At 51.8% G+C, this 51,697-nt stretch overlaps 12 protein-coding genes across 13 annotated transcripts; 5 read left to right on the forward strand and 7 right to left on the reverse strand.

The window, feature by feature from the left end:
• Positions 1 to 2,904: 2,904 nt before the first annotated feature.
• Positions 2,905 to 15,617, forward strand: LOC128269781 (uncharacterized). The gene is made up of 21 exons (XM_053007184.1): positions 2,905 to 2,976; positions 3,132 to 3,153; positions 3,224 to 3,305; positions 3,384 to 4,817; positions 4,899 to 5,101; positions 5,194 to 5,575; positions 5,656 to 5,816; positions 5,891 to 6,093; positions 6,492 to 6,985; positions 7,047 to 7,297; positions 7,380 to 11,741; positions 11,812 to 11,977; positions 12,044 to 12,292; positions 12,360 to 13,418; positions 13,491 to 13,852; positions 13,925 to 14,388; positions 14,469 to 14,622; positions 14,692 to 14,890; positions 14,986 to 15,191; positions 15,258 to 15,386; positions 15,471 to 15,617. The coding sequence occupies exons 1-21, from the start codon at positions 2,905 to 2,907 to the stop codon at positions 15,500 to 15,502; spliced, it is 10,686 nt and encodes a 3,561-aa protein (XP_052863144.1). The 3' UTR covers positions 15,503 to 15,617.
• A 537-nt stretch (positions 15,618 to 16,154) lies between these two features.
• On the forward strand, positions 16,155 to 17,339 carry LOC128273086 (cleavage and polyadenylation specificity factor subunit 4). The gene is made up of 4 exons (XM_053011001.1): positions 16,155 to 16,277; positions 16,377 to 16,903; positions 16,982 to 17,142; positions 17,213 to 17,339. The coding sequence occupies exons 1-4, from the start codon at positions 16,175 to 16,177 to the stop codon at positions 17,301 to 17,303; spliced, it is 882 nt and encodes a 293-aa protein (XP_052866961.1). The 5' UTR covers positions 16,155 to 16,174; the 3' UTR covers positions 17,304 to 17,339.
• Positions 17,340 to 17,452: 113 nt separating this feature from the next.
• LOC128273158 (FAD synthase-like) lies at positions 17,453 to 18,411 on the reverse strand. The gene is made up of 4 exons (XM_053011082.1): positions 18,308 to 18,411; positions 17,895 to 18,233; positions 17,711 to 17,832; positions 17,453 to 17,634 (listed from the first exon to the last, which is right to left on the reverse strand). The coding sequence occupies exons 1-4, from the start codon at positions 18,332 to 18,334 to the stop codon at positions 17,496 to 17,498; spliced, it is 627 nt and encodes a 208-aa protein (XP_052867042.1). The 5' UTR covers positions 18,335 to 18,411; the 3' UTR covers positions 17,453 to 17,495.
• An 843-nt stretch (positions 18,412 to 19,254) lies between these two features.
• On the reverse strand, positions 19,255 to 22,510 carry LOC128272203 (uncharacterized). Its single transcript, XM_053009963.1, has 8 exons — positions 22,474 to 22,510; positions 22,250 to 22,382; positions 22,070 to 22,168; positions 21,770 to 22,006; positions 21,599 to 21,693; positions 19,951 to 21,529; positions 19,661 to 19,890; positions 19,255 to 19,597 (listed from the first exon to the last, which is right to left on the reverse strand). The coding sequence occupies exons 1-8, from the start codon at positions 22,479 to 22,481 to the stop codon at positions 19,429 to 19,431; spliced, it is 2,550 nt and encodes an 849-aa protein (XP_052865923.1). The 5' UTR covers positions 22,482 to 22,510; the 3' UTR covers positions 19,255 to 19,428.
• Positions 22,511 to 22,915: 405 nt separating this feature from the next.
• On the forward strand, positions 22,916 to 25,173 carry LOC128271772 (centromere/kinetochore protein zw10). The gene is made up of 3 exons (XM_053009407.1): positions 22,916 to 24,497; positions 24,568 to 24,833; positions 24,920 to 25,173. The coding sequence occupies exons 1-3, from the start codon at positions 22,916 to 22,918 to the stop codon at positions 25,133 to 25,135; spliced, it is 2,064 nt and encodes a 687-aa protein (XP_052865367.1). The 3' UTR covers positions 25,136 to 25,173.
• Positions 24,919 to 26,164, reverse strand: LOC128271773 (phosducin-like protein). Its single transcript, XM_053009408.1, has one exon. The coding sequence runs from the start codon at positions 26,150 to 26,152 to the stop codon at positions 25,280 to 25,282; it is 873 nt and encodes a 290-aa protein (XP_052865368.1). The 5' UTR covers positions 26,153 to 26,164; the 3' UTR covers positions 24,919 to 25,279.
• Positions 26,165 to 27,713: 1,549 nt separating this feature from the next.
• LOC128271961 (cytoplasmic phosphatidylinositol transfer protein 1) lies at positions 27,714 to 29,616 on the reverse strand. Its single transcript, XM_053009655.1, has 7 exons — positions 29,366 to 29,616; positions 29,144 to 29,292; positions 28,983 to 29,071; positions 28,895 to 28,902; positions 28,738 to 28,809; positions 28,415 to 28,669; positions 27,714 to 28,344 (listed from the first exon to the last, which is right to left on the reverse strand). Exons 1-7 carry the CDS (start codon positions 29,414 to 29,416, stop codon positions 28,183 to 28,185), a joined length of 786 nt encoding a protein of 261 aa, XP_052865615.1. The 5' UTR covers positions 29,417 to 29,616; the 3' UTR covers positions 27,714 to 28,182.
• A 345-nt stretch (positions 29,617 to 29,961) lies between these two features.
• LOC128271964 (CAAX prenyl protease 1 homolog) lies at positions 29,962 to 31,863 on the forward strand. Its single transcript, XM_053009660.1, has 3 exons — positions 29,962 to 30,024; positions 30,090 to 30,209; positions 30,288 to 31,863. The coding sequence occupies exons 2-3, from the start codon at positions 30,114 to 30,116 to the stop codon at positions 31,545 to 31,547; spliced, it is 1,356 nt and encodes a 451-aa protein (XP_052865620.1). The 5' UTR covers positions 29,962 to 30,024; positions 30,090 to 30,113; the 3' UTR covers positions 31,548 to 31,863.
• A 130-nt stretch (positions 31,864 to 31,993) lies between these two features.
• LOC128272983 (protein C1orf43 homolog) lies at positions 31,994 to 33,609 on the reverse strand. Of its 2 annotated transcripts, none has more exons than XM_053010885.1 (5): positions 33,307 to 33,609; positions 32,943 to 33,241; positions 32,788 to 32,874; positions 32,440 to 32,723; positions 31,994 to 32,103 (listed from the first exon to the last, which is right to left on the reverse strand). In XM_053010885.1, exons 1-5 carry the CDS (start codon positions 33,460 to 33,462, stop codon positions 32,078 to 32,080), a joined length of 852 nt encoding a protein of 283 aa, XP_052866845.1. In that variant the 5' UTR covers positions 33,463 to 33,609; the 3' UTR covers positions 31,994 to 32,077. The 2 variants fall into 2 exon arrangements, with proteins under 2 accessions (XP_052866845.1, XP_052866844.1); XM_053010884.1 differs by having other exon boundaries at positions 31,996 to 32,122.
• Positions 33,610 to 34,320: 711 nt separating this feature from the next.
• LOC128269782 (uncharacterized) lies at positions 34,321 to 40,067 on the forward strand. Its single transcript, XM_053007185.1, has 7 exons — positions 34,321 to 34,344; positions 34,409 to 35,099; positions 35,163 to 35,237; positions 35,317 to 35,384; positions 35,889 to 36,418; positions 37,642 to 38,366; positions 38,412 to 40,067. The coding sequence occupies exons 1-7, from the start codon at positions 34,321 to 34,323 to the stop codon at positions 39,965 to 39,967; spliced, it is 3,669 nt and encodes a 1,222-aa protein (XP_052863145.1). The 3' UTR covers positions 39,968 to 40,067.
• A 108-nt stretch (positions 40,068 to 40,175) lies between these two features.
• LOC128269783 (uncharacterized) lies at positions 40,176 to 41,141 on the reverse strand. Its single transcript, XM_053007186.1, has 3 exons — positions 40,743 to 41,141; positions 40,290 to 40,671; positions 40,176 to 40,222 (listed from the first exon to the last, which is right to left on the reverse strand). Exons 1-3 carry the CDS (start codon positions 41,139 to 41,141, stop codon positions 40,176 to 40,178), a joined length of 828 nt encoding a protein of 275 aa, XP_052863146.1.
• Positions 41,142 to 41,549: 408 nt separating this feature from the next.
• Positions 41,550 to 42,796, reverse strand: LOC128269784 (uncharacterized). The gene is made up of 2 exons (XM_053007188.1): positions 41,737 to 42,796; positions 41,550 to 41,662 (listed from the first exon to the last, which is right to left on the reverse strand). The coding sequence occupies exons 1-2, from the start codon at positions 42,794 to 42,796 to the stop codon at positions 41,550 to 41,552; spliced, it is 1,173 nt and encodes a 390-aa protein (XP_052863148.1).
• Positions 42,797 to 51,697: the final 8,901 nt, after the last annotated feature.

Genomic DNA, 51,697 nt, shown 5'->3' on the forward strand with positions numbered 1-51,697 from the left:
CCAGAGCTCCCCGGTTGCCAGCACGGGCGAATGGTAGCTCCGGACCGGTTTGCGGCATGCCACGACGGCACGCGGTGTCCACGTCCTCGGCTCTGCCACGGTGCTCTGTTGCTCAACCCGCTATCCGCTACACTAATTTGATGGTTAAACACCGCCCGGCCCGACCTGGCTCGACACGGTGGCAAGTGCGAAAAGTTTGCCCTGTCGCGATCGAACGGGCGTGTAGCGAACGAAAATTAGATCAAGCCAGCTAACGAGGCCCCAGCCTCAGCTCGGACTGCGTGAGCCGCGACCTCTGTTGGTTCGGAAGTCCGCCGTGATATGGGCTGGGCACCATTCCGGTCCCCGGCGGAAGGTTCTAGCTTCTAATGAGGGTGACTGTGTGAACTGATCGATCGTTCCACTTCCTCGTACGGCCCGGCCTATCAACCGTACATTCTTCCGTAATCACTTCTACTGCAACGGTCACCTGCCACGTCCTGGAGCAGGTTGTGGACGGCACACGACCACGATGGTCGGATGACGATGATGAGCAACAGATGACCCAGAATCCGATTTAAGATCATTACCATGCAGCGAGCGCCGGCCACTCATAGCGTGCGCCTGTGTGTGCGTGTGTCCATCTCGAGGGTGATCCTGCTCGAGGGTGGCGTTGTTGTGGACGGTAAAGCGATGATGCAGGGCTCTGGAGTGGGATCGGCTTTCTCTTATGAGCTCAGCGACGCCCTCGTTCGGTTCCCCCGATAGATCGATGGCCGGCTATTGAGACGCCTTTTGCATAGGACTTCAATAGGATCCAGTAAACGATTCCTTTTTGTGCCGCCACAATTCCGGATCGGTCGATCCGGAACAGCAGCTACTTTTAGTCGATCGGTTTAATGCGACCATTAGCTAAGGGCTACGAGCGAACTGAAACTTCGCACGAAAGTTCACAGTGCTGCATCGGGGCCTACCGAAACCTCGAAGGTGCCGCGCGAAGGTGAAGCCACACTCTAGGCCCGGGCACATGTAAACAAATAGATCCGCCGTGGCCTCGAAGACCAATCAGCCGGGCACACGGCTCTGGTCGGTTGGAAGGAAAAGTGTGCTTTCCGGCAGAGCGCGCCCCACAAGGCCACAATGAGATCAGCGGCACAGCCGGGCGCGCTTTGTACGAGTGCCGGAAATCGGCGGAACACCTCCGATTGGCAGGCCGAGTGAAAACCGGCAGCGAGCATTGGTCCATTATTTCCTCGCGCTGGCTACCGGACTGTGGTCCAATTTTGTTTACGATTACATCGAACCCCACCAGGAGATCCGTGCGTGTGTGTGTGTGTGAAGTGTGTTTCAGTGTCCGAATGTAGAGTGGAACACACGCGCTGGACAAGGCCAGCTAGCCAGCCAGCCAGTCCGCCGGAGGAAGTGATGCGAAAAGAAAGCCTCCCCACGCCGCAAGTCGAGAGATAAGCGCCAGGCCTGACACTGAATCGACGAGCGATGGTATCGTTCGGTGGCCTAACTGACCAACATAATCCGCCGACGCCGGCGAGCCCGTGGTCGGGGGATGATTCCAACATGGCGCTGCGCATGGTCGATGAGCCGCAATGAGGCTATTACGCGCTGGTCAGCCCGAAAAAAAACGAGGAGCGAATGAAATAAAACATAAAAAATTAACACTTGGCGAAATTGGCACACAAACCTGGCAACCGGCGCTGGGAAACTTATGGCACCACAGCCGCAGTGAGCAACGGTCGCGGGTTTATTGCAACAAAACGCTCTCATCGGGTCGCTCGATTTGATGTATGGCCTGTCTTATGGGCCCTATAATTTAGCCCAGTAGCACAGCAGCCTCGGCGTAACCTCCCAGAGGTAACCGTTTGTGCAACCTGCTGTCTGCCGCCTGCTCCAACAATCAACCCGGGCGAGGGCGATATTGGCCGCCGCCGCAAAGTCTGCAAATAATTAACCTACAAATTAGCACCCAATTGCTACCCACCAACAGTTGTCCGATTGTCCCCACAAATTGTGTCGCGGCCTAACTACGGTGCGGAATAAGATATTGTCACGATTTGGTCAACTCGAACGCGTAAAATCGGTGAAAGTTACCACCCGATTGTTGGTTGGGGGTTGGGCACCCACACACAGAGATCGTGGCCGCGGTTCTATTGCGGGGAACAGGAAATATTTGACCCAGAAAGCTGGTCCCGTTTAAGAATGCGCGCCAACGGCTTCTCATTAACAGTCGCATCTTCAATCGCTACGTCACTACCTACTCTGATCGCGAGTGATCGCGCTCTTTCTTTCTCTCGCTTTGACTGATTTTGACAGGCAAATGACAGTTTCGTAAAAGCGGCCCATTAGCGAACCAACTACCGTGCTGCTGTATTTACTAACTGTACTGCTGCGTCTTCGCGGAAACATATTTGGATGGTGGCGAACCGTACCGTGTGTTTTGCCCGGCACTGGGTCACTGACCGCAAACCGTGACACGGTTCGTGCGAATAAACGATCGCTGCGCGCTGCCCGTTAATTTGACTATCCCAATAATGCGCCCGCAAACTGTATTTACCGGCGGAGTTGGAAGACACATTAGTGACCCACACACTCACTGGCACTGGAAGTGGAGGTTTTTTTTGGACGGCTGCGTCGAGTACCCGGGTTGTTCGGTTCGATGGCCCCCCCCACCTTTGGGGCTCGTTTCGAGGAGGAACCATCTCGGAGCGTCGTACCTCTCGAACCCGTTAGCTCGCGTTCGCGACTCGCGTGGAATAAATTACACTGTCGCATGTGCCGGAAAGCTACGCCCGGCGGTTCGGCGGTTTCTTCCGTTCACCCGTGGCCCATGTTGAGAACTTGTAGAGTTATAACCACCCGCATGTCTTCTTGGTTATCGCCCCGTTCCAATAATAGTCGGAAGCTACAAACATGTACACGTTGCCTAAATGGTGGACCCTGCTGCTGCCGCTGATAGTCGCCGTAACGGGAACTTCCGCCGAGGTAAGGCGTCCGTGGTCCGTGATGGGCCCTACGCACACCGTTCTGCCGACGCTGGTGTTCTAATTTGCATTCCAATGTGTTCTTCTTTCCCAATACGCGACTCGTCACTTGCTCGGGGCTTTCTCCAACACCTCCATTTTTTTGGCAATCGACAGGATGTGCTGACATGTCCAAACGGTAAGTACGCCACGCCACTGCTGCGTGTGTCCCCGGCCACTAAACTCTCGATCCCCATATCCACACACAGGCTGGAAGCTTCGAGGGCTTAGCTGCTACAAGTACTTTAACGTAAAACACTCGTGGGAAAAGTCGGCCACACTATGCAAAAGGTAGGAACGCAAAAAAGGGGGGTTCGAGTACCTAAGAACTAGGACAACGGGTTAACATTCCCCGAAACTCCGTAACAGGTACGGTTCCGAGCTGGTGACGGTCGATTCGTACGACGAGAACAACGCCACGTACCAGATCGCGGCGAGCAGCGAGTACCGGTCGCGGAACAGCGTCAAGTACTGGCTCGGGTTCGCTTCGCTGGACGATCTGCGGACGAACACGCTCGAGTCGACGTCGGGCGACCTGTTCTCGCAGTACTCCGGCTTCTGGGCGATTAGTGAACCGAACCCGCAGGCCGGCGAGTGCGTCTCGGCGAACCTCGGCCCGACCGCCCAGAGCTGGGAGTTGCGCTCCTGCGAAACGCTGCTCCCGTTCATGTGCAAGGCGCGGGCCTGCCCGCAGAACTCGTTCCACTGCTCGAACGGTGCCTGCGTCAACCAGGCGTATCGGTGCGACGGAAATGATGACTGCGGCGACGGCAGCGATGAGCTGGACTGTAGCGGTAACTGTAACATCTACATGGCCTCGGGCGGTGACGTCATCGAGTCGCCCAACTTCCCGCAGAAGTACGCGTCGCTCCGATCGTGCAAGTGGACGCTCGAGGGCCCGCAGGGTAGCAACATCATCTTGCAGTTCCAGGAGTTCGACACGGAGAAGAACTTCGACACGGTCCAGATCCTGGTCGGGAGCCGCACGGAGGACAGTGCCGTCTCGCTGGCCACGCTGTCCGGCAAGGGGGACGTGCCGAACCGGACGTTCATTACGGCTTCCAACTTCATGATCATCAAGTTCACCTCGGACGGGAGCGTCGAGAAGAAGGGTTTCCGGGCGACGTGGAAGACGGAACCGCAGACGTGCGGCGGCATGCTGCAGGCCAGCAAGCAGGAGCAGTATCTGAAGAGCCCCGGCTTCCCGCAGGCGTACCCGGGCGGGATCGAATGTCTGTACGTGATCAACGCGCGCAAGGGCTACACCATTTCGCTCGACGTCCAGGAGCTGGACCTGAACGCGGACAGTGACTTTTTGCTGATCCGCGACGGGGATAGCGCGAACGATCAGCCGATCGCGAAGCTGACGGGAGCGATCGAGTCTCGACCGAACCGCGTCATCATCTCGACCGGCAACAAGCTCTACCTGTACTTCAGCACGTCGCTCGCCCAGCCGGCTCGGGGCTTCAGCCTACGCTACGTGGAGGGATGTACGGCCGTGATCAACGCGGCCAATGGGACCGTCACGTCACCCGCCTTCAACCTGGCGCCCTACCCGAACAACCAGGAGTGCTATTTTGTCATCCGGAATCCCTCCGGCAAGCCGCTGTCGATGCGGTTCGTTGACTTCGACGTGCACCGGTCGGACCTGGTGCAGGTATTTGACGGACCGTCCACGTCCGGCGTCCGGCTACACGCCGGCAACGGTTTCACGGACAGCAACGCCCCGAAGATCACGCTCACCGCGTCGTCCGGCAAGATGCTGCTCAAGTTTATCACCGACGCGCTGTACAATGGCAAAGGGTAAGTGTTCCGGCTCCGAAGTGTCATTGTTGCAGCCTAATACTAACCTAATTCCCCAATTCGACCGGTCGTTTCTATCAGATGGTCTGCTGAGTTCTCGGCCGACTGTCCCGAGCTGAAGCCCGGCATGGGCGCCATAGCCAGTAGCCGCGATACGGCGTTCGGAACGTTGATCAACTTCACCTGCCCAATCGGACAGGAGTTTGCCACCGGCAAGCACCGCCTCACGACCGTTTGCCAGAACGGGGGCAACTGGAGCATCAGCTACATTCCGGATTGTCAAGGTAAGTGTGGTGTGGTGCAGTGGGTTGTGCTTGGCTGCATCTCCTGGGACTTGGGACCCGTGATGATCCCCGTGATGTCGCTCTTTTCGCAGAGGTTTACTGTGGACCGGTGCCACAGATCGACAACGGGTTCTCGTTCAAGACGAGCAACGTGACGTACCGCGGAATCGCGACGTACCAGTGCTACGCCGGCTTTGCGTTCGGGTCGGGCCAGTCGACGGAAACGATCTCCTGCCTGGCGGACGGTACCTGGGAGCGACAGCCGGCCTGCATGGCCTCGCAGTGTCCGCCGCTGCCGGAAGTGTCGCACGCAAACGTGACCGTGCTGAATGGGGGTGGCCGAAGCTACGGTACCATCATCAACTACGAGTGCATCCCCGGCTACGTCCGGACCGGGCGACCCATTTTGATCTGCATGTCCAACGGCCAGTGGAGCAGCCCGGTGCCGAGCTGTTCGCGCAAACAGTGCTACAAGTAGGTCGCACCCATCCCGTTGCAGGTGCAACCGTGTGCTAACGCTTGTGTGGTGTACCATTTGTCCCCCGCTTCCCTAGGCTACCGGAAATCCAAAATGGCTACGTGGTGGACAAAACGCGCGAGTACTACTTCGGCGACGAGGCACGCGCCCAGTGCTACAAAGGCTACCGTCTGATTGGCTCCCATACTGTCAAGTGTAACGAACACCAAGACTTCTCTAATGTTCCGGTTTGTGAAGGTAGGTTGACCGAGGCCGTAACGGTCCGCAGCGGGGCGACGCTGAAGCTAATCGCTTTGCTTTCACCGCTACAGATATTGATGAATGTCAAACGTCACAGTGTGATGCGAGCTCGACCGAGTGTATGAATGCGGCCGGTTCGTTCCATTGCAAGTGTAAGGCCGGTTACACCTCGTCCATGGAATGCCGTCCGGTGGTCGATTTGGGACTCTCGAACGGTGGCATTTCCGACGACAGCATAACGGTGTCGTCGACCGCCAGTGGCTTCGAAAAAGGCGTAAGTACCCATTATTTGCGGTTTAACTTTCCCAGAACCTTACCGTTGGCCAGGTAGTGTGGGCCACAATGGGACGGGAACAGGTATTGTTAAGTATTATGGCTAATGCATCCGGTATATACCGGTTCCCGTGTTTATTGATTGACCCTCGAACCGTCGTCATTGACCGGATTGCCGTTTCTTCAGCCACCACTTTCGAGGTTGACTAGATGATGGGGTGCGCAGCGTTCGCAATGTCGCTTAGGTAGCGACTTCAGCGGTTGCTAGATGCTGCCATAAATTTAAGGCAATCCGCGAGAACTCCTTTCACTCCCACTGATTCCTATTCCGATTGGCGTGGGTACCAAAAGCAGAGTACGAAAGACGAAAAATGACCAATCTCTTCGCTCCGCTTGCAGATGATCCGCCTCAACTCTATCGGCTGGTGCGGTAATGGGAAGGAGCGCGCCTCGAACTGGGTGGTGATCGACATGAAGGCACCGACGGTGGTGCGTGGTTTTCGCACCATGTCCGTCCAGCGGATGGACGGATCGCTGGCGTTCACGTCCGCCATTCGGCTCGAGTACTCCGACAACATTACCGACGTGTTCAAGGACTACGCAAACCCGGACGGGACGGCGGTCGAGTTCCGCATACTGGAGCCGACGCTTTCGATCCTGAACCTGCCGGTGCCGATCGAAGCGCGGTACATCAAGTTTAAGATGCAGGACTTTGTTGTCGCACCGTGCATCAAGCTGGAGATTATGGGCTGCACCCGGCTCGACTGTTTGGACGTGAACGAGTGCACCAAGGACAACGGAGGATGCAACCAGAAGTGCGTGAACTCGCCCGGCTCGTACAAATGTGCCTGCAACTTTGGCTTCGAGCTGTTCCGTCAGAACGGAACCGAAGGGTAAGCTGGGCCCACCTTCCTATCGCGAACGCCATTTACCAAATCGTACCGATTCCCGCAGGTTCTTTATCGAGCGCCACGAAACGGGTGCGAAAGATGGCGACATCTATCAGCGCAATAAAACGTGCGTCCGCAAGATGTGTCCGTCGCTGTCGGATCCGGAAAACGGGAAGCTGTTGAGTAGCGCGATCCTCCATCATTTCGGCGACGTGGTACGCTTCCACTGCAACTTCGGCTACGTCCTGTCCGGCAGCTCTTCGCTATCCTGCATGTCCAACGGCAACTGGAACGCATCGATGCCCAAGTGTTTGAGTACGTGTCGCATGCCCTCAACGTCCCCAAGATCCCCTTGGCAATGAGTTCTCCTTTTCGTTCCGCTTCTTCCGCTCCGTAGGTGCCAAGTGTGTTTCGCTGCCGGACGACGAGAAGGAGGGTCTGTTTGTGACGCGCGGCGAACAGAGCGACATCCTGGTGCCGTTCAACGAGAACATCACGCTGGACTGTACGTCAGCGGGCAAGCACATCGGCCGGACGGCCATTTCGTCGTTCCGCCAGTGTGTGTTCGATCCGCAGCCCGGCTACCCGGACTACTGGCTGTCGGGGGTGCTGCCGACCTGCTCGCGATCCGACTGTGGCCTCCCGATGCCGACGGCCGGCGCCGAGTACGGGCAGTACGCGGACACGAAGTACAAGAGCTCGTTCTTCTTCGGTTGCCAGAACACGTTCAAGCTGGCGGGCCAGACCACGATGAACGACAACGTGGTGCGCTGCCAGGCGAACGGTGTCTGGGACTTTGGTGACCTCCGGTGCGAGGGTCCGGTTTGCGTCGACCCCGGCCGCCCGAACGATGGCTTCCAGGTGGCCAACAGCTACGAGCAGGGTTCGGAGGTGCTGTTCGGGTGCTCCCGGACCGGGTACATCCTGATCAATCCGCGACCGATCAGCTGCGTGAAGCAACCGGAGTGTAAGACGATCAAACCGATCGGCATTTCGTCCGGGATGATTCCGGACAGTGCGATCAACGCGACGTCGGAGCGGGCCAACTACGAGGCGAAGAACGTGCGGCTCAACTCGGTCACCGGGTGGTGCGGCAAGCAGGAAACGTTCACGTACGTCAGCGTGGACCTCGGCAAGGTACACCGCGTGAAGGCGCTCCTGGTGAAGGGCGTCGTCACCAACGACATCGTTGGCCGGCCGACGGAGATCCGGTTCTTCTACAAGCAGTCCGAGAAGGAGGACTACGTGGTGTACTTCCCGAACTTTAACCTAACCAAGCGTGACCCGGGCAACTACGGCGAGCTGGCCATGATCACGCTACCGAAGTACGTGCAGGCCCGCTTCGTGATCCTCGGGATCGTGAGCTACATGGACAACCCGTGCCTAAAGTTCGAGCTGATGGGCTGCGAGGAACCGGCGGCCGGAGAACCGCTGCTCGGCTACGACTACGGTTACTCGCCGTGCGTCGACAACGAGCCACCGATCTTCCAGAACTGCCCCCAGCAACCGATCCTGGTGCGCCGCGGCCCGAACGGTGAGGTGCTGCCGCTGAACTTTACCGAGCCGACCGCGCTGGACAACTCGGGCTCGATCGCCCGGTTGGAGGTGAAACCGCCGCACTTCAAGACGACCAGCTACGCGCTCGAGAACACGGTCGTGAAGTACATCGCGTACGATTACGACGGCAACGTGGCGATTTGCGAGATCAACGTGACGGTGCCGGACATTACGCCGCCGCTGCTCGACTGCCCGCAGAGCTTCGTGATCGAGCTGGGCGACAAGCAGGCGAACTACTACGTCAACTTTAACGACACGATCAAGCGCGTCAAGGCATCGGACGGGTCCGGGGACGTGCGGATCGAGTACGTGCCGGAGGCGGCCTCGATACCGCTTGGTGGCTTCCAGAACGTGACGGTCGTGGCGACGGATCGGTTCAACAACCGGGCCAGCTGTAACTTCCAGGTGTCGGTCCAACCGACCCAGTGCGTCGACTGGGACCTGCAGGCACCGGGCAACGGGGACATCAAGTGCGTGACGCAGGAGTCGGGCGGCGTCGAGTGTGAGGCCACCTGCAACCCGGGCTTCCGGTTCACGGACGCCGACAAGCGGAAGGTGTTTGCGTGCAAGAAGGGCCGCTTCTGGAAACCGTCCGCCGTCGTGCCGGACTGCGTGTCGGAGAACACGCAGCGGGCCGACTACCAGGTGGTGGCGACGACCACGTACCGTGCGAACGGCGTCGTCTCGGAGCCGTGTCTGCCGCAGTACCAGGAGCAGACGGCCAAGCACTTTGCCGCCCTGAGCGGCGTCCTGTCGCAGCGCTGCTCGGCCGTGTACGTCAACATGAACGTGACGATCCTGCGCTCGGTGCCGCGCCTGCTCGAGGAGAACGTCGTCCAGATGGACTTTATCCTGCTGATCGACCCGGCCGTCAAGCAGCCCCAGCTGTACGACCTGTGCGGTTCCACGCTGAACCTAATCTTCGACCTGAGCGTCCCATACGCCAGTGCCGCCATCGAGCCACTCTCGAACGTGAAGGCGATCGGTAGCGAGTGTCCCCCGTTGCGTGCCCTCAAGAGCGCCATTTCGCGCGGTTTCACTTGCGGCGTCGGCGAAGTGCTGAACATGGACACGAACGATGTGCCGCGCTGTCTGCACTGCCCGGCCGGAACGTACGCCGGAGAGCACCAGAAGGCGTGCTCGCCGTGTCCGAAGGGCTTCTACCAGCACCGGGAGCGGCAGGGCTCGTGTCTGAAGTGTCCGGTCGGAACGTACACGCGTGAGGACGGCTCGAAGGCGGTCCAGGCGTGCGTTCCGATCTGCGGCTACGGTACCTACTCACCGACCGGACTCGTCCCATGTCTGGAGTGCCCACGGAACTCGTTCTCGGCCACTCCTCCGCTCGGCGGATTCCGCGACTGTCAGGCGTGTCCGGCCAATACCTTCACGTACCAACCGGCGGCTCAGGCCGAGGGCGACTGTCGGCGCAAGTGCGCCGCCGGCACGTACTCGTCCACCGGTTTGGCCCCGTGTTCGCCCTGTCCGAAGAATTTCTACCAAACGGCAGAGGGCGCCACCACGTGCACCGAGTGCCCGTCGGGGCGGCGCACCGACACGAGCGGCTCACTGACGGCCGACGATTGCCGGCCGATCACGTGCAACGAGAACTCCTGCCAGCACGGTGGGCTTTGTGTTCCGCTTGGCCACGACATCCACTGCTTCTGCCCGGCCGGTTTCAGTGGCGCCCGGTGCGAGTCCGACATCGACGAGTGTGCGTCGCAACCGTGCTACAACGGTGGCACCTGTCGGGATCTGCCGCAGGGTTACGAGTGCCGATGTGCCCGTGGCTACTCCGGCATTAACTGTCAGGAGGCTGCGAGTGACTGCGAAGCGGATCCGTGCCCGGCGCGCGCCATGTGCAAGGACGAACCCGGGTTCGGTAACTTTACGTGCATGTGCCGCAGCGGATACACCGGCGACAACTGTGACGTCACGATCGATCCGTGCACCGCCGGCGACAACCCGTGCGGCAACGGGGCGACCTGCGTGGCGCTGCAGCAAGGCCGGTTCCGGTGCGAGTGCACCGCCGGCTGGGAGGGCCACCTGTGCACCGTCAACACGGACGATTGCGCCGAGAAGCCGTGTCTGCTGGGCGCCAACTGTACCGATCTGGTGGCCGACTTTAGCTGCGCCTGCCCGCACGGCTTCACCGGCAAGCGGTGTCAGGAGAAAGTCAACCTGTGTCTGGCCGAGCCGTGCAATCACGGGATGTGCGTGGACCGGTACTTCTACCACGAGTGCATCTGCGAGCCGGGCTGGGAGGGCCGGGCGTGTGACGCGAACGTGGACGAGTGTGCCAGCGGCCCTTGCGAGAACGGCGGAGCGTGTACGGATCTGACCAACGATTACTCGTGCGCGTGCAGCGACGGGTACACGGGCAAGAACTGTCAGCACCCGATCGATGACTGCGAGAGTGGTCCTTGCCACAACGGAGGCACCTGCGTGGACCGGCTGGATGGCGTCACGTGCCTGTGCCGGCCCGGCTTTGTCGGAGTGCAATGTGAGACGGATCGGAATGAGTGCCTGAGCGATCCGTGCAGTGCGATCGGAACGGAGAAGTGCCTCGATCGGGAGAACGCATTCGAGTGCTCTTGTCGGCAAGGCTTCGAGGGGCCGCTTTGTGAGCGAGACCGGGACGATTGCGAGTTCAGCCCATGCCAGAACGGCGGTAGCTGCGTCGATCGAGTCGGTGGGTTTGAGTGCGAGTGCCCGGCCGGTTGGACCGGCGAACGGTGTGACCGGCAGGTGACGGCGTGCGACGTCGAGCGGCCGTGCAAGAACGACGCCCAGTGCATTGACCTGTTCGAGGACTTCTTCTGCGTGTGCCCGAGCGGCACCGATGGCAAGCAGTGCGAGACGGCACCGGACCGGTGCATCGGCCACCCGTGCATGCACGAGGGCCAGTGCAAGGACTACGGGTCGGGGCTGAACTGTTCCTGCTCCGCGGACTTTGCCGGCGTCGGCTGTCAGTACGAGTTTGATGCGTGCGAGGCCGGTACCTGCCAGAATGGGGCCACGTGCGTGGACCGGGGCAGCGGCTATCAGTGCGTCTGCCCGCCCGGCTACACTGGCCGGAACTGCGAGACGGATCAGGTCGACTGCCGGGACAACTCGTGCCCGCCGGGCGCGGTTTGCGTGGACCTCACGAACGACTTCTACTGCCAGTGTCCGTTCAATCTGACCGGCGATGACTGCCGAAAGTGTAAGTTGCGCGCGCCGGAGTTTTTGTGGCTCCAAACTAACTGTAACCTCGCTATCCTCGCCCCCTTTAGCGGTTCAAATTGACTACGATCTGTACTTCAACGATCCGTACCACTCGTCCGCGTCGCAGGTGGTTCCGTTCTATACCGCCTCGCCCGACAGTCTGACGCTGGCGCTGTGGGTTCAGTTTGCCCAGAAGGACGACACCGGTATCTTCATCACCCTGTACTCGGCCAGGTACGTACTCGACCAGGAGTTTGTGGTCGTCCAGTGCTAATCTCACGCCGGGTTTCTCCCCTACAGCTCGCCGAACGTGATGAGCACGAGACGGCGCACGATGCTGCAGGCGCACTCGAGCGGTGTCCAGGTGTCGTTCTTCGAGGACCTGCCGGATGTGTTCCTGCCGTTCAAGGAGTACAGCACCATCAACGACGGCCAGTGGCACCACATCGCCGTGGTGTGGAGCGGCAAAACCGGCCAGCTGATGCTCATCACCGAAGGGTTCATCGCCAGCAAGGCCGAGTACGGTGTGGCCCGTGCGCTGCCCAAGTAGTAAGTCCAACGTGGCGGGGGGTCCAAAGGTGTGGCATGACCGCTAACGTGCTCCTTGCTCCCACAGCTGCTGGCCGGTGCTTGGTGCACCGCTGCTGGAGGGTGCCCGCAAGGAGAAGTACAGCGACCTCGGGTTCCAGGGCAAGCTGACCAAGGTGCAGATCTGGAGCCGCGCCCTGGACGTGACGAACGAGATCCAGAAGCAGGTGCGCGATTGCCGCAGTGAACCGGTGCTCTACAAGAACCTAATCCTGAACTGGGCCGGCTACGAGCAGACGCTGGGCGGTGTCCAGCGTTCCGTGCCGTCGACCTGCGGCCAGAAGAAGTGCAAACCGGGCTACGCCGGTCCGAACTGTCAGCAGCTGCAGGCGGATCGCGAACCACCGACGGTCGAGTTCTGCCCGTCGGACCTGTGGGTCGTGGCAAAGAACGGGTCGACGGTGGTAAACTGGGAGGAACCACGGTTCAACGACAATACGGGCATTTCGAAGATTGTCGAGCGGAACGGACACCGATCGGGAGAAACGCTGCTGTGGGGCATCTACGACGTCGTGTACCTGGCGTACGATGCGGCCGGCAACACGGCTTCCTGTGGCTTCCGGGTGACGATCGTGGCCGAGTTCTGTCCGGCGCTGGCCGACCCGCTCGGTGGTTCGCAGAGCTGCAAGGACTGGGGTGCCGGTGGTCAGTTCAAGGTGTGCGAAGTGTCCTGCAATCCGGGCATGAAGTTCTCGCAGGTGGTGCCCAAGTTCTACACGTGCGGCTCGGAGGGTTTCTGGCGGCCGACGGTGCAACCGACCGTGCCGCTAGTGTACCCGTCCTGCTCGCCAACCAAACCGGCCCAGCGCCTAATCCGCATCCAGATGCAGTTCCCCTCGGACGTGCTGTGCAACGAGGCGGGTCAGGGTGTGCTTCGGCAACGGATCAAGAACGCGATCAACGCGCTGAACCGCGACTGGAACCTGTGCTCGTACTCGATGGAAGGTTCGCGCGAATGCCGCAACGTTGAGATCGACGTGCGCTGTGATCGCAACCGTCATCCCAACAACATCGTCAAGCGGCAAACGGTTCTGCAGATCAATCCGGAGAGTGCGTACGCGATCAATGCCACCATTCCGATCAAGAGGTAACAGCCACACCCCTTGGGGCCCAGGGACATACCATTAACCATTCCGCTTTGTTTCCCCTTCGATTGCAGTGAAATCGTAAGCAACTCCAACGGCCAGCGACTGAACACGGTCAATCTGCTCGAGCGGCTCATCCTGGAGGAGAACCAGTTTGCCGTACAGGACATCCTGCCGAACACGTTCGGTGACGCGTCCTCGCTCAACCTCACCACCGAGTACGCCTGTCCGCAGGGTCAGGTGGTGGTCGAGCCCGACTGCGTCCCCTGTGCCGTGGGGACGTTCTTCAACGTGTCGAGCAAGACGTGCCTACCGTGCCCGGAAGGATCGTACCAGCCCGAGATTGGTCAGCTGCAGTGCAAGAGCTGCCCGAAGATTGCGGGCCGTCCGGGAGTGACCGCACTGGTGGGGGCCAGATCGGCCGTCGAATGCAAAGGTATACCGCGTCAGATCAGGGGGGCCTTAATCGTCCGGAAACTAACCTGTTTTCTGTGTCACATCCCCGCAGAACGATGCGCTGCCGGTAAGTATCTCGATTCGGTAACCGGGCTCTGTCAACCGTGCGGCTTCGGGTACTACCAGCCGAACGAGGGATCCTTCTCGTGTGAGATCTGCGGCCTCGGTCAGACGACGCGCACGGCGGAAGCGACGAGCAAGGGCGAGTGCCGTGATGAGTGCAACTCCGGCATGCAGCTCGGACTGGAGGGCAAGTGTGAACCGTGTCCGCGCGGAACGTACCGCAAGCAGGGTGTCCACCCTTCGTGCCTGTCCTGCCCGAATGGCCGTACCACCGCCAAGCTGGGGTCGTCCAACGTCGAAGAGTGTTCGCTGCCCATCTGCTCTCCCGGAACGTACCTCAACGGTACGCTGAACGTGTGTGTCGAGTGCCGCAAGGGTTTCTACCAGTCCGAGCACCAGCAAACGTCGTGCGTCCCCTGTCCACCCAATCACACCACCCGTAGTACCGCTGCGGTAAGTAATCGGGGGGGTCAAAAGGCGGGGTAGATGGTTCTGGTCTCTAATCTGATCGGACTCGTGCATTTGCATTACAGAACAACAAAAACGAATGCATTAACCCGTGCGAGGACGTGATGGATGGTTCGCCGCGTTGCGATCCGAACGCCTTCTGCATCCTGATACCGGAAACGTCCGACTTCAAGTGCGAATGCAAACCGGGCTTCAATGGCACCGGAATGGAATGCTCTGGTAGGCGATCACGCGGTTCTTCTGGGAGATTACCAAACACAGATGTTAACTAGTCCCGTTCTTCCTCAGACATGTGTAATGGATTCTGCGAAAACTCTGGCCACTGCGTGAAGGATGCCAAGGGGCTGCCGTCGTGCCGCTGCAAGGGATCGTTTACCGGCACCAAGTGCACGGAGCGGTCCGAGTTCGCCTACATCGCCGGAGGTGTGGCGGCTACCGTTATCTTCATCATACTGATCGTCCTGTTGATTTGGATGATTTGTGCAAGGTTCGTAGTAGGCTTGGCGCAATGGGTTCGGTTCGCCGCCATTTCGGTTGCACAAGTAATGCGAGCTACTTCTTTTCCTCCCCAATTCACTGCAGAGCCAACCGGAAGCGGGACCCGAAGAAGATCATTTCGCCTGCCGCCGACCAGACCGGTTCGCAGGTCAACTTCTACTACGGAGCCCACACGCCATATGCCGAAAGTATTGCTCCGTCGCACCACAGCACCTACGCGCACTACTACGACGACGAGGAGGACGGTTGGGAGATGCCCAACTTCTACAACGAAACCTATCTCAAAGATGGTAAGATTGGCCATTATTCTGTCCCAAACGCGCCCTCGCTAATCCGGTCCCCTGGTTCGTTCGCAGACCAATTCATCGGAGTGCAGGGTACCAATGGAAAGCTCAACTCGTTGGCCCGGTCCAACGCTTCGTTGTACGGGACGAAGGACGATCTGTACGATCGGCTAAAACGTCACGCTTATACCGGTAAAAAAGGTAAGAGCAGATCAACGGTGGCCGCCCCCAGCCCATTCGGCCATTGACGTTAATCCGCTTCATCTTCCCTTCTTTCCTCCGTAGACAAAAGCGACACCGACAGTGAGGAGCACTAGTGCATCGTTGTTAATTTAAGTCCTAGCTCATACGCAAATCCCTTCAAAATACTCTTGTAAAAAAATATTAAGTAGAACAAGGCAAACGAAAGCGCGAAGCACAAGCATGCGGGAAACAACCTTTTCATAAAATAAAATGTATGTTTTAAATTACGACTTTTAATATGAGTGTTGTGGACCTTTCTTTTCCCTCGAATCGATCAACGATCGGGCTGATGACTGAATACCTGTTTAAATAAAGAAAAGGATGCGAAAGCTTTACAATGTTCCAACAAAAGAAAGAAAATTGAATTCAAACGAACGTGGCGTTGCTTGATGGATATAACCTAGAAATCTAGATAAGCTTTCGTGAGATGCCATAATTATTGCATCGCGGTTTGCCGGCTCAACAAAGTTCCACACTGCAGTAACGAACCCACGGTTATAGACCCCATCAGTCAGCGTAAACAATACGGACCATCAAACGGTAAACACAAATTCTAGTGCTAGTCTCGCGGCAAGCAATTTTGTGTGTTTTATCGTTAACAGTAACCGATTGCCTACGTTGTGTGGTCTAAATTCGTAGTTTATACAGTTCTCCGAGGAGACGTTCCAGAATAGTGTTCCAGAACACGTCCAAATTGATAGCAGTGACATCCCGGTACCGGCTCTGCGGAGTACAAGTAGCCCACAATGGATACGCTCATAGCCAACGCTGATGCGTGGACATTTAAGATAGAAAAGGACATGAATGAACAGTTTGGAGCCCTTTCGCTTCCCTTTCCCGGCATGGACAGTATGTTCGGTAACCCTGTAGAGGGGATCCCTTTCCATCCGGATCCGATACGATGCCAGCAAATAACCACTTCATGATTCCACTTCCACTGTTCCACAGAATCCACCGCGGCCGTTTGTCTGTTCTTCAGCTCATCCGATGGAACCGAGTGCCAGAAGGGAAACTCGTGCCCTTTCCGGCACATTCGCGGCGACCGTACGATCGTGTGCAAACACTGGCTGCGGGGCCTCTGCAAGAAGGGTGACCAGTGCGAGTTCCTGCACGAGTACGATATGACCAAGATGCCCGAGTGTTACTTCTACTCGCGGTTCAACGCCTGCCACAACAAGGAGTGCCCTTTCCTGCACATCGATCCGGAGAGCAAAATCAAAGACTGCCCGTGGTACGATCGTGGGTTCTGCCGGCACGGTCCGAACTGTCGGCATCGGCACGTGCGGCGGGTGCTGTGCAATAACTATCTGGCCGGGTTCTGTCCCGATGGGCCCGAGTGTAAGTACATGCACCCACGGTTCGAGCTACCGCCACCGCCGGAAATCAAGGATCAAACCCCGAAGCGACCCACCACCTGCCACTACTGTGGTGAACTGGGTCACAAAGCATCCTACTGTCCAAAGATGCCGCTAGAGGTAAGAGAGCGGGTGGGAGTGGGGCGCAAAATGGGGGTGAACACTAAGGAGCATTGTTTCTCTGTTTTCGGTCAACAGCAACGCGAAGCTACGCAGCGGATGGAAGATGCCAAGTATCGAGCCCTGGGGTACTACAAACATCGGATTCATCAGGAACAGGCCCACAATGCTGGTGGCGGCGAGGAGGGTGGCAATTTCATGCCACAAAAGCCACCACCACGACCCATCGAAGAGATTACGTGAGTATTGACGCTAACCGTCCGTACTTATCGGGCGAAAGTGATCTAATTGCTACCTCTTTCGTGACAGATGTTTCAAGTGCGGCCTCAAGGGACATTATGCCAACAAGTGCACCAAGGGACATTTGGCGTTCCTCTCGAACAACGTCCAGCGGAAATAGTTTATCGAATCAATTTTGTTTAAGAATAAAAACGTGAGAAATAAATATATACAATAACATTACGCACCACTAACGCCCTAGAACTGTTTACGAAACTCCAAGTGGACTTGGTTTATTAATTCAATTAAAGTTCCCCTAGTCCACTCCCGGCAGTTCGGCGTCACAATTCGTACCTAGTTCCGTTGTGCAACGCTATAGACGACCAGCCCGTTCGTACTTATCCGCATCCTTTAAAGTGTACGCCGGGTGGTACGTTTCGTCTCCGCTGCTCGTTTCGATCTTCAGATGAGGATTCGGTATCGTGTTTGTTCTGTCACCGATCGACGTGTAGCTGAAACATGGTGTGCGTGGCAAACACGGACAAGTTAGAATGCATTTCGATCGATCATCTTTCCCGTTGGTGTTACCCTTGATCGTATAGAGAACAGTAGGGCACGTTGCGATCGCGAATGTAGCTCCAAATATCGTCACACGTCCATTCGAGCAGTGGATTGATGCGCATCAGCTTCGGCCAGCCTTCGTCGGTTTCCTGAAACAATGCATCCCTTGTATTACGCAACCGTGAAGCTACGACCGGCGACCGGTTGCTACCTTGAACGGTTCCAGCCGTTCACAGTACGGATCCGTTTTCCGTGAGCCCATGATGCAGGCTTTGATCTGGCGATCCTCCTGGCAGATGGCCTCAAGCGCCGTCTTTATGCCGCCAGTGACGGTCGCTATCGAGATGCCGTAGTGTTCCCTACAAACTTCCACAAACTCTTCGATCTCACTGAAAGGATTCAAGGGACGAACATAGATACATTTGATCCGTTTCGCTTCCTTTCGGTTCATATTGTGGATAATGTCTAATAGCACCGTACAGTCCTTGCCACCGTTGAACGATACGAACAGTTCGTCGGGCCTAAACATGGTCAGTGCCCGGTCGATTATCTGCACATAGCACAGGGAAAGAAAACAACCGTTACCGTTAAGCCGCTGGAAGGGCCAGTTGACCGTGTTCTTACCTCTAGCGTTGCTTCAAGCTTGTCCATGGTTAAACAAGCAATAAAATATATCGCGGCAATTCGAAGTGATGTCTATAACGACACCCGACGCGGCACCGTGTTTTTGGCTAGTGTTTGCAATCGTTGCAATCTCTCGGCGCTGTCAGAAGGGTTAGTCAAGGTGTCTTCATTTGCGGGTTCCGCTTTGAAGTGGCTCGAAAAGCGGCAATTTTAATGCATGTTACCCGCACTACTTAGGTTTGGGCTATAAGAATCGATTCTTTCATTTAATTAAAAATATGAATTTCTATAGAATAAAAATATTTGAAATTGAAAGAGTATAAGTTATAACATAGTTTAAAAAAAATATGGTTAACAAATACGGCCTAATCCGCAATCGATGCTTTCTTGCCATCTATTACGTCCCCCCTTTCTCTGTGGACAGTTTAAGAAGACTTGGTGGACTGGTTCGTCGCCCGTCATTCTCATGACTTGACCAGCCCACCGGAGCCTGGCGAGGCGTATACGCTGCACGACAGTGGCGTCGTCCTAAATTACAGTTCGCTGTTGTAGCAGCTACTTCTTTGTCCGTCCAAACACACACGGTGCTAAAAACCTATCTTGAGCATCTTCCTGTAAAGTATATGCCATCAGCACAGGCAGGCCAGAATCTGAGTGACTGAACTTGGAGTAGATCAGGGATTACCACTCCAGAGTCCCGGATGGCCTGCTCCTGTGCGATGCTGAAAAGGAGACAACCCAGGCCGTCCCCTTGGAGAAATCTTGGCATCTTTCATTGATAGCAGAGGACACTTATATTCTTCTGCTCATGTGCTCTATTTAAAAGCGACTGACAAATTTCGGATAAATTGAATGAAACCACCACCACCACCACCGAACTGCCTATTGCCAGAAACATATTTATTTCTGCTTCGCAAACGAGTAACACAGAAGAAATGGAACCCCACGGAGGTTGCGCCGTCTTTTGGGAATTCGGTGAGTAGTGGATACGGTGTTTACGGTTTAGACGATTATTAAAATTTGGCCCCGTACGGAGAAGAACGCGTAGTGTCGACAGGTGCTAAAGTAGTGGTATGTCTGCGGCGGTCTGTGTCGGGTTGCTGGCACGCTAATGTAAGTCTCTACAGCAGCAACGCAAAATGGTCCCGCTCGATGCGTCGTTTGGCACACAGCGGAACCGATCCCATCACGTCCTGCGGTGGCGGGGGTCCGCTCTGGGCGTTCGCCGTCTGGGTGTAAAAGAGTTCCCGCATTCCACACTGGTACCCGTACAGCACGGAGTCTTGCGATCTGTCAAGGGGAAGAAACGTTAATTGCCATGCCGCAAGTGCCATGTCAGGAGCTTCGCATTACTTCAGTGTAACTTCCGTCACCAGATTGCTTTTGCGGAAGTAGCTGTGTAGCGATTCCGTGGTTTGCAGCTCCAGCGTACTCCAGGGGCCACTCTTTTTCGCCACATCCCAGTCGGAATCGAGAGCGATCAAGCTGTAGCCCTCCGCCTTGTCGTACCCATCGACGTTAATGTTCATCGCCAGCTGAATGTCGTTCTCAATCCTGAGGAACTTCGAAACACACGACTCGAACTGAAACATTGGAACAAACATTGAAGCAGTGTGCGACTCCAACCGCGGTGGGCCACTTACCAGAGTTTGCACGAGGCGCTGATTTTTGCAGTTCTTTTCCTGCATGACTAGAACCAGCGTCATGTTCTGTTGCACGCACACGAACAGCTCCACCTTGACCAGTGCCTTTTCGTCATCGTCTCGGGGGCCGGCCGTCACTTGTGATATGTCTTGCGATTTCCGGCGCTGCGGAATGTACTCCTGGGGCGAAATGGCCATATTGTAGCTGCATCCCGGTGTCGTGTCCCAGCTCGATACGCCACTAGACTCGGGATCATTTGCGGCCAGCACGGTTAGCTTGTTCATGAGGGGCGTAAGTTCGAGTGTACTTTTGCGGCGGGTAAACAGTTCCTGCCCACTGCCGCTCCCGTTGGTAATGCGCTGCTGCGTGTGCGAATCATCGTTAAGGTTGAACGATTTGATCGGCAAACTGAGCGCTCGTCGATCCTTCGGAGTGGTTGCACGAAGCGGTGGGTTATCGGTCGGTTTCATCACGATGGGTTCATTCACAGGGGAGCCTTTCCTTGGCTCGGGCTCTGTCCCCTTGTCTTCCCTGTCCTTCGATGCTTGCTCCTCTTCCTGTTCGATCAACTCGGCCAGACGTTCGTTGCGAAGTCTTTCGAAATTTTGAAACAAACTAAAAGACATTGCTCGCTTCCGCTGATCCAAAATGGGATACAGCGGGTCGGCCACCGTTTGCATAGCGTTATAGTCTTTACTAATCAACTGCCGTAGCAGCCCTTTGTTGCGCTGCTTCCGTTCCTCCACATCGTCATTCTCGGACACAGTGCTCTCATCTTGTTCCTCCCCATCGTCACGCTCGTTCAAAGTGGCCAAAGACAGCGCGCGGATCTTGCGCGAAGTCAGCAGCGGGTTGCTGAAGGTGGCATACTTCAACGGTGCTCCGATGTTGGTTTTTTTGAAATATCTGCTCGCATTTTCACTTTCCTTCGGCTTTGCGCCATCGCCCGTGGCGGGCTCCTCCTCCAGTGCCGGTGGCTTGTCTTGAGTTACGCAAATCGACATCATGTTGCGGTTTGGCACGATCTTGTTCTCAGTCAGGGGCGTCGAGCATACGCTTGTTTTCCCGATAAAGTTCGGGAAGCTGTCGGATTCGTCAAAGTTGATCGAGTTCACTCCCGAATCGATGATGTCGCGCGAGGTTAGATTTTTAAACTTCAACGGCAGGAAGGTGGGCCGCGAAACGGTGAATGACTTCTTTGGCGTCGGCTCCGGCTGGCCCTCGGCGGGTACACACTCTTCCTCGGGAATGTGGGAAAATATTATCGACTTATCCGACTTCAAGCCACCCAGTGCGCCACCGAGATCCTTCGAGGGTATGATCTTTTTCTTGACGGCAAACGGTACCGGCCCGGTGCAGGGTGCGCCGATACCGGCGGAGTTGTTGAAATAAATCGGAATGTTTCTAGTAGCCTCCACGAGCTGCAAATAGTCGCGCTTGCTAATGTACGCACTGATGAGACTAACGCCGTTCGGCACGTGGAATGTTACGCTTATTGAATCGGCTATTTTAACACGATAGGGATCGGAGTAGACAAGTAGTTTCGTTAAATTGATCGGCAGCTGTGTTGCCAGTACTCTGCAATCATAAAAAAGGGGGCCATATCAATGGGTGCTCTCTGCCTGGGCTTCGCGCTCCACGACTCACTTGTTATGGTAAAATATTGAGCCCCCAAGAACTCCCTTGTTTTGTAGAAAACTCTGAAGAACTTGGTTCGACTCCAAATACACGTTGCTCGCACACTGTCCCCAGGGGGCGAAAAACATATTTCATTACGATTCATCATAAGCCAACAAGAGTACGGTTAGTTTTACTTACCTTTGGCAATCGGAGCGAGGGCATGTTTTGAAAAATGTTGCCATTGAACTGCAACAACGGCAGACATGACTCCATCACGCAGAACACCTTCTCATTGAAGCCATTCTTTTGCTCCTTTTCGGCAAACACGTTTGACAGCGTGTTAAAATTGCCGTGGAACAGTTCAATCAGGCTGGACAACAAGTTTGCTCGGTACTCTAGGATGGAGTTCGGGATGTTGCGGTCCGAACCGACGGCCTGAAAGTAGCAACGGGAGGAGTCAACGATCATTTCATGGAAGAGTAATCCTTCGACACGAACCAGCATGAACCGTCCGTGGGGCCGTAGAGCGAATTTGCCATTTTGCAGCGAAATGAAGCGCACATTCGATAGAGTTTCGCCCAAAAAATGAGTGGATCCCTGTTGTGGAGGTGAAAAGCAAGAAAAGCGTTACTCTATTGCTACGACGAACAGTGCCACAGTGGAAAACCAATACCGTACCATAAGCTGACCACAGAGAGACTTTTTCTGAAGTTCCGAAACCCACATCGGATGAAAGTAAATAATCGAACCCGTCGGATCATCGTTTTCCACCTTTTTTGTGAGGTCGTACACAAAGATAATCATCGTTTCCCTGCGGTTGGATGAACGACGAATTGAGTTGGTGTTTTTGGCTGGTGCTTCTTAAACGATTGTGGTGAGTTTGATTCGGTAATTATACTTACTTCGACATCGTGAACAATCTTTCCTATCGCACTTCATTTGCGACCGTTCAATGCAAAAAAATAACACACCCGACGAAACGACTGAAAAGTTGATTTGTTTTTTTCCTCACTGACTGTCAGGCCACAAGGTTGCTCGATGGAAGGTGTGAAGCCATTTCTCCGTTTTCTTCTCCAAGTTAACGTACAGTATTATAGTTCATTATCCGAGTTATTTTTCTACAATAATTTTACTTCCACCTTAAGACGACTGCAGTACTTAAGAAATTCAAAGGATGCCCGCTGTCTGCAATTAAAAGTTTGGGGTGCCCACCTTAGTACTGTAGCAACCTTATAGCGCCGGTTACTTTGAAGTTTGTTCGTTGTGGCCATCGTTGACAAGATTTACGTTGGAATCAAAATTTTGCTGTGCTGTGCCGAAGCGTCCTTTTCAACAAATCCCAAAATGGATCAAATCGCCCACAAACCGTTTGAAAATGTGTCCTTCAGCGTGCCCGAGGTGCTGTCGCGCATTCGCAAACACCAAGACGAAGTGCGCGACATTGTGAGCGCCCAGAACGCGGAATTCATGCCAAACGCCAACGACTACCGGATGCTGCTGGAGAGCGCCAAACTGCTGGAGGCGGATATCAAAGAGCTGGTCACAACGAGCAGCCAGCTGAGCGTCGAAAAGTCGAGCGCGGCCTGGAGCGATCTGTGCCAGTATCAGCGTGATCTGGAGGAAGGCGTCCGCGGGTACAAGATTGCCAAGAAGCTGCTCTCGATTCACGATCTGTTCGATGGGCTGAGTCTCACGGGGAATGCGTACGAAAAGCGTGCCCACATGCTGGGCAAGATCAAGACGCTGCTGGATGAGATCGAAGATCCGGTCCTGCCCGATCTGCACTGCTACCAGAACTTGATACTGCGGCACGAAATCGAGTACGCTACGCTCGTCGACGATCTGAACGGCAACTTTGACAGCCTGGTGACGATGCAGAAGCGCACCTTCCAGAACACCAAATCGGTAACGATCCGCATCTGCAAGGACGAGACCGAGCTGTATCAGGTGGTGGTGGCGCTGCTGAAAACGCAGCACAATTTTCGATCCGTGTGCCGGTTCCTGCTGGAGGAGGTTTTTGCGCCCGTCATCGTAAAACCCGTGTCGTTGATCTGTGACGAAAAGTCGGACGAACAGCACGTTCTGATCCAGCTGTCGTATCAGCTGGCGGTGGCGGAAGAGTTGCGTCCCGGCTACAAGACGGTGCTGTCGAATGTAACGCAAATTTTCTATAACCTCAGCAACATGAACATCGTAGTCTCGGACGACGAGTGCCTGTTCAAGGTGTTTGCCCGGCAAATGAAGAAGGAACTGTGCGACTTGCTGATCGATCAGTGCCTGGAACGGGACATACCGGGTACGATCGAGGGCATGAAAGAATCGCCGATGGTTCGTGATGTGTGCGAGTTTAATGAGTTTCTGAAAACGATCAACTTTACCGACGGACAAAACGACAACCGGCTGGACGAGTATGCTAGTTCGATCGAATCGATACACCACAAAAAGCTGTGCGAAAACGTGCTCGACTCGGCGGTGGAGATGATGAAGCGCGAGAGCCACGAAATGGTCGTCATTGAGGAGCACGAGTATCAATTCGCCGGCACGACCGATCACTTCTCGAGCTGCATGGTAACCCGGACGGTGGTGGATTTGAAAAAGTTCCTGGACAAGGTGCTCGCCGAGGCGGATGCGCAGGGCGAAACATCGGATCGGTTGATTCAAACTATCGCCACCATCCTCGAGCGGTACACGGTCGATTTGCCGATGGCGAACGAGAAATTGCTCTTCAAAATCCCACAACAGTCGGCTCTGTTCCGCAACGATTGCACCTATCTGAACTATTGGTTGCAGAAAAACGACAGCAAACTAAAGGAGCATTGCTCGTTCGCGAGCATTTCGGAGGCACTGGAAGCGTGTGGCGAGGACATCTTCCAGCATCAGCTCAACAACCAGCGCACACAAACCATGCAAGCTTTGAATGGATTTGGTAAGACCTTTGGTTGTTCCACCATCATGTTCATGGTCATGTTGTACATTCTGCACTTTTCTCCCGTTAGAACTGTCCAACAATCTGGTGGAACTAGAACCGGAACATCAGCGAGCCGTTCGGCAGTGTATCCGTCAGTTCGAGCTGCTGAAGAACGTGTGGCAAACGGTACTTCCCGATCCGGTGTACAAGCAGAGCATTTCCGGCCTGCTGGATCTGTTTCTCCGTGAGGTCATCAAAAGAATTCAGAACCTCGAAGACATAACTACCGCCATCGGCAACGGACTGGTGCTGCTCATTGACATTGTGAAGGAAACGTTACCGAAACTGTTCAAGGTACCTTTTCGGACCGCGAGAAGAGAGACCCGTGCGCGTTGAGGGAATCAGGTTTATTGCATCGATTTTATTTTTTGTTTCTTCAGGAAACCAGCGATGTGCATCAGTTGGTGAAGCAGTGGCCAAAATTGCTCCAGTTGCGACAAATTCTGTGCGGCTCGCTGGTAGAAATCACTGAACTGTGGGCCGAAGGAAAGGGCCCCCTGACCATGTGCTTCAGTGCCGAGGAAGTGAAGCATTTGATCCGTGCCTTATTCCAGAACACCAAACAACGGCAGGCATGCATTGCTTCTATCGTGTGAAAAACGTAGCTTGCGTATTATAACTTAATAATAAAGATGGTTGGAGATTGGATGGTGAGAAAACAAATACACAGACCCTTTGCCTTAACTTTGAATAAACATTCCGTGGTCAGTATTTAAGTAAAATGAGATCCTCCTCCGTCTTCACTGCTGCTCGACGATGGCCGGTTTGCACGACTTGTCGTTGATGATGCCGTTCTCGACGAGGAAGCTTTCGACGTCGCTGTAGTCGAACTCGTCGCTCAGATCGTCGACCAGCTTCACAAAATTTCCAATCATCTGGCCGTCCTTGTAGATGAGGAGTGCCGGCACACCGGAAGCCTTGAACAGGTTGCTCAAACCGGCATCGGTGCAGACAAACTTGCAAAACTTCACATTCCAATACTCCTTCGCAAGCTTCCGCAGAGCTTCGTTCATCTTCACGCACGGACCGTACTTTTCACGGTAGATGTGTACCACTACGGTCGTATTTTTGTTCTCCTTGTCCACGGCCTGCAGGAAATCGTCGCCCGTCTTCAAATCGATCAGCTCCCCGTACCGACCTTTCCGGTCCATCATGGCCAGCATCTCGGCCATACGCTTCCGCTGGTACTCTAGCAGAAAGTCCTCGTCCATCAGCTCACGGAACTCGGCGTCCAGCTCGCCCATCGCTTCCGCCTGCCGGTCCTCTTCCTTCGTGCGCGTCGTAATGCTGAGCTTCTTCAGCAGGCGCAACTTTTCTGCCGCATCCTGTTCGCGCCGTTCCGCCTCCAGCTGCTTAAACCGCTGCCAGTCCTGTATCACTCCCTTCGGTCCCGTATTGCCGGCCGTCCCGGTCCAGTGTGTTTGGTGTTGGACCGGCGGTTCGGCGGCGGGCTTGCTTTTGCTCACACGCAGCCCGGACGGTTTGGTCGGAGCCGATTTACCGGATCCGGACGCTTCGCTCGAATCGCACTCATCATCGCCTGCCTCGTCTTCGCTGCTGCTACAGTAGTTGTGTACCTTTTCTCCCAGCAACTTATCGTCCAGCGTCGCCATTGCGCCTCTTAGCCGTGTGAGAGTGGAACGCTGTTTTAAAGGAACGTCCGTTAAACCCAATTATTCGAGGCCAATTACCAATTAACGCGCGATCACCCGCGGGACGCGTCTTACTTGAAGGTTGAAATTGAGCAAACACTTGGCTAGCAGCGCACGAAAACACAGTGCCGTGGGTATGGTTTTAATCTCTAGCCAACCGCTACAAACGTAACTACTTAGAATACTGGAAGTTCTTGATTTTCATTCAGCTTTATCGCCAAAATGCATTGTGGACGATCAATTAACACACACGCAAACTTTGCACAACGGCGCGACCACTCAAGTCGCGGAGCAATTAAACAAACAAACAAGCAAAGCTTTCGGTTAAGGTTAATAAACACGCGGTGAGCAGCGTGTTCATGTTCGGTTCGTAGATTGAATATTTTAGCATGAGATATCAACAAGTTAAAAGGAATGCATGAAAAAAACCATTCTTGCATAAAGCCCGCAGCCCGTAATACGAAAGAAAATTGTCAAACAACGAAAAATGTACCAACATTCAAACGAGTTAAACCGATCCCATGAACTGGGAGGGTAATATTTGAGACAATTTTTTTGCACGGCATATACAATTTCAAACGACGATTGATTTGTCGGCAATACGAACAGTTACTATTGTTGATTTCCATCGTATTCAAAACTTAACCCCCAATCCACGAACGTAAACGAAAATGGACGCGAGCTTTTAAGTCGGAAGCTTAAGTCTGTCTGTTCTATATTTATAACCGAGGCCGAAAAACGTCGCAGTTGTTTTCATTTCTATCAGAAAGTGATGTAGCCAAGAATGTGAATAAAAAGTTTTACAACGTCTAGGAGTTGAACCATGGAGCAACGAATTCCAAGTATATCAACAAATACCACCATTCAAAGGGTAAGTTTTAGTTGTACACAAACAGCAGCAGAAGCAAAAAGATTATCGGTCTGATTGTGGTTTATTTGGTTTGTTTTCTCATTGCTTGCATAGTGAATCTTCTGGTGCTGCGAAGCCGATATGGATCCTAGCAACCCCTTGCTGATTCCGTTCAGAACCGGCGCACGGAACCGGTTTTGGAATGAACCGACCACACGAGCACAATGCTGAGGAAGCTAGCAAACATTAAAATTAGGTTTTAATGCTTGTATTCCAGGTGATTGTGGAATATTTCCTTATCTTGTCATAGACACATATCTTTTTCAATTTTACTAATGATTTTTTGAAACTAATTATAATCGTACATGGGTGAGGTTCTGTGAAACGTCGCCGAAAATGGTGAACACAATATTTGAAGCAATCAAATTTTCCAAACAGTCATTATTTGTAAATCTTTTCTGTAACGATCCGTTACGAACGAAACCGCAGGAGTTGCAAAATCAGGTTGAGTTCCTTCGCTCCACCCACCCGTCCGGGTTACTGACGCTTGATTCTTCCCACGAGGACCAGATCGACACGAAGCTTACCTTTCCAGAGGTTGACTGCAAGAGTCCAGAACAGGTACGGGCAGCGAAACGCAACGGAGAACGTCACAGTCAGGCCATATTCCTACGATTTGCCTTTTTTATTGTTTTAGATGATGATTGACGAATCGCAGTCCGTGTTTAAAGTATTCGACTATTGAGAAACTTACTTTCTTGTTAGTGACCGTTCATGTCTAGTGCTTAAACAAAGGTGTTGGCAATAAAAACTAGTGTAGCTATTCGAGTGTTGACTTAGTTTGTCCTTTTTCTAATCCCTATCTCTAGTTTGAGAATCTACATTAGGAAACGATTCCCGGCACCAGTCTGTGCCGTCGCCAGTTGGTCTGTTATCGCATGAACGAATTTTAAGTACAATTCATCGATAAGCCAAACTGCAGTGTATGATATGACATCAAAAACACTAAATGGGTGTTCTCTGACGTGCCAAGCATTCCCTTTTTTTGTACGACACCCGACACGTCAGCTACTAGAACCGGGCCTGTTCTAGACTACGATACCTTTGCACAACATCATCTGGGCGCCTTGAACGGCTCTTATCAGTTTTCTGTCGGTGGCGGCAATGTTTGGCGCAGCTTATCGTTGGCCTCCATCTGTTTATCTTTTTCGTACATTCGTACATCGTCAATGTTCATGCCGTGCCATTCATCGATCCAAGCGAACGCCTGCCTGTGGCCAAGCAATAAAATGTCCCGGATGCACTAGAAAGTAGAGTAGAGAAGTGCTTAATGGTGTTTCGGGGTCCGATTCATCAACGATTGATAATGATACCTTTTGTATGAAGTCTTCCACTCTGGTCTGCAGTCCCCACACTTCGAACGAAGCCTCCACCACCTTGTAGGAACACATCATGGGACTGTCCGTTTCACGCCAACCTTCCACCAATGGACCGCGACTGGTCACTTTTGATTTGAAAAACTTTGGATCTTCCTCCCGTTTGTAATGTTTTTCGGGCGGCTCCTCAAACGCAATGTCCACCGAATCGACGATCCGGGTCGCAAGGGTTTCTTCCGGTAGATTCAGGCACTGTTGATTCGACAGAAAGTTAGAAAGCTATTTTGAAGGCATCGAACTTCTAATTTAATGTCCCGTACATTCTCCGACGTTCCAGCGTTATCTTCAAATCGTGTTAAGATTCGTATGTGTAGTTTAGGAATAAAGGAACACTGTCGTGAAGAGAGAAAGAAGGAGAGACAAAACAAACGCACGTTTTATGTTGGCCAACTTCACAGTTTCTTCCACATAACTCACCGTGTACTCTGTGCCAGGTTTTCAATAAGAGACAAAGAATTTATGGTTAAATTTGGCACTGCGAACGGGGCCGAAATATTGTTCTCACCTGTAACGGTGTAAGGATAGTAGTTCCAACCCTTTTCAATAATGTAGAACACCTTCGGGCAGATCGCCTGCAGCCAGTAAGGAAGCCGGCTAAAGAACGAAATGTGTGCCCAGTTTGTGTGAGTCACCCGTTCTAAAGACTGCACTAATTGCCATCAGTACCTTGATAAATGTATCCGCTTCTCGGTGTACTGTCCCTTGCCATGGTCCGGATCGTCGCATTCTTTGTTTTCGATCACCTCAACCCCTTCTCCGTCGTCGGATTGTTCGAGGCTGTGGCGTGCGATCATATAGAGCTGGCCTACTTTGTACTAAGTAATACGTAAAAAGGAAAAGTTGTCATTGCACGGGATGGTTCTAGAGTTCGTAAGAAATCATACTCACCTCCTCTACAGTCAGTGGCATGCATATTCGATACTCCTTGATTAGAACCATATTGATTTGTTGTGTTTGTTCGAGAATCGGTTACTTAATCGTACTTTAAAGCGAGTCGTTTTCACTGATTATTTATGTTATTTGTACTTGAGTTTCAGTCATCAGTGGGCTTTAAAACTTGCAACAGAAGTAACAAAGCGCAAGAAATGTTAGTGCAAAGCTAGCAGCACCACTAAGTAGAGCTATTAGCGCCACACACTGCCCAAATTCTACTGTCAGCACCGAAATGTTTTCGATCGATTTTGCCTGGGATTTATTCCCTTTCCCCCTTTTCCCTAGCCAAGGTTTGTATAGGTGCTGCAAAGAAAAACGGATAGCAGAAGCTTGCATTACTTTAATTATTTATAATGAACATTTTCTTCTGCTCTGAACTGTTATCTAAGTTTTATACAAGAACTGATACCGAACTGAGATATCAACATTATTTCATTCGAATAAAAAAGTTTGTTAGCAGTAGTTTTGGCAGCACGTCCCGCCGGGCAATGACGTTTACGCAATTTGACAGTCCAGCAAACAGGACTCATCTGCGAAAACTTAATTTGCCGGATTTGGTTACATTTGCCGCATTCGACGCTAGTCACACGTAATTCCAGTAATTGAAAGAAACCGTGCGTCGAGCATTATTTAAGGTGCACCATTCGTTAAGTAACAGTGTTTTCTCTTTATTTAACAGCAGTTTACAAAAACACCCTTCACCATGGGGGAACTACAGACGCACGAGCTGACGCTGTATTCCATTATCCTGTTTTTGCTGTTTGAATCACTGATTGAAATTTATCTAGTGCTACGACAGGTGACGCATAATGCTTTCTAGCAAATCATGCCGTGTGGCCGATGTTTAGCAATATTCCGTTGTTGTTCCATTCCCCAGCTGCGTGTGTATCGCGAAAGCAAAACCGTCCCAAAGGAGCTGCAGCACGTGATGGACGCGGAAACATTCGAAAAGTCCCGAGTGTACGGTTTGGATAAGGCAAATTATGGAATTTTCAAAACCATCGTCTGTGATGTGGTGATTGCCATGCTGGAACTTTACTTCGGGTTCATGGCAGCGGTGTGGCTCCGGGCGGCGCAAGTGGCAGGCCACGTCGGATTGGATCGGTCCAGCGAGATTCAGGTTGGATGCGTCTTCATTGTGATGCTTCAAGTGATCGGTGTGCTGAAGGAGATGCCCTTCCGGATTTATAGCACATTCGTGCTCGAGGAGCGCCATGGCTTCAACAAGCAAACGGCCGGGTTTTTCGTCAAAGATCAAATTAAGGCGTTTGTCGTTTCACAAGTGCTCACTGTGCCCATAGCCGCCGCTCTCATCTACATTGTGCAGATCGGCGGAGAGTACTTCTTCGTGTGGCTGTGGGCTTTCATCGGTTGCGTCTCGCTCGTGCTCATCACCATCTATCCGGTTTACATTGCCCCACTGTTCGATAAGTTCCGCCCGCTGGAGGATGGTGAACTGAAAACTGGTATCCACGAATTGGCCAGTAGTGTCAAGTTTCCGCTGGGTCAACTGTTCGTCGTGGAAGGATCAAAGCGTTCGGCTCACAGCAATGCTTATTTTACCGGTCTGTTCGGTGTAAAGCGCATCGTGCTGTTCGATACCCTGTTGCTTAACAAGGGCCTTCCGGCCGACGATGCTTCGTTGACGGAGAGCGATAAAAGCAAGGGCTGTAAAAACGAGGAGGTGCTTGCCGTCTTAGCTCACGAGCTTGGCCACTGGAAGTTGGGTCATGTTGCGAAAAACATAACCATCATGCAGGTGCAGTTGTTTTTGATCTTCCTAGTTTTCTCCCAGCTGTTCACTTACGCACCACTGTACGAAGCGATTGGCCTACCGGTGGGAGAGAAACCAATCCTGATCGGATTCATGGTAATCATGATGTACGTGCTGGCTCCATACAACACACTGATTTCGTTCGCCATGACCATCGTGTCCCGCCGGTTCGAATATCAGGCCGATGCATTCGCTCAGGAGCTAGGCTATTCGAAAGATTTGGGTCAAGCACTCATCAAGCTGCAGGTGGACAATCTTGGGTTTCCGATCTACGACTGGATGTACTCCGCATGGAATCATTCCCATCCGACGTTGTTGCAGCGACTCGATCGATTGCAAACCGACGGCAAGAAGAAACGCTAAAGTAATTCAGCACGAAGGGCGGTACATTACCAATTCCTGTGCATCGCAAAGCCCGGAGCTGGCACAAAACATACTTTTCGGTTAATCCATCAGTGTTGCAGAAACCAAAGTGAGAGTGTATACGTACAAAACACTTGACCAAACACTCCTACAATAGCGCAAACATAAGATCGACCATCAATTGTTTGGAATGTTTTTGCCTATTTATCTTGCACTAGATAGGACTGCTACATACCATACTGACCTGACAAGGCTCGATCGTGCAGTCCTGCGAAACGACTGCTCTCATTTTACTACAAAAATGCAAATAAATATCACTTTCGTAATCTGCTTTCGCAGTACTTAGAATCACAATTCTCGATTGGTTTTCTTGATTGCCGCATCATTAGACGAAAGAAATCAAACTGTTTGGTGATCTTAAGTATTAATCGTATTGTATATATTTCTCCTGTGATTCGCACTATTCGTTCATCGTTCGGAGTACCACGACGTTTATGTTACGCTTCGATGATTGTAGAGAGCGTGTCGATTTAAACCATTTCAATTTTTGAAAGACCTGCGTATGGTAAAGGTTTCTTTAGAAGCAAAGACCAGTGTGGTTTGTGCAAAATCAAACGCGTGAAAGAAGATAGTATGCAGTACCGCCAAAGGGAGAAGAAGAAAAGCAGAAAGTTAGAGATAAGTGTATTTATAGTGATAGTAGAGCGATAGTTAGCGGAAGATAAACAAGAGTTCGCACAGTGCGTAATGCGCCCAACTAATACTTCAAACACAGGAAAAGCAATCATTTAGAGACACTAAGGCAGGAAAAGAAACTTTTGAATGATGCTCAATACGAAGATAATCAACATAACAAACAAGTTTAACGCGTTTGAGTAGCAGCAGTTCTAACCTGTCTCTCCGTGGTACTGAGAGATGCTGAGTATTTCGTTTTCCTCCAGTTCAGGTGGTTGAAATTGCTGCTGCTGTTGTTGCTGCTGTAATTGCACGGCCAGCGACAAATTCATGCGAGTGTTGCCCGTCATATTGTCCGTACCATCGCTAGCGGTAAGCCCCACTGGTGGGGGCCGCAGTCTGGACGGGTCAAGTAGTGATTGCATTTTGGACTGCTTTTTCACCGGAGTACGATTGGGAGACGATTTGCGACTGCTTGTGTAAGATTTTAGCACCTTTGCCCTGAAGAGACAGTAACATGATGAAATTGCCGCACACACTCGATTGTGCAGCTGCCTTCACTTACGCTTCGCTTAACTTTTTCAGCAACCGGCGATAGGCCTGGTACTCTTCCTCACCAAACTCGTTCGGATCGTGTCGTGCATGTTCATACCTGGTTCGAATAACAGTCTACGTTAGAAAATCCATAAAAAAAACCCGCCGCTACTTAGATGACCGTACATATCACAGAATTGATGTACTAGTCTTTGGCCAGGACCATTCAAAGGTGCCGCCAAGGTCGTGAGCAGAAAGGCTCTCAAGCTGTCCCTCGGATGTCTGCTGGAGCCGTCCTGTTTCGCCACTTCACGTTCGAGCTCCTTCACATCATCGACCGCCTTCATTCGCCAGTAGTATGGTGGAAGATTGGAATCTGGCTGAAGGATGTACTTTTCGTCATCCTTGTCGTTCCAGATCAGCTTTGGTTCGTAGTAAATTTTCTGAATAGAGTCAAGCCTTCGCTCTATTTCTTTCTTTATCGACTGCAATGGAAGATCTATGTACTCTAAAGCCACGGAAAAGCGATTCCCACGGGTCGCTCCTGTACCTTCTTTGCGTCATGGCCAACAGACACATGTGGTCCCCGGCGTTGCCTGAGCGTAAACCGAACTATTTGCCGTTTCGCAAAAATGAAACACATTGTGACACCCAAAACGCCTCCACCTATAATCAACACTATCATTACGCCCGACAGCTCCTCCATGTTAGTATGTTTTTATACGACACGAGAGTAAACTAAAATAATTGCTTAGCTTAGACTGTTATGTATTTCACAGTTTCACCAATGGTTTTATCTTGAATCAAGAAAAATCGATGGGTTTTGGCGCACCCAAACAAAGTACATTTTGCTATTCCTGGCCTCTGAAAACTAGCACAAAAATCAATAACCATCTCCAGATGACAGCTTCAGATGTAAACAACGACCAAGTTGTGCTATAAACTTTATAGCAGCTCAAACTGCTAACATTTTGTTTGAAGGCGGCGCTCGAAAATAGCATTTTATTCCGAGCAGCAGCTGTCACGAGAAAGTAAACAACATCAGTTTACAAAACATATTGCTCGAAGAGTGGTCGTACGTAATTTTGTCTACAGATATGTTGTAGAAAGTGAGTTCGATAATGATTAAATGTCGGTAAGGGTACAAACAAAATGACACCAATCAAAACCCAGCGTCCTGTGACGAGAAATAGTGCAAAAAAGGACACCGCAAGTAATGGTGTAACGTCCGTTTCCGAAGCAAAAGCCGATAGTTCAACGGAGGAACTGGTCATTGATGTTAACACCAGCAATGATTCAACGGAACTAAATAACGCACAAGCAGGAACATCCAGTGACAGTATTTCAAAAGAATCTCCTTCTACAAAAAGGTCACCCGCGAAGCGTCCTATACGAAAACGGTAAAGATACATAGTAACCGAGGATTTCAAACTTTAAACCACATCCGTTTGGCGCTATTTGCAGTAGGCGAATATCACAGCCTTTTGATCAAGATGACCCAGGATTCACTCAAGCGTTTGAAGACTCCATTCGCAGTTCAGCGGCAAAAAACAATTTATCTCCGATGTGTGTTAAAAAGCTGCTCAAGGTACGGTACGCTAACCACCACCATGGTTCACTGATGCGAGGATATTGATTGACAACTTTTTTAGAAATTGGTGATGAACGACCATGTTTTTGCGATAGTAAGACTGAAGGAAGAAGAAGAGCAAAGCCGGGTGACCGCCACGGAGGGTCAGATAAACGATGATAAAACTGAAAGTGTTGAAACAGCGGACCACACGGAAAAGTCGGAGTGTGAGGACGACGACGACGACGAAGAAAAGGAACAGCTGCAACCAAAGCTAACGCGTCTCAAGGCAAGGCAACTAAATCGAAAGCTACTTCCAGTGGCGCCTCTGAATGCACCACCCCCCGATGTGGCCGCCCTGATTCGCGAAGATCTCAATTCGGACGACGACGACGATGAGTACAGACCGGGGGAAGACGATGTCGTATCGGACGATGATATCAACACAACCTTTTCGGACGCGGATTCACAACCACGCACTCCCGCTACGGTAGTCGCCGGAGCGGTCAACGATCCGGAAATGGAACAGCAGTGCACCATGGATGGGCCATTTAAGGTACCAAAGCCACGCGGCGACAGCCAGTCACAGTCGGAACAGGAACAGGAAAACATTGCCTTGCGTACACGCTCCAAGTTCTGTCTGACCACGACAGCGATTGAGACGTTGGAGTCCACGTTCATGCCACCGGATATAACGACCGACATGTACGACCATGGCTGTGATATGGACCAAGAGTGGAGAGTATTCTTGGAAGAATTTACCAAACCGTTACGTACGTGTCAAATAGTTCACAGTATCGAATGCTTTCTTAATGTATTACTTGTCTTTTGAGCAGCCAACGATTTAGAAGACGACGACGACAACGACAACGATCCGGAGTACGTGGCAGCTGAAAAAATACCTTGTAAGTGTTGGTTCACGTTTTTGTTATGGTTTATTTCCCGACGCAGTGATAATAAAGTGAAGCTTTTTCAATGGTTCGTTCACAGTGGATGCTGAAGAGATGCGTCAAGTAAAGGTCTCGAAAAAGGAACTAAACGAACTGGTGAACGAGTTGGTGCAAATGACTTCATTAGATGACGAATCGTTCTTAGATCTCGCTCTAAACGATACCATCAATGAATCGTTGATTTGTCCGCGAATAGATCGATCGGAACTATTGACTACACCGTTGCCGCCGTCGATACTAGAACAGGAACACACTTTGACACCTTTACCATCAACTCAAGATGGTCTTCTGTCAGCGCAGCCGCTGGTGTGTGCAGTTGAGCCGGAGCCCTTGAAGGACTGTAACAGCCCGGCAAGGGAGCAAAACATAACGATTTTTACCCCAATCATTGTATCGACCCCCAATGTGCCGACGACGTTCGCTGCATCTGTGTGCCAACAATCACAAAGCCACGAACAACCGTTGTGGTGCGGCGCAACAAACGTTCAAGAGTCGGAAAACGGAGCAGAGTTGAGCTCGGCTCCGATCGTCGTATTTAAAGACAAGTTTTTCCTCAAATATGTGGTCCCGCAAGAATCACTATTTGGATTCGATCCCGTCGCATGGAAACAGGTGGATTATGTTGATAACACCCATGAAAAGCGTTATTTTTTCCGGGAAAAACTTGTACCAGTTAGCATGAAGATCACCGAAGACCAGATAGGGTTAACGGACTTTCAGCTGCAGCTATTGCATCAGCAGCTTCGTATACACGTACAGCTAACGGCGACACACTTTCTACAAACCTATGGACACCCGCAAATGTGGAAGCTGGCCAACACCTTCAAAGGCATGCTGAATGAGCTGCAAGACATTGGGACACAGAAACCGAACATGATGCCTTGGAATCTCCCTATGGCTGTCGAGTGCTGCCAGAGCTGGGAAGATGAGCTGACGATCGACGATTCTAGCAACAAAGAATTAATCGAGTTCTGGCAAACCGAGATACGTAATCGTGATTTAAGCAAATCACCTGACTTCCATTGGCGGGTGATGGAAAAGATAGTGAACTGTAAAGCTTTCTTGTATTCGGCATATTTACCTTATAAACCGTTTCGTCCAGATTTAAAGCCGTTCAACTGTTTGACAAGAATGGAAGAATGGTGAGCCAGCTAGATGGTGGTGTAAAAAGGGGAATTAAGGGAAAATTAACTCCTGTTCTGTCTTCCACAGTTTACTGGCCTTCGGCTTAGAGCTTTTTACGGAATATGCCAAAGCAGAAGAAAAGGAATATGGAAAAAGAATTAGTTTTCAAACCATTTGCCACAGAGTGGCCACCAATATGTTTCCGGAGCACCGTCCTGTGAAAATGCATAAATTTGTTATGAAGAGGAAAATTGGCCCAGCAAACAGTCCGGTAACGGTAAGTCTATGTTTGGAGCGTACAGCCCTATTTATTCTCTTTAGCATTTCTTTTATCTTTGTTCATGTGTTTCTTCAACAGTTTTTCCATCGAAATGGTTATGCTCCTCCCTTCAAGCATGTGCTAGAAGTTTTCGATTTCGACAACATCATCCCCATTGCATCGTACCAAAAGGGACTCATCCATTACAACTGGGATCGCTATTTGCATTCGCCTGAAAGGGTAAGTGCTCCATCGTCCGAACATTATATAAACTCTGTTATTAGTTTTTTTTGTTTTCAATCTTAAAAGATCAAATTGGGCCATATTTATCTCTGTTATTAGTTTCACATGTTAAACGCAATGGGTCAGTAAACGGGTCGCTAATACTACATTGTGATTTATTTAAATACTTTGTTTTGTACTAATAGTTTTGTATTTAGAAATTTGCCATTTCTTGTGTTCAGGTAAATTTGGCTACAAAGTCTCCACTTATTTAACCTTAAATAATGCGGATTAAGCATCTAGTATGCTTTGTTCTTAGTTTTCGCAAAACTTTTCTATTCAGCGTACAGTTCAGTGTCACGGACTGTTAGCACCGTCCGATGGCTGGCATAAGTGTTCGAGGGGTGCCTTTGCAGTGTGAATTAAATTAATTTTACGCTACTTTGAAATACATTTCTAACATTAAACCGCTCCTGGTTCGTTAAGTTTTGCAAACCCCTTTTGTCTGCATTGCAACGCTCGAATCCGCAAAGCTTCGCCGGGTGGCTGCGTACCTTTTTGTGTTTTGTTTGCGTCGCGATCGAAGTTCGTAAACGTCACAACAAAACGGAAAATGGGCCGCAAAGAAAATATTTGGCTTCACTTTGTCGGGTGTTTGTAAAATGACACTGATTTTATTACGAAAAGTCTAAAATTGAACATATTCTCATCGTTTATTCGACAGGCAAGTAGACTGTTGCTCGCTAAACGGTTACGTAGGAAAAAGCCCAAAAGCGTTGCTCAACCAGCGCCCGCCAACCAGGTGCCAGTGAACAGCGAGCCTGCTGCGACTGATGTACAGTTTAAAATCAGTGTCCTTCTTCCGGGCGATGTGGCAACCGCGTTTAATGTCGACGAAGTGTCCTATACAATCCCGGTGATCGAAGAAAGTGCTGATAGTAGTGTTGTGTCGCCCGAGATTGTGCTGAATACTGGTATAGAGAATGTGATGCGTAATGAAGGAGCGACGGCGACGTTTTCCACCCAACCACCACCAGAACCGTGTGAGCCAACAAATTTCGCCTATTTAACTGAATACAACGAGACGGAGTGCAGTGATTACTCAGAGTTCATAAGCGACGTGCCGGTGGGTTCCTCAGACGAGAGTTTAGACACTGTGCTTACATCAACAACAATCCAGCCCCGGCATCGGCCAGTCAACTCCGTGCTCAACAACATTCAAAGGAACGTGTCACGGTCGCGCACCGTTGCGAATGCGATACTTTACAGTGTTCTGAATCGGTACGTGCACCAATTGAAGTGTGAATGCACTGCCAGTTCCCTGTCGAACGCATCCGGGCCGATTCGACAGGTACACACGCATTTCTGGCTGTTGGAAGTTTACAGCAGGTTTTTAGATGATTTACGAAAAATGAGTGACAGCCTGGCCGCATATCGGCACCGGTACAGAGCGCTGCGGCAGTTTCGCACCACCCAGCAGGATGGTTTCTGGCAATTCTCGTTCAACCCCATCGCTGGCAGTCTGGTAGTGAGTGCTCGGCGTGTGACACGTCCCGTCCCGGGCTACTGTAGTATGGATGAAAAGGATGCCACTTTCGCGTTCAACTACTTCGAAAAGGTCGAAGAAACGTTACTAGCGGCCGGCCGGTTAGATTTATTCGAACGGTTTGAAGAACTGATTAAAAATTTCAATGAAAACGAGGACCGACCGACGTTGCTGTATCGGCAGATCGAGGACCTGCTCAGCGCCGGCTACCCCGAACTGGTCGATATGTTTCTAACCTTTCTTCTGCCGGCCCAGGCTGTTGAGGTGGGAAGATTCATGGAGCACTTTATCCTCACAAACATGAGCGATTTCCTGGAGAAACTGAACCTCTTTTTTGCCAAACAACCGTCGCAGGTTAAAAAAATATACGCCTGCCTAAACGAGCTTTCCAATGAGCCGAACGTCACGATGGAGCAGGTAAAACTACGGATCTTACCCCTGCTGAAAGGCAGCACGCTGCTGAGTGAGTGGTTTTTGCAGCTCTTCCCCACGGAACCACCACCGGAAGTTCCTCTGTGTGACTACGAAACTATTACGATGAAAAAGAATCCCTTGATGGAAAACTGTGATGATGGCGTGGTGTACGAGCAGGTACCGTATGTGGAAACGGGTCCAGAGGGGCACGAACAGTCTGGGGGACCGAACAGTATACGGTACATTCAAGGAAGAATCATTCAGGGAGCCCTTCCAGTTCGGCTATCGTTTCTGGCGAGTAACTGTGTGGCAGCAGTACGGCCGAAAGACGGGGAAGGCAGCACGGAGCCCAAGCTGTGCGATGACGCAACGTTACGGGCCCATGCCATTCGCTTGAATCCGGCATTGCACTCGGCGAAGGTTAGTTCTTTCTGTTCCGGTGTGGTTCACGCCCCGGCGGAGGACAGCACGGAGGCGAACGGAACCTGGCCCCAGCACCGTGATGTACCCAGCTATAGCTTCGAGGACGACCCGCGAGGCGATAATTCCCCGCAAAAAGCATCACCAAAGCAGCTACCAATAAAGAAGCGGTTTGTTTCTCCGAACCCGCGTCCAAGTGGCAGCAGCGAGAAAACGTCACCTTCAGCAGCACAATCAAAGAAACTAGTTAACAGTTCCGTAGCACCCGACTCTAGGGCACTGGCGACGGGGAAGAAATTGAAAACGCTCATCGGTGTCCCACAGCCTTTGGCAGAGAAGATGCATACCGGGGAAGATGCGGTAAAGATCAAGGTGCACCCATACGATGGCCAACCGCCGGGTAGTAGTGCTGCAAATCCACCGGTTGGCCGAGAGCTAGCAGCGGTCAGCGTGAACGGAAACGATCGGTTTCACCAGCAACCGCACGTTTTCGACTCCGCAGTACCGAGCAAACCAGTACCTGACGTCACAAGATGGACACGGGAGGAAGATAAAATTATACTAGAAGAAATGAAAAATGGATACTCATCAGTTGCACCGTTGGTTGAGCGAATCAAGCACAAGCTGGTAGAGCGGACGAATGAGCAGATTAGAAATCGGTTCGAATTTTTACTAGAAGTGTTACGAAAGGTCAATCAAAGGTGAGCCACGCAGTTGTGGTTGGTCGAGTTGGTCGTTCGGACAAAAGTAATGTTATGACAAATAAAGTATTGGAGAAACAATGTCTGGTAGAAAGCTGTCTGGGAGAAACAAACAACTGTAAATAAAACAACAAAAATATAAAAGAGAAATTCACATAATTTGATTTTGTATCTATCGTACTACGGCAGTAATGGGAGTTCTCCTGAAACCGTTACTGTTGTTCCGTGCCACTCTTGTTTGCTTGAGACGGATAATTAGCTAGTGCCAGACAAGCGGACAGAATTTCGAAAACTACTCCGCGCTACTGAAGGATCAATTTCAGAACTTTCTGCTGGAGTCCAGCGCGTCAGCTCTTTCTGTAGCCTCTCGATTTCGCGCTCCTGATGTTCGTAGATGTCCCGCAGTTCGTTCCACTGTTTTTCTGTTGCCCGGGCCTTTTGGAACCGTGAATCTTGGACCTCTTTTTCGCTATCGAACCGATTCATCCATCCTTCGATTTGTAGCTCAATATCGGCCAGCTTCCAGTTGTAGTACTCTTCGATTGCCGTCGTTGCGCGCAAGGCTTGTGTTTTGTCTCGCCGTTTCAAAGCTAGTTCGTTCCCAACTTGCTCAGCCTGTAGATCGATCGTGTGCCGCAGTTGTTCCTTGCGCGATGCTTCCCAGTATTGCACAAAACGATGTTTCAACATTGCATTTTGTGACTCCAGCTGTTCGAGTGGATAAGGCTTGGTCATTGCATTGTAACAAAATGTAATGCATTTCAGTAACTTTATCTTACATGTAACTTTTGATTTTGTTCGTGGCATTTGAATTTTACGATCCTTAAGCCGTTGCGCAAGCGCGCCAACTCTTTGGAACGGCTCACGTATTCGAACCGATCATAATAAAGTCTCTCTTCACCGGAGCAACTACTATCGAATTTTATTTCACCATCGTCTAACGATGATACCACATCAAGGGAGCCTGAGAAGTTGTCGATCGAATGGGAGCGTATTTCGTTCAAAACGGCATGTAAACCGTGGCTTCTGTTCTCCAGCAACCGAGCGATGGAATATGTTCCGCTAGTGTCGCACAATTGTTCGTTTTTCGTACACCAGCCCAGAACTTGCAACTTTCGTAAGCATTCTTTAATAATCACTTCAACAACCGTTCGGGATCTTTCGTCAAGGTCCGCCATTTTCCAATTGGCGTCGACGGTGCTTGAAGAAAATTGCTTACTTTGATGGTTTGGTACGTTACAGTTTTTGATCAGCTTCTATATTTCTGCATACATTTTGCATAAACGCCAGGTTAGAAAGAACACGAACTCTGCAAACGTGAGCAAACTGCATCCCAAAAAGAATCCACCCAAGCCTCCAATGTACACTGAAGCAAGACAAAGAAACAACAAGCTGAGGTGAACGCGATTGCGGGCGGTTCCAGTGCAGGAGCAGTTCTTACCAAACACATCCGAAAGACCAAAAATAATGTCTCGTTTCAGTTGCATCTTTGGATAATCCGTCAAGCCCCACTGTAGATTCGATCCCAGAAACCATGCTCTGGAACGCTGTGGAATTAGAGTTTTGGGCTCGTTTGGATCGTTCATTCAGAACTCATTTGTACGTACGTGGGCCTTTACGAAAAAATGGGAATCATCACAGTTGGGTAGACAATTGCACTCGACATCCTTTCCCGCCGTGCGCAGTTTTATCAGTTCGTCTGTAAGGAGATGTAAGGAACACATTTTCTTACGGTCCCTGGTTTTGTCCCATTCCCATCTAAGGACCCGTCACCTGATTGCTCTCCCAAGCAGCGGAGTCCCTCAAAGTCGCAAATGCGGTACCGGAAGTTCCGCTTGCCCACGGCACGGTAGAAATGGGGCACACAGCCACACCGCTTGTTGGCCAGCTTCATACGGCACTCGATCCGGCAAAGGCTGTAGCTGTAGACTGGACTGAACGTGAGTTGGTCGCTCTCGTGACTGAAACGACACTGTCGCTGGGAGATGGACAAATCACGGGCGTTGCGTGAGGTGAGAATTTCCTGGGCGCTCAGCTCGACCGTCGTGTAGTACAGGTCCTGGAAGGTGTAACGACGGGCCGATATGTCCGCCACTTCCATCGGTCCGTGAAAAAACACTTCGTACGCACTCTTTAGGCTGATCAGCTGCCCGTAGACTTCGCCGTCGAGCGGATGCACCGTCAGTACGTCGGGTACGTCCAAGAGATCCCACCGGCGGCCGTGCCAATACGGGTACGAGCTGTACTCGGCAATCCGTGAGTTTACCGCCAGACACAGCCCAAACTCGGTCACGATGGGCCGCGAGGTCAGCGTACCGGCGGTACCGATGACCACCTCCGGTTTAATGTTCCACGATAGGTTGTGTAGAAGCTCCATGTAATCATACCCGGGAATGGCGAACGTTTTGTACATTGGCAGCTCCAGAAACGTACTGTAAGTCACGTTGGCCAGCAGGATGACGAACTCTCGGAACTGCTCCGCGTCGTCCTCGTCGAAGCCACGCATCCGGATGTACTGAGCCAGCTTCTCGTCATCGATGCGCCGTTGCGAGCACACGGTCAGGCTCGGGAAGCTGGTATTCCACAGGAACATGTTCCGATCCATCGAGATGACGGTTGGCGAGTTCTGGAAGCGGTTCCAGATACGCTGCGCCAGCGCTGCCATACCGTACAGGGCGATCGAGATACAGGTAATCCACACCACCCGCTCGACGATGTGCAATCCACCGTGCACCAAGTACCGCGCACCGTGGGCACCAGAGGTGTTGAGAAAGTTTAGCAGAAACCGTTTCGTGCGCCTAAGGACTCGTCGCAGAAGCCTGTACCGTGCCATGGCTGGTTCCCGAATATTGTGAGCCACAAGCCAAGGGCGGTGCCGCTTTTATGCCCATATCGCTTACACCACTATTGGCACTGATTAGTGGCGCTATCTGATGGGAGATTGAACCGATTCGGCCACATATCGGTGCCGTGCAGAGCTACAGTCATCCGATATGTTACTTTTCACTCTCGTCTAATTGATTCAACGCATTACACAGCCGGCATTCGATTATGTCGCAACCGAACCGTAATGGTAAGAATTAATGAGCCTTCTCGAAGTGGCCGTCCTCGAAGCGCGGAACGTATCGCGTTTATCGCTTATCGGAACCGTACACCGGCGGCTGTTAAATAATTCATCTCAGCCAGTGGGACTTATTGATTCGTGCCTGGGGCTTTCAGATTTTATCCTTTCCTTAGGGGTCTTGTTAGTGAGCTTCTATCAAGTTTTACAAAATAAATAAAAAGTGAGTAGTGAGATTTTGGATATGAGTGTGCAGTTATTGGAGGTCGTATGTGTGATGTTCATAACTTTTAATACGTGCTTGTTCGGTGTACAGCACCATCAAACTGTGCCAATGTCCACGGCCGACCGTGCCATCCGTGTTTCGTCAACCAGAAAGTATGAGCTAGCACATTTCGGGCTACAGAACATAACCGACATGTTGGCTCGTAGACGGGACTTTTATTATTTTCTCGCCAAACCTACAACCCAGTCAGTCCGGAGTTCGTACACTGGAAGGCGGAAAACTTATGGCTAGTGCGCGATTCCTCTCAGCCAGTATGTTAACGATCCGGAACATTCTCCCTAACAACGGGCGTGAAATGTGATTACGATTAAAACTAGTCACTCCGTCGGTGGTGATGTCACTGAGCGATACCGCAGACCGTGAAGTAGTTCTTGTGAATGCCTGTGAACGGGTTAGTGGAGTTTGTTTTTCTGATTTCCTATCCTTTTTTCGGTGCGAAAACTGAATCATTTCGAGGGTAATCGGAAAATAGTGTTTGCACTGGAAACGACTGGCCAGCCACCATCAGAAACCGGATCCTATGCAAACAGTCGGTACCGAAGGGAAAGCCTTTTTCTGGGCAAGTTGAGCTGTTTGGGCATGCATTTGTAATAAAAAAAAAACAGGAGAGATTGGCACACACGGCTCAAAACCGGCCCTAGCAAGTACATTGCGTTGATGCTGAACTTTTTCATGGATTCAGCTCCTCATTATCTAAGAAAAATGTACCTAATTTGGAAGGCACCTTGAACGTGCTTTGCGCTAAACGTGCATTGTCTGGGTTGCCGTGTGTTTCGACCTGAAATTGTATGCAGTAATTGAAATAATTTTAAATCTATTAATCAATCAATCTGTTATTGTTCTGGAAAGTTCTGGAAAATTTTAGCCCATTTGCTAATTTACGCAAAATTCAAATTCTTGTTACGTTTTAACCAATCATTCCGAAGGAAATAGTTCATACAGTATGTTACACCTATGTTGCAAACTTTCTCACATATTTTCACAAAATGTTACGTTAAGTTACAACCACTTTGTAGAGTTATTTGTTGTTTAACTTGTTTGGTGCTAAAACTCGACTGTTTGAGTTTGGCAATAAAGGCTGTTCTCACAAGTTATATAGTGTCGGGAACGAAATATGAATAATGTTTGGATCCGACACGACCGCAATTCTAATTTTCAATTCAAAACCATCGCTCGTCGAGGACCGATTCTTGATCGTTGCAGTCAACAACACCCAGCGCGTACCAGCATGGTTGGATCAGTTCCCTATTGCCTACTGCTAAAACCTTTGGTGTTAATCGATTTACGATCGATTATCTCGCCATCCTGTACCGCGCGGTTCTCCTTTTCGCAAATAGAATCCCATGTATTTTTAAACCCACGCACTTGGGCGGCCGACGGTCTCTTTCGTTCACACTCATACATTATGGCTTCGCCCGCACGCCCAAACTTCCCGGCCGCAGAATGCGCAAAACCTTACGCCACTGGCTGCGAAAAGGGCGTCATTATTTTATTATTGAATTCCTTCGACGATTATTAGAGGAATTCCAGCAGCAAAGGGAGAAGTTCGTGAGAAAATTAAATATCTTAACTTCATCAGCCAGCCAGCCATACGTCAGCGACCACACCGACCGGGAGCTGCAGCGGTCCCTCTCGGCTCTCCAGTATGCGTTCAATGGAGCAGGGGCTTCCGCCTGCTTCCGCCCCGGGACGGAGGAAAGCCAGTCGTCGAAGAACATTTTCTTATCTGCCTCCAGTGTGGCCTCGGAACAGGACCGAGAAGCCGACGACCGAGTGGGGTTGGCGCACACAATCGGATGGCAAATAGAATTTTCCCCTTTCCGTTGTCGCGTGTCCTGGCTGTGCCAGGGACTCCGGCGAAGCCGCATGGAAATGGATGGTATTTTCCCGTGCCTTCGTATCGATTGCTGTGCTCTTTGTGAACTGTGAAGAATCCGACCGCCGGGGTGATCTCGACTGGCTGGTTCCAGCCAAACGTGGCGACGAGTGGTCGACTAAAAATAGGACTCCGTTTTTCGGTGGGAAAAATGCAGGAAAATTGTCACCCGGTATTGGCATTTTATTTTCGTCCTTTCGATACGCTGTTTTCCTTTTTAACTGATGGCGATCATCTGCAGTGTCTGTCTTCAATTTTCCATGCAACACACGTGGGTGTTTTTCATTTCTGTGGAGCTTTTTCCTTTACTTTTATTATTTCACCAGTTCGTTTTACGTTGTGCCGACGCGGAAGTTCTGGTTAATATGGAACTCCATAATCCCACGTGGACGTGTCAACGTTCCAACGTCCACTCGGATGGAGTTCCGAACAGGAGCTCGAACAATTTCACTCTATCACCGTCTGTCGCGAGCGTGGTCGAAGTGCCGCGTATATTAATCTTGTCCAATAGCTGCATAATGTATAAGCCCAACGAGAAGTGAGAACAGTGCTTTTCGGTGGCCACCGTATTATCAATTCATGGAAGAAACACGGCTCTGGATGACTCCAAAAACAAAACATAGGAAAAAAAGACAAGCAAAGCCCGAGCAAACCGATTGTCCCGTGTTGCGGTTGCGTATTCCCCAACCGAAGGACTATTTGTTTTGCACCTAATGAGAAACAATCACTCCATACTCCAACGCGTGGCAATGCGGTTGTCCCGATTAGTTGCGTTCCGATCGTCAGCAGGACCCAACGGCGCCCAGGATACTTGTACGTCAATCAAAGGCGCGTTTCAGTTTCTGTTTCGTTGTCACCTCTGGTTTCTCTGGTAAGGTTGACGCCTCGCGATCGGAATGTACATTAAAGCCCTCGCAATCACCACGGTGCTTGTGCAAATACTCTCGGTTCCCGGTGGGAACAGCGCGACCAGCTCTTACGATAATGAGCCGTCGGAATCGGCATCATACCTATTTGACGACGCCTTGTATGGACTGATTTCGGACTACTTCAGAAGTGCCCGAACGATACTGCTCGGCACCTACAGCGACTCGGTGGCGCTCTCGTTTCCGGCACAGGATAGTAAGCAAAATTGGGCGGCGCTAATTTGTTTATGCGAGTCCTAATGGCGCTCTTATAGTTTTCAGGTCTCTACAACTACCGGTGGTAACCTTTTCCCACAATCTGTCGGAGTATCAGCCGATAGAAAGCGAACTCCTGAGAGAAACCGACAACAGCAGCATCGAAGGGGCGGATTTTGAGTCCCACTTCCTGGTGCCACCGGAGCACACCGATATCGGCGTGGTGCTGCTGTTTGGCACGGTCGGACAGTTTGTGAGTTACTGCGAAGATCTGCACCCGATGCACGCCCAGCAACGGCACGTGCACGGCAACTACCTCGTCCATCTAGAACAGCAGAGCTTCACCGTGGAGAAGCTGTGCACCACCATCACCGGGCTGTGGCGCTACAGCTCCGTCATGAACCTAATGCTCTCGGTCCGGACCGAATGGAGCGACGAAATGGTAGGAAGATCTGTCGGAGAATGTAGCACACCATTTGTGACCACCGGCAACTCCCTTTTTAGAAAATCTACTTCTACAATCCATTCCAAGACGTGATGGGCAAGCGACTCGTCGAGTATAGGGCACCGGAAGGACCACTACCCTTCGCCGGCACCTTGGCTAGCAGAAGGCTAAACATCTTCAACGGGATCCCCATCCGGTGTACGGTCTTTCCACGCAAACCCTCGATGCTGACGGTGGAGAGCCTCCCGGAGCCGTTCCGAAGCCTGCGGTACGTACGGGCGGTGATCAAGGCTTCGAATGGCCGGGCCGGACTGGATGGGATGTTGATGGGCAACCTGGCCATCGCGCTCAACTTTACTGCCCGCACGATGGATGCCACCGACGGGATGGAGTATGGGTATCAGCAGCCGAACGGAACGCTCGTCGGCTCGCTCGGCGATCTGGTGTACCACCGGTCGGACGTGTCGTTCAACATTCGCTTCATGAAGGACTACGACACGCACGAGATCGAGTTCTTGCATCCGATCTACACCGACCAGCTGTGCATCCTGGCGCCCAAGTCGCTCGAGATCCCTCAGTGGGTTGCCATCTTCCTGTGCTTTCACCCGTTCGTCTGGGGCACGTTCGTGGTGGTCGGCTTCGCCGGTGGGTACCTGTGGTACGGGTTGCGGCGCTGGGCCCTCCGGAAGGTACGCCACTACCGGGTGCGCCGGATGCGCGGTGACCACGCGCCGTACTCGACACTGGCGATCGAGCTGTGGCTGGTGCTGCTCGGGGCCAGCTCCGTCCACCTGCCGGCGCGCGTCATCGAGCGCGTCCTGCTGGCGGCATTCCTCGTGGCCAACGTCATCATCTCCGGCACGTTCCAGGGCACGCTGACGACGGCGTTCAGTACGGTCACGTTTTACCAGGACATTGACACGCTGGAAGCGCTCGATCGGTCGGGGCTCCCAATCGGTACCTCGTCGCGCTCGTTGCGCGATATCTTCGGAAACGACTCGGCGAGCCCATTGTACCGATCGCTTACGGGCAAGCTGCAGATACTGAACATGTCGGCCCGCAACCGGGCGGCCTTCTCGCGCGACATCTGCTCGATCGAGCGCCGCTCGGACGTGGGCCTGATCATCAACACCGAGTACATCCGGCCCAACGGGCAGCCGATGCTGCACGTTGTCCAGGAGTGCCCTCGGGTGTACTCGCTGGCATACATCGTGCGTCGCGGCTGGTCACTGGCGCCGCTTTTCAACGACGCCATCTACCGGTTCTTCGAGGCGGGTCTGTGCCGGAAGTGGTACGGCGACACGGAGTACGCCCTCACGGTGCACAAGCGCATCCAGAGCGCCATCGAGCGCCCGGACGAGGACTCGTTGCGCAAGCTCACCATGGTCGACATGCAGACCTCGTTCTACATCATCACGTTCGGGGTGCTCGTCAGCGTGGCCGTCTTTGCGATTGAGCTGTTCCTGGGGAAAGGCTGATGCCGAGTGCCAACTGCCAATACCTCCTTCCAGTTGCAACCGTTCTCCGGGTTCCCTAGCTCCCCCGGGGTGAAAAGCCTGAAGCGTTGGAGCTCAGTTCACCATTTCCTTTGCGATCGATTTCACGCGCTAACGCGCTCCAGTGTTTGATGTTCGAGGGCGCCATCACCCGAGTCCTGTGATGCTGATGACAGCTGAATAGCGTGCTAATTTGCCTGCATAATATGCGACCCGGAACACGCAGCAGCAGCAGCATCTCTGACACATGAAGATTTGAAATTGGTCTACATCCGGTTCTCGGGTCAATTTGGAGTTTGCCGCGCTCGGCGACACTAAACGTCGTTAAGGACGAACCCGGTTCGATAGGTAAGCAGCATTCAAACACCCGAAACAGCGGAAATCGACCCTACGAAATGCGACGAATGGAGATCAAGAGAAAAAAAAACAACATTAAAACCAGGAAGCATTCAATAAAGTGGAAGGTTTCGTTAGAGATTGAATTACGCATCCCACTATCGAGATGGCTGACGGTTCAATAATGTCACCGGCGTGAAGGAACGAAAGAAAAACGAAGGGAAAATCACGACCAAGCCAAGATAGAAGCGCGCGGTGGCACGTGGCAGAACCGGTGGGCGACACGACCGCCAGTCTTAATGTACCTAACGAGAGGGGGGAAAAAAACGGGAAACGCCAAGGTCGCGCCTTGTGCGCCGGGAGTGAAAGCATAATGTTCACCGGGCTGCGGTACCGGGCATTTATTGAATGTTCTGCCACGGATGCCCTTTCGCCCGTGCAAAAGATGCCGATGCCGCCGTTTCCGGGAAATGGACCCCTTCCGTTTTGGGAGGGTGTGCTTGATTTTCGATCCTGCCATCGTCCGGATGGTCCATCCATCGCGGCGTGTATCTTGGCTTGCGGTAGCAAAAAGAAATAAGGTGCGCGGTGCGCCGGTGGACACCGTCGCCGTCGGACGATTGCCCTGATTGATGGCAGATCACGTGGTGTAAGCGTGCGATAGTTAGGTGTGAACCGACGCTTCGGGGACACGTCGCGAGACGCGCCAACACGGAGAGGAGGAGGCGATGCGAAACAGATACCTGCGGACTGGCAGTAAAAAAATGGGGAAAAAGAAGGAAAAAACTTGCGACACCTTTTCTCCAACTTTGTGAGGGTAAAACCCGTGAGTGAGTCTGAAGAGTTTGTATTTTTATCGGGTTCCCAACGTGCACTCGATAATGAAAGTGAGCATTTTCTTTCAGACTTTCACGAACGCAAAAAAATACAAATCTTTCCACCGTCCGTTTTAGGCTTCAAAATCTCAAAACTCCCCATTAACCTGAATCATCGTCCGAAAAAGTCCAGCGCCAATAAGGAAACGAACAGGATTTCTCTCTGGTTTCGCCGCAGAAAATGCTTAAGCTGCTTTATAATCAGACGCATTTAAACCACGTCAATAACGATGCTGCGCACTTTATTTGATTAACTTTTCCTAATTTAATTGCTGCTTCTTGTGGCGCGTCGACACGGCACATTCACTGCCAGACACGAGTCTTACCTTAATGGATATATCTATCATACTGCTAATCAATCGGTTCGGTGTTGTAGCTCGGCCAATGAATTCGGCATCGGACTACACCACGTCGACCAAGCATACGAGAGATGGATTCTAGCATCCGCGATCGGGTAGCATCATACTGCATCCCCGGTCGGGTTCGGTGGTCTCGGATATTTCAATCGTAATCGAGTACGTAAAGAGTCAATTAAATCGGTATTGATTGAATCCCGGGTACAACCGCCACGAATCCTAGACCGCCGTGCCGGGCCGCGCCTGGAACCTTTCGGTGTGGCCCAGCCCCGGCGTGTGCGTCTGACAGCTCCGAGTGGCACTTGTTGGAGGCGCCGAGATCTGGACACAAGTATGCGCCTGCCGACGCCCCGGCGGCCAGCCTGCCATCGACGGAATGCTTGAAGCCTCGATCGATCGCCTACGTTCTGGCCTGACGGAATTGCTTCATGGACTGGAAGATAAAAAAATGTTTGCCCAACCCGGTCGGACTGCCATTTTTTTGTTTGAATCTTTCCATAATGGTTTTGCGCTACTTAAAGGTTAATGAAAGGCTGGCATAAATGAAATGGGAATCATTCTTTGGTTAATTTCTTATGGAAAAGCAGAGAAAATCATCTCTATAGGAACTGTCTGGTGTGGAAATTTGTATGGTAACTCGAAAGTCAGAAACCATAAGATAAATGGATTGAGTGCACGAATGGTTCTTGCAAACGATGATGTCACTTCGTCCATGTACCAACGCACATTCTGCAGTTTGCAGAATGAGCCCATAGTACCGTATCAGTGTTCTAAATGCATCTGAAGTGCCCATTGTTTGGCGTGCCAAGGAATGCAGCCAAGGAATGCGACCGGCAATCGAACGAGACGTTTAATGATGGTAAAATTATGACAAAACAGCGATCCAACGTTGAAAGGCGTGCAATGGTAACTACGTCACACCGTGACTAGTTATGCAATTCAAGAGGGTCCTGTGCATCATCCAATACAAGACCCAACTTAGTTCAGTTCTAAAATGTGCGCCATTTTGCTTTGAATCAAACATCGACCGGCATGCATTGAGTTTTCGTGGCTAAAATCTGTTGAATACTGACAAATGGATAGCGGAGTAGGCGATGGTCGACTCAGATCGAATCATATTTTTAAACGTCTTTTTGCTGGAAATTCGTTGGAATCTGATGGAAAATTCGGCCTAGTAGTGGTGCCACTATTTGTCCGTTTCGGATACGGTTGACGTACGTATGGACCGAGGGAATCGCTCACCGAAAGTGGCACTGACCGGTGAACGCCGTGAAGTCCTGGGCCGGGAGGCGATAAATCTGTTATGCAAATTGAGCGGTAAGTGAGTAACTGATATCGCATTGTTGTAATCTGAATTTCATGGGCACATGACCACCGTCGGCTCGGAAGCACCCAGCACAAAAGCGGCACCGCCCATGGCGGGCAGCACACCCCGAACGCAGGACTCCCATCTACTCACGCATGTGCCGGGTTCGGGTGATGAGTCGAACATCTCGCATGATTTTTCTGTCCCGTCTCTCGTGCTCGAACCGGAAGCGGTCCCGGCAAGACGATGAGGGTCCCGGTACCGGAGATCGGAGGACTTCTTGGACCAGCACCCTACACCGTCGGTTCGGGATAATGTAGGCACATAAATTTTCATCACATTTCTCCGAATGGCTGGCGATAAACGGTCGGTCCACAGAAGACAATAAAATGGGCGATGGTGTCGGTCGGTTAGAATCGATCCTTAGAGTCCTTGGCACCCCGCGGCCGACGCTAGGTGGATCGGCATCTTAGTTCGGCAATGTTCCCGAGGGGTCCGCTAGTTGCTGGCGCACTCCGGACGGAACGGGACGTGGCTGCCACTTGTTGAAATTGTTCTGTGATTTTTTTTCTCTCT

Source organism: Anopheles cruzii, chromosome 3 (genome assembly GCF_943734635.1).
Source record: "Anopheles cruzii chromosome 3, idAnoCruzAS_RS32_06, whole genome shotgun sequence".
NCBI classification, from domain to species: Eukaryota; Metazoa; Arthropoda; class Insecta; order Diptera; family Culicidae; genus Anopheles; species Anopheles cruzii.

Bases quoted from the DNA above. Each gene is read 5' to 3' on its own strand.
- LOC128269781 (XM_053007184.1), top strand. From the start codon at position 2,905: ATGTACACGTTGCCTAAATGGTGGACCCTGCTGCTGCCGCTGATAGTC. The intron at 2,977-3,131 runs GTAAGGCGTCCG...GGCAATCGACAG, and splicing joins TAACGGGAACTTCCGCCGAG to GATGTGCTGACATGTCCAAA. The intron at 6,094-6,491 runs GTAAGTACCCAT...CTCCGCTTGCAG, and splicing joins CCAGTGGCTTCGAAAAAGGC to ATGATCCGCCTCAACTCTAT.
- LOC128273086 (XM_053011001.1), top strand. From the start codon at position 16,175: ATGGATACGCTCATAGCCAACGCTGATGCGTGGACATTTAAGATAGAA. The intron at 16,278-16,376 runs GTATGTTCGGTA...ACTGTTCCACAG, and splicing joins TCCCTTTCCCGGCATGGACA to AATCCACCGCGGCCGTTTGT. The intron at 16,904-16,981 runs GTAAGAGAGCGG...TTCGGTCAACAG, and splicing joins GTCCAAAGATGCCGCTAGAG to CAACGCGAAGCTACGCAGCG.
- LOC128273158 (XM_053011082.1), bottom strand. From the start codon at position 18,334: ATGGACAAGCTTGAAGCAACGCTAGAG. The intron at 17,833-17,894 runs GTAGCAACCGGT...GCATTGTTTCAG, and splicing joins AACGGCTGGAACCGTTCAAG to GAAACCGACGAAGGCTGGCC. The intron at 17,635-17,710 runs GTAACACCAACG...ACCATGTTTCAG, and splicing joins TGTTCTCTATACGATCAAGG to CTACACGTCGATCGGTGACA.
- LOC128272203 (XM_053009963.1), bottom strand. The intron at 22,169-22,249 runs GTACGGTATTGG...CCTCCACAACAG, and splicing joins CTCTCTGTGGTCAGCTTATG to GGATCCACTCATTTTTTGGG. The intron at 19,891-19,950 runs GTAAGTGGCCCA...CCAATGTTTCAG, and splicing joins AGCGCCTCGTGCAAACTCTG to TTCGAGTCGTGTGTTTCGAA.
- LOC128271772 (XM_053009407.1), top strand. From the start codon at position 22,916: ATGGATCAAATCGCCCACAAACCGTTTGAAAATGTGTCCTTCAGCGTG. The intron at 24,498-24,567 runs GTAAGACCTTTG...TTCTCCCGTTAG, and splicing joins GCAAGCTTTGAATGGATTTG to AACTGTCCAACAATCTGGTG. The intron at 24,834-24,919 runs GTACCTTTTCGG...TTGTTTCTTCAG, and splicing joins CGTTACCGAAACTGTTCAAG to GAAACCAGCGATGTGCATCA.
- LOC128271773 (XM_053009408.1), bottom strand. From the start codon at position 26,152: ATGGCGACGCTGGACGATAAGTTGCTGGGAGAAAAGGTACACAACTAC.
- LOC128271961 (XM_053009655.1), bottom strand. From the start codon at position 29,416: ATGGTTCTAATCAAGGAGTATCGAATATGCATGCCACTGACTGTAGAG. The intron at 29,072-29,143 runs GTACTGATGGCA...TTCGTTCTTTAG, and splicing joins AAGCGGATACATTTATCAAG to CCGGCTTCCTTACTGGCTGC. The intron at 28,345-28,414 runs GTATCATTATCA...TCTACTTTCTAG, and splicing joins TGGAAGACTTCATACAAAAG to TGCATCCGGGACATTTTATT.
- LOC128271964 (XM_053009660.1), top strand. From the start codon at position 30,114: ATGGGGGAACTACAGACGCACGAGCTGACGCTGTATTCCATTATCCTG. The intron at 30,210-30,287 runs GTGACGCATAAT...TCCATTCCCCAG, and splicing joins TTTATCTAGTGCTACGACAG to CTGCGTGTGTATCGCGAAAG.
- LOC128272983 (XM_053010884.1), bottom strand. From the start codon at position 33,462: ATGGAGGAGCTGTCGGGCGTAATGATAGTGTTGATTATAGGTGGAGGC. The intron at 33,242-33,306 runs GTACAGGAGCGA...CTTCCATTGCAG, and splicing joins TTGGCCATGACGCAAAGAAG to TCGATAAAGAAAGAAATAGA. The intron at 32,875-32,942 runs GTACGGTCATCT...TATTCGAACCAG, and splicing joins GTACATCAATTCTGTGATAT to GTATGAACATGCACGACACG.
- LOC128269782 (XM_053007185.1), top strand. From the start codon at position 34,321: ATGTGTGTTAAAAAGCTGCTCAAG. The intron at 35,238-35,316 runs GTTGGTTCACGT...GTTCGTTCACAG, and splicing joins TGAAAAAATACCTTGTAAGT to TGGATGCTGAAGAGATGCGT. The intron at 38,367-38,411 runs GTTTCTGGCAAT...GCAGTCTGGTAG, and splicing joins TCGCACCACCCAGCAGGATG to TGAGTGCTCGGCGTGTGACA.
- LOC128269783 (XM_053007186.1), bottom strand. From the start codon at position 41,141: ATGGCGGACCTTGACGAAAGATCCCGAACGGTTGTTGAAGTGATTATT. The intron at 40,672-40,742 runs GTAAGATAAAGT...CCACTCGAACAG, and splicing joins AACAAAATCAAAAGTTACAT to CTGGAGTCACAAAATGCAAT. The intron at 40,223-40,289 runs GTTCTGAAATTG...GTCTGGCACTAG, and splicing joins GCGCTGGACTCCAGCAGAAA to CTAATTATCCGTCTCAAGCA.
- LOC128269784 (XM_053007188.1), bottom strand. From the start codon at position 42,796: ATGGCACGGTACAGGCTTCTGCGACGAGTCCTTAGGCGCACGAAACGG. The intron at 41,663-41,736 runs GTGACGGGTCCT...ATCTCCTTACAG, and splicing joins CTGCTTGGGAGAGCAATCAG to ACGAACTGATAAAACTGCGC.